Here is a 63,151-nt window from a genome sequence, read left to right as displayed (position 1 = left end):
AGACAGACCGACAGCCCGCTCTACCTCGTTATCGGCTGCACCCGCTCACGCTCTGACTGAGTCAGCGAAAGCAAAAACGCAAGCAATAAACGGTACTGCTGCACTACCAACAAAACTAAACGAAAACGTAAACAAAAAAGCTGGGTCGACCTGGCAAACTGGAATGGACCGCTACATTACAATAAAGCGAAAGCTCAGCCCGGAAAAATCAGATCTGGAAAACAAGCCGAAAAATACACGCGACAATTCTACCTTGATCAAAAATGTAGCCCCTGCAAATACCAACAGATTTGCCTTGCTGGTAGATACCGCTGAGGACGTGCCGCTGGGATCCGTTGATATCGAACCGAAGAAAACAAAACCTCCGCCAATATACATCCGCGAGAAGAGCACAAGCGGTTTTGTAAATACTTTGATTGGCCTTATTGGAAAAGATAGCTTTCATATAATTCCCCTCGTAAGAGGTACTATCAATGAAATCAAACTTCAGACGAAAACGGAGGACAACTACAGAAAAGTCACAAACTATTTTACCGCACAAAAAATAGGCTTCTACACCTACCAGCTTAAAAGCAGCAAGGGTCTGCAAGTAGTCCTGAAGGGCATTGAGTCTGATGTTACGCCCGAAGAGATAACTGAGGCGCTAAAGGAAAAGGGATTTTACGCCAAAAGCGTGTTCAATATCAAAAACAGAAACAGGCAACCCCAACCACTCTTCAAGATTGAGCTTGAACCAGAAAACAAGCCTCTTAGAAAAAACGAGGTTCACCCAATTTACAAACTCCAGCTCCTTCTGCACCGTAGGATCACGGTAGAAGAGCCGCACAAACGTATCGCTCCTGTACAATGTACAAACTGCCAAGAGTACGGCCACACAAGGTCGTATTGTACACTTCGCCCGGTGTGCGTAGTCTGTGGAGATCTCCACGACTCCAAACAGTGTCAAACTAACAAAAAAAATGCATGTGAGAAAAAATGCAATAACTGTGGGGGCAATCACACAGCAAACTACAGAGGCTGTCCAATCTACAAAGAGCTGAAAACCCGTCTTCACAAAAGAATGAACACGGCGCGGGCACACCAAGGAACAGCTACGCTGATACCATCAGAGACAAATCCTGAAGTAATTTTCTCGAAAGCAGCAAGTTTCGCTCCCTGGCCTACATCCAACACTAACAAGACAACATTTGCAAACGTTTTAAAATCAGGTATGACGCCTCCAACCCAAAATTCCCGAACTCCACATGAAGTGTACACAAAATTAGACACACAACAAAACTATAGCCCAGCTGCGCAGCAGGAAACAAAAACTGAAGCTATGATCCAAGCCTTACAACAGAGCATGATGGAATTTATGACATTCATGAAGACCACCATCCAAGACATGATGCGTAATCAAAACCTTTTGATACAAATGCTTGTAGCCCAACAAAACAAATAAACAATGGCTACCTTACGCATAGCTACGTGGAACGCCAATGGCGTCTCACAGCGCAAACTTGAGCTAGCTCAATTCCTACATGAGAAGCATATCGACGTTATGCTTCTTTCGGAAACTCATCTCACAAGCAAATACAATTTCCAAATAAGAGACTACCATTTCTACGGTACAAATCATCCCGACGGAAAAGCACACGGTGGCACCGCCATACTCATAAGGAACCGTATGAAGCACCACTTTTACAAAGAATTTGCGGAAAATCATCTTCAGGCCACATCCATCAACATTCAGCTGGAAGACAACACTCTCCTTACACTAGCGGCCGTATACTGCCCCCCCCGTTTCACAGTATTAGAAGATCAATTCCTGGATTTCTTCCAAGCACTAGGGCCACACTTCATTGCAGCAGGCGACTACAACGCTAAACACACTCACTGGGGATCGCGACTTGTGAACCCAAAAGGAAAACAGCTTTATAAGACTATAATTAAAGCCACTAATAAACTCGACCATGTTTCCCCCGGGAGTCCTACATACTGGCCATCAGACCTCAATAAGCTGCCTGACCTGATCGACTTCGCAGTTACGAAAAATATTTCCCGCAGTTTGGTTAAAGCTGAATGTCTGCCGGATCTGTCATCTGACCACTCGCCTGTACTAATTCACCTCCGCCGGCACGCAGAAAACGTTAAACCACCATCCAGACTGACTTCCCACAAAACAAACTGGCTCAGGTATAAAAAATATATAAGTTCACATATTGAGCTAAACCCAAAACTCAATACTGAATCTGATATAGAGAGCTGCACGTGTGCATTGCAATCCATCCTTACTGCAGCAGCTCTTACTGCAACGCCCAAAATAACAAATAATACAATTAATTCAAAAAAGACCAACGTACAAATCGAGCAACTCGTCCACGTAAAACGACGCTTACGCAGAGAATGGCAATCCTCCAGATCCCCAACTGCAAAACAAAAGCTAAAAGTAGCCACACGGAAACTGGCCAACGCTCTGAAACAAGAAGAGGACGACGATCAGCGCCGATACATAGAGCAACTCACACCAACAGGCACAAAACAAAAGTCACTGTGGCGAGCCCTCTCAACTCTTCGCCCACCGACTGAAACCGTTTTGCCGATAAGGAATTCCTCAGGTGGCTGGGCCCGTAGTGATGAAGACAGAGCCACCACATTTGCCGCTCACCTACAAAATGTGTTCACGCCAAACCAGGCTACTAGCACATTCGCGCTACCGTCCTATCCCGTAAACTGCCACCAGCAACACACCCCAATTGTGTTTCGCCCTAAAGAAGTAACTAAAATAATCAAAGACAATCTCAGCCCGAAAAAATCCCCCGGCTGCGACCTTATAACACCGGAAATGATCATCCAGCTGCCACATTCTGCAGTTCGCTACATAACCAAGCTCTTTAATGCCATCACCAAACTTGGTTACTTTCCACAACGATGGAAGAGGTCGATTATCATAATGATTCCAAAGCCTGGTAAGAACCACACAGTCGCTTCATCTTACAGACCAATAAGTCTACTCTCATGTATTTCGAAACTATTTGAAAAATGCCTGCTGATCCGACTTAATCAACATCTGATATACCACAATATAATCCCAGCCCACCAATTTGGATTTCGCGAAAGCCATGGAACCATTGAACAGGTGAATCGTATTACAACGGAAATAAGAACTGCATTTGAATATCGCGAATACTGTACAGCAGTATTTTTAGACGTATCCCAAGCATTCGACAGAGTCTGGCTCGACGGCCTAATGTTTAAAATTAAAACATCCCTACCCGAAAGCACACACAAACTTCTAAAGTCTTACCTCTATAACAGAAAGTTTGCAGTGCGGTGCAACACTGCCACTTCCACTGATCATACAATTGAGGCTGGAGTCCCCCAAGGCAGCGTTCTTGGGCCAACATTATACCTCATATATACAGCCGACATCCCTACAAATAGTCGCTTAACGGTATCCACATTTGCCGACGACACAGCTATCCTTAGCCGTTCAAGGTCCCCTATCCAAGCCACAGCACAGTTGGCACTGTACCTCATCGACATTGAGAAGTGGCTCTCTGACTGGCGAATAAAAGTAAACGAGCAAAAATGCAAGCACGTGACGTTTACGCTAAACAGACAAGACTGTCCTCCGCTCTTGTTGAACAACATACCACTCCCGAAAGCAGATGAGGTAGCATACCTAGGAGTACACCTTGACAGAAGACTCACATGGCGCAGGCACATTGAAGCCAAAAAAACCCAACTTAAACTCAAAGCCAACAACTTACACTGGCTCATCAACTCTGGTTCTCCGCTCAGCCTAGACCACAAGGTCTTGCTCTACAATTCTGTATTGAAACCTATCTGGACCTATGGCTCACAGTTATGGGGCAATGCCAGCAACAGCAATATTGACATCATACAGCGAGCACAATCAAAGATCCTGAGAACCATCACTGGGGCACCGTGGTACGTTCGGAGTGAAAACATCCAAAGAGACTTAAATATCCCATCAGTTACCAACGCAATCACGGAACTTAAGGAAAAATACCATAGCAAGCTTTACACGCACCCCAACCACCTAGCGCGAGGTCTAATCCAGCTCAGCAGCCGTTCCCGACTCCGGCGAAAGGACCTACCAACCCAGCGAATAAATTATTAGGGCCGCTTAATCATAGAACAGTTGGAAAAATAATACAACTGTTCAAAAAATACTTGTTATAGTTAAGATTTTTAAACTTATTGTTAGTTCTTATACAAGAAGATTCAATAAATAAAAGAAAAGCAAAAAAAAAAAAAAATTTCCGCTTGGGAGAGGAGAGACCAGTTTCCCGAAATGCCATTGACACTGACAAATGCGAGTAACTGGCGGGAAAAATACTAGAATCCCAAAAATACTATCTTGAACAATTCTAGTATTTTTGCCCGATAGTCAGCTGGCGGAGAAAAAATATACTAGCTGATAAGCCCGACAAAAAGGCTGGCGGGAAAATTGCTAGCATATCGATCATCCGCCGTGCCTTTGAGCTATCGAAGAAGCCCGCCTACGTGCCTAGCCCAAAGCTGTAAGTCAGTTGAGATTATAAAACCGACAGAGGCGCGCGCGCAACAGCAAAAAGTGAAGCCAGCAGCAACAACAACTTATGGACGGCCAGAACGTGAACCAAAGTGGAGGATGGGCATCGGTGTTATCCATCTCATCGGACGATGGTAACTGCTCATCCTCACCGCCATCAATAATAGTCTCATCGCTGGATACCACGTCATCGCTTAACTATACTATAAAATTACCAAAACTATTTTTTCCTATTGCATAAGCTATTTCCTAAGTAACGTATATTTAAATTTAAATTCCACACTCGAACCATGGCGCGCAAAACTGCCGCCAAGTAATTCAAAAATGTCTTCCGAAAATTTAAGTCATAAATTAATACTTGTAACTATGGCGCGCATATCTGCCGCCAAGAAATCCGAAAATGTAATATGCCACAAATTGTCACTATATATTTTTAAGCAAAAATCGGAGGACAATGAATAGCGTCATTAGTCATCTAACTTCGAAACTCCCAGGCTTTTTCCCCCCTCACCCCACCCGTTTTCATAAGCAAGGCAGCTCAATCTGTTTACGAGGAATCCAAAGCCAGGAATGTACCCCCCTCCACGCAATAATACCCCTCGTCTGCTGTACAGCTCAGCAATCCTGAGCAGGTCAATCGGTGAAGATCGCCAGGAGGCCGCCAGAAAGGCGATGATAAATCCTTTTCGGCAAAACTTGAACGACAGAAGACCACGTTTCTCCTCCCATGACACGGCCATTTAGAAGCGACTAGCTTCTTGACCCACACGTCGCTGGGGCCCACAGGCAGGGCTTTCTGCCTACAGGAGAGCTCTGGACACACTTCGAAGTCGCCTCTCTCATACTTTTGGCGCATATCATCCACGCCTGCAAAACCTTTATAAGTTTGTTTAACAGATCTGTTCTATGTGCATAACATTCATTATTTTCATAAAACCATAATGAGAGGGCACTATTTTTATTTGTGCACTTAATCATTACTCAACAATACATTTTTGTATATACACTTGTTTTTTATTATTTTTAAAAATATTTTCGAAAAGTTTAATGTGTATCCTGCAAATATTAAAAAATAAATCAGATGGAGCACTCAACAATCACTGCCTTATTAATTTTTCTCACGTCGCAAGCTGAATACTCTGACAAATATTCTAATATAAATTTATTTTTGAAATTTTGTTCGTGATATTATGATTCGGCTATTACTATTTATTACTATATTATTACTATTTTATTTAAATAAGAATAACCTTAAGGCAATGCAAAACAAGAATTTTTCACATGGTGCTAATTGATCAAAAATAATATAGATTTAAAGTCTACGAACTTCTAAAGTGAAGGGAATTTTTTGTCAAATTTACAATGCATGAGCATACGTGTGCACACATACAGTTGTCTGCTATCACTGTATTCGTAGAAAAGAGCTGTTCGCTGTAGCGCTCTTCGCTCGAAAATATTTACAATCGTATAAATTAAATTTTTGAAACAAATGAATAATTTGATGGAAAATGATTTTTGAATAATATAATAAAAACCATTTTCTGTAAAAAAAATAATCGGTATTTTGATCAGAATTTTTTTGAAATGATAAAAATTCTGAATGTTAGTTGATGAAAGATCTAATATTTTGTCATTACGAGACTAAGAAAAATTTGAAAAAATATTAATATATGAATTGTATTTTATTTAATACTAACTGACCCTGCGAACTTCGTACCGCCTTAGCGTAGCTTTGATGCACTACTTTATTTTGTATAGTTGACCTATCTTAGGTATGAGTACCTATTCAATTTAAACTGGAATCTATAATATATCCATATATCCATCTATAATCCTCCATATATAAATTAATCCCTATTTCCCTGGTCTCGCCATATCTGAAAAGGACCTAATTTTATTAAATACAAAACAAAATATATATTTTCATAATAGTGTTTATTCCATACGATTCAATAATTCCACTTATATTTTTACAAATCGCTATTGAACAACTTGGCATTTTGAAGTAAATAGTGAGCTTAACACCACGCGCGCTCTAGAAAACAAATAATAGCCTCTATACCCTTCACTGTTTCTCTCTATTCTAATGCTGCTTTATCTTTAATCTAATGCTTTTTGGTACACTATAATTTTAGTTTTATGTTCTGGCGCGTAAATAAATAATGCTGATGGTTTTCCGACACGGGAACAAGCGACATATAATTGGCCATGTGAAAAACACGGATTTTCTAGATTGATGCCACATACACTTAGCGACTGCCCTTGTGATTTATTTATTGACATTGCAAACGCAAGCCGCACTGGAAACTGTAAACGCTTAAAGCTGAATGGCATATCGTTCGGTATCATAGGGATGCGTGGGATTAAAACATCTTCGCCATTGTAATTCCCTTTCAAAATTGTGGCTTCGATGACGTTGTTCAATAATTTCTTCACCGCAAGCCGGGTGCCATTACACAGACGTGGCTGGTTTATGTTCCGTAACATAATAATTACTGATCCGATTTTTAATTGCAGATTATGAGGTGGTAACCCGGCAATTCCAGCGAATTTAAAAATTATGTTGGATAATTCACAACTTCATCTTCATTAGTAACGGAATCAACTGATTTGTAATTCTTCTATCAGAAAAGTTCGTATTTTGTTTGTGCTTTGCCAATGGTGTTACCGTACGCGGCTGGTCGCAAAATCACCCATAAATGTGGTGGTGAAAATTCATTAGCCAACACTGAACGCGCTTTTTTTAAAATATGCTAAATTAAATGTATACTTTTCAATATTTCTGAGAGATTTTCTTAATATTTTTTTCCGTAAGAACCATCCTTGGACTTCCACAAACATTTAAAAAAAAGAATTATCGAAATTGGTTCAGCCGTTCACACGTGATGCCGTGACAACGCGAAACGGGTTTCATTTTTATATATAGATATATATAGATAACTGAGTTATAAGTTTATTAATGAATTTAATGTTAAACATTTTCCTTTGGATACTATTTATAAAATAATATAAAAACGCTGTGCTTGCCGCTTTGACGAGATTGAGATTTTTGTAAAGGCCATTCAGTCCTCGGCCGATTAAGGATTGCGGCCCAACTGATACATAGATGTCATTATGGCATAGTAGGCCTTGTCATTTCGCAATGTACTTTTTATTATTTTATACGAGTGAACTGGCAACAAATCGTGCCCGTGAATAACTAGGTTTTCCCTATGGAAAATAGCAAATCACAGTAAAATCTTGTACCCAGAGGAGGATGGGCATCGGTGTTATCCATCTCATCGGACGATGGTAACTGCTCATCCTCAACGCCATCAATAATAGTCTCATCGTTGGATACCACGTCATCGCTTGACTATACTCTAAAATTACCAAAACTATTTTTTCCTATTGCATAAGCTATTTCCTAAGTAACGTAATATTTAAATTTAAATTCCACACTCGAACCATGGCGCGCAAAACTGCCGCCAAGTAATTCTAAAATGTATTCCGCAAATTTAAATCATAAATTAATACTTGTAAGTATGGCGCGCATATCTGCCGCCAAGAAATCCGAAAATGTAATATGCCACAAATTGTCACTATATATTTTTAAGCAAAAATCGGAGGACAATGAAAAGCGTCAATAGACGTTAAAAATGTATAAAAAAAAAAACAAAAGATTATGCTCCACATCTAACTTCGAAACTCCCAGCCTTTTTCCCCCCTCACCACACCCGTTTTCAGAAAGCAAGGCAACTCAATCTGTTTACGAGGAATCCAAAGCCAGGAATGGACCCCCCGCCAGCCGTTACCCTACAGCATCAATGATTCTGCTCGTAGCGCAGCGGCGCCACCCGGGAATGCCCCCCCACCCCGTCAAAATTCAGATACAGAGCTACGACCACCTACCTCAAAATTAAAGAAGTCCTGACAGCTAACGGCTTCCCTCTATTCACCAACCAGCCCAAGTCCGAGAGGGGTTTTCGAGTAGTTATCAGACATCTCCACCACTCCCACTCCATGCTCGTGGATAGTCCAGGAGCTGCTGAAGCTCGAATTCCATGCGCGCTCCGTCAGAAATATGACGAATCCGGCTACAGGTGGCCCCTTCGAATGTTTAAAGTGGAGATCGTCATGGCCAAGGACGGCAATCATGACAAAATTATCTCACTCAAACAAACGTTGGGCAAAGGGTGGATATTGAAAGGACACGGGAGCCGGTCTACAGATGCCAGGGCTTCAGGCATGCCAAAAATTTATGGATGAGGCCGCCAAGATGCATGAAATGCACTGGCGATCATCTGTCATCCTGCTGCACCAAGCTAAGTCCACCCCTGCCACTTGCGTCAACTGCTCTGGAGAGCATACACTGCGTACAAGGCGGTTTCTGGCGGCAAGCAACATTGATATAAACAAAATACGGACAATCAAAGACCCAACAAATAACATGTATAGACGACAAGGCCCACCTCCACGCAATAATACCCCTCGTTTGCCGTACAGCTTAGCAATCCTGAGCAGGTCAATCGGTGAAGCTCGCCAGGAGGCCGCCAGAAAGGCAATGCTAAATCCTTTTCGGCAAAACTTGAACGACAGAAGACCACGTTTCTCCTCCCATGACACGGCCATTCAGAAGCGACTATTCAGTCGACAAGCTAAGAGAGTGACGGCCAAAATTGCTCTCTGTCCGCTCGCTTACGCTGAGAGCGTAAGAAATCTAAAAATAGAATTTGCTTGCTTGTGTGAGTAAAAACAATAGACGAGAACGTGTGTATGTGTGCGTACTTGTGCTGGAAGACGATTTTCGATTCTGATCGAAGATGTGAATTTACATATTTGGAGTTTTGGCAATATGATGAAAAAAATTAAAATTAATAATTCACGCCCTTTATCATTTTAAAGTTTTTTAAATTCGTATGTTAAGATCGCCGCTCGAATTAGCTACCCTTTACATATTTATATTTATGACGATAATTAATTATGTGTAATATATATGTACATATAACATTCATTATTTACATAAAATCATAATGAGAAAGCACTACTTTTATTTGTGCACTTAATGCTGTTGAGCATAAATTTTAACAAATTTAAATTTAAATTTAAAATTAAAATTAATTTAATTTAAATTAAATTAAATTTTTTATACACATTTGTTTTTTATTATTTTTAAAAATATTTTTACAAATATTAAAAAAAGATCAGATGGTGTCTTCAGTTTTCCAAATTATTAAAAATTTAAGTAATAAAAATTTAGAAAATAAAAATATGAAAACAGTTTGTTGCAAGAGTCATATCTTGAGGCACGAAGTGCGGACACAAGCACTCAATCAACAATCATTGCCTTATTAATTTTTCACACGTCGCAAGCTGAATACTCTGACAAATATTCTAATATAAATTTTGAAATTTTGAAATTTTGTTTGTGTTATTATGATTCGGCTGTTACTATTTATTACTATATTATTACTATTTTATTTAAATAAGAATAACGTTAAGGCAATGCAAAACAAGAATTTTTCACATGGTGCTAATTGATCAAAATAATATAGATTTAAAGTCTACGAACTTCTAATGTGAAGGGAATTTTTTGTCAAATTTACAATGCATGAGCATACGTGTGCAAGTTATCCAACCCATGAACATAGCTCCCTTCCACAGTTTATAAACAAATTTCAATTCTCAATCTTGTCGGCATTTCCTTTGTCATTGTTTTTGTCATTGCCTTTGCCAGCACTCAGCTACCCGCTAACATAAGCAACCCAAACTTAACACAAAAACAGCTTCCGCTTGGCGACCAAACCACGGCCGACTTATTGCTCATCAATCAAAAACTGCATCGATCAGCATAATTGAATTTCATAATGCAGTGGAATAATTCCAGCATAAAGCTTTTATCGAAAGTTCGCTAATTTTCCGAAAGAAAAGCTTCTGGCCGAGGTTGATTGGATTAGGACTTAGAATTTGAAGATCAGTCTGAATCGGGACGAGATCGTCAACAGCTCGAAGCTAAAGATAAGCTACCAACAAAGTGTCTCGTAATAGTATAAGTGAAAAAGTTTATCACCGAATAAATGTTAAATAATAAAAAATAAAATTTATTTTTTTTTTTAATAAATAAAGAGTAACAATTTTAATTGGCGCCCAACGTGGGGCGGCGTATTTAAAAGTTCTAAATAAATATTAACGATAATAAGTTAAAAATAAAAAAGGACCTCGCGCCGCCAACAATCCATATTTATAGTGAAAAATTTAAACATCCACAACAATCCAACGACATCTAAATACTGTGAAAGTGATCGTGGAAAAACTTAATTGGAAATCAATTGATGCAATAATCCAATTAAGAATTTAATATAAAAAGGTGGACTGAATACTTAATACAAATTACGAGAACACAATAATAATAAAAATTCAGAACTCAACTACGAACGCAAAGAAATTCAGACAAATTAAAAAAAAGGATATATAAAAAATTGAAGGAAGACCCCAATAAATAATAATCAAGACGACCCAATTGAAGGAAGACTCCAACAAAGAATTATTAAGACCAACCAATTGAAGGAAGACCCGTACCCTGCCGCAACTACACTGAAGGAAGAACTCCCACGGAAAGTATCGTGAGCAGATAGAAATAACACTAAGTCTTTAAATAAACGCCAGCAATCTGACAATGGAATTAATAAACCGATTAATAAATTTACAGTTGAGTGAAGTAACCAGAAAACTTGAAGGGTTAGAAGAGCAGTTAACCGCTATCAAAAATGAGGTAGAAGACTATAAGATCCAAAAAATTGACCGAACCATAAAATGCGAAACTACATTAGAGGTAATTAAATCCTTACCAAAGTTCACAGGTGAAATAACCCAATATGCAGGCTGGAGAGAAGCGGCGGAAACCGCAATAAGTCTATATAAAATTGAAAGTAAACAATATTTTATCGCTTTAACAATTTTACGTAATAAAATCATGGGAGCAGCACACGATGCTCTAACCAACCATGGTACCGTTTTAAACTTTCAAGCAATTCTTTCCAGATTGGATTTTATTTATAACGATAAAAGACTAATCCATGTACTCGAATCAGAATTAAGCATCTTAAGACAGGGACGCATGACCATTACAGAATTCTACAACGAAGTAAACAAGAAAATGACTTTACTCATAAATAAAACTATAATGACTTATGGAAAGGACAGCCTTATAACCAAGGAAACAAATAAACAATTAGGAGCAACGCTCTAAGAATTTTTATTTCTGGATTAAACTGGTCAATCTCAAACACTCTTCTATCTAAACCCACCAGACTTGCCAAATGCTTTGGCAAAGTCTCAGGAATTAGAGTCTAACAACTTTAGAGAGCAATTTCCAAATAGGTCTAATGGATTTAGGAGTGAAAATAAAAATCAAGGAAACAACCTTAGATTTGCCTCTAGACAGATTAATAATACACCAAATAGGATAAATAATAATTGGCCACAAAACGGGAACTTGGGAGCGAAAAAGAATTGGAATTTTAATAATAATTCCAAAGTTCAACCACCACCAGAACCTATGGAAGTAGACGGCTCCATAAGAGTTCAAAATCGTCCGTATAAAAATTATAATCATCCTAGGAATAATAACAACCAGTGGAATTATAATAATAACCGACACAATTTTAATAATAATTTCCAAAAAAAATAATTATAATCAATACCCAGCGCAAAAACACAACACAAGCGAAGGTCATGTAAATCAGTCCGAAACACACCCGATAAAACGGGAATCAACGGGAACAGTAAACCAGCCAGCTCAAAAAACAATGAGAGTAAACGAGGGCCATTTTTTAGATCAGCACCTTACAGAGGGATGCCTCATATAACAAGGGTAGACAGAAAAACTAAAAGACAATTCAAAATATTATTAGACACACGAGCCACCGCGTGCTATATAAAAAAGGGTATTTATCAGAATAAAAGGGAATTATCAATACACAAAAGCGTATCTACAGTTCATGGATATTCAATCATAAAATATTATCATTTGATAAATATATTTGGGGAACAACATTTATTCTATGAAATTGAGGGTTTAGAATCTGATTTATTAATTGGATTCAATTTGTTAACAAAGATTGGAGCTAAATTGGATATCGAGAAAGGAATCATGGAGTATAAGGGAAATAAAGAGAAACTCGAATATTTTGACGAGGATAAAAACGATTTTTGTTTAATTGAGGAAAAAAATATTCTTCCATTAAAAGAATATATTATTAAAAAATATTTCGATGAGCAACAGGTATATAAAACCGAAACGGTAATTGCTGAAGGCAGTTTATATAGCTTGGGATCAATGAATCCTGACCACGACGACGTTGAATTATCCGTCATTAATAAAACTAATAGTTCGGGATCTATGAATCCTGAGCACGCCAGCGTAGATTTATCCGCTAATAATCAATATATCAGTTTGGGATTGAAAAATACTGAACAAGACGACGATGTTAATTCCGTCAGTCTTAAATCAAATAGTTTGGAATCCACAAATACCGAGCACGTCGTTGAGTTTTCCGACAAAGAAAAACCTGAATATAAGCAATATCCTTATGCTATGTCGGTCTCAGATTTCGTTAATAATGAAATCGATAGAATACTAAAAGAACAAATTATAAGACCAAGTAGAAGCCCCTACAATTCACCAGTCTTCGTAGTGCCCTAAAAAGGTCAAAACGAAGATGGATCTCCAAAACATCGACTAGTTATTGACTATAAAAAATTAAATGAAAGCACAATACCTGACAGATACCCGATGCAAGATCCGTCTGTAATATTATCTAACTTAGGGAAGTCAAAATATTTCTCAACAATTGATCTGGAATCAGGATTCCACCAAATTTTAATGAAAAATTCAGATATTGAAAAAACAGCTTTCTCTATAAATAACGGAAAATTTGAATTTGAGCTCCGAAATTTTCTAAGCCTCACCGGCTACTACCGTAAATTTGTCCGAAAATATTCAAAAATTGCCAAACCTTTAGCCAAATACCTAGGAGGAGGTAATAGAAAAATTTCTAGTAGAATTAGTTAAACAAGAAAAAAAAAAAAAATCACTTTAACGACAGACGCATCATATGTAGCTATCGGAGCAGTTTTATCGCAGGATAATAAACCAATTACTTTCATATCCAAAAGTTTAAATAAAACCAAACAACTTTATGCCACAAATAAAAAAGAATTGTTGGCAATAGTTTGGGCTCTTAAAAATCTCAGGAATTACTTATATGGTGTAATTGGTATGCAAATACAAACAGACCATCAATCTTTATCTTATACAATTCTAGATAAAAAGCCGAACGTAGAATGAAAAGATGGTACTCCCTTATAGAAAGTTTCACCCCGAAAATAATATATAAACACGGAACAACTAATGTCGTAGCTGACGCATTATCTCGAATAAATATAAATAATATTACTAACAGCGACTTAGAACAATCAAACTCAGATCAAAATACACAGCATTCTGCCGAAAGTAGTTTTGAAAATGTAATACAACAGACCCGAAAACCGTTAAATCAGTTTCAACAACAACTGTTATTAACAAAGGGGAGGTATACAATACATGAGTCATTGAATGTTTTTGATAAGACACGACATATAATTGAATATGATACGCCAGAAGACTTAATAGAAATATTAAGGGAGTATCTAAAACCAAACATAATGGTAGGAATTCATTGCACTTTAGAAGATCTTTATCATATTCAATTACCATTAAAAAATAACTTTACCAACAAATTTCTTTATACTAAAATATTTCTACAAGACGTGGAAAATAATGAAGATAAGGCTATCAAAATAGAAGAAACACATAGTCGTGCTCACAGAGGACTAGACGAAAATTAGAAACAAATCAATAGATTATTTTATTGGTTAAATTTATATATCAAAATAAAGGAATATATAAAAAATTGTACAATTTGCAACGAAAATAAATACAACCGGCATCCTATTAAAATTCCTATTGGGGAAGCTCCTATTCCCACTAAAGAAGGAGAGAATTTACACATCGACATTTATTACGCGCAAAGTCTTATTTTTCTAACCTGTATTGACGCATATTCAAAATTCCTGGTTGTAAAAGAAATTCAAAATAAACTAAACATCGAGAATAAAGTAATGGAATTACTCCAACAGTTTCCCCACGCCAAAGTAATTATGATTGATAATGAACCGAGCTTCACCTCTGCTCAATTTAAATCCTTTGCACAAAGATGTGGTTTAACTCTACATTTCGCCGACCCCAGACACAGTACCTCGAACGGACAAGTAGAAAGGGCACATTCAAAATTAACAGAATTAGCTCGTTGTATAAAAGAAGAATTTAATCTCACTGACTATTCTGAAATAATTATTATAGCCGCAAAAGAATTCAATCAAAGCATTCATTCTACAACAAACCAAAAACCTTTTGATATTCTTTATAATAAAATTGATCACGAAACATTTCAAGAATTCTAAAGAACACACAAGAAAAAATGTTAGTAACACACAATGAAGGTCGTAAAGAAAAAGAATATCATGTAGGTCAAGTTGTTTATGAGAAGAAACACGAAGAAAGAAATAAGCTAAAAACAAGACAACATAAAGTTTTAACAAATACCATATTTTTTATTAAATTACAGAAAATGCATTTCTTATTACTTCTAATAACATTCGTAATGATAACCACTTCAGAAATAATTGATTACTCCAATCACGAATTCTTCCTGTTCAAGGACAAAAAGGATGTCCTTACCTATGAATCATATGATGACTTATTCCACGTAACTAACTTAAGTTTTTATAAAGAAATAATCAATCTAGAATCAGGATATGTAAGAAAAGATAAAAATATACGGACACAATGCGAAATTACTTACGAAATACAGATAATAGAATTAATTTTGTCACAATTGATATCAACTAGATCAAAAAGGGGAATAAATGAGTTAGGCATTGTTTGGAAATGGTTAGCTGGAACTCCGGATCACGATGATTTCATTAAAATACAGAATAAAATAAATGATTTAATTGAAAACAATAACCAACAATTTATTATTAATTCCAAATTGTTTAAAGAGATAAAATCACTTTCCGATCATTTTAAAAAAAATTTTTATTGATCAAGAATTGCCATTAAGAAAACATTGTTTACGTTTATTAACATTTGATTTACAAAACATTATTGATACTATCACACTGGCCAAAATTGATTTATTCAACAAAAAAATTTTAAATAATGAAGACATTAAAGAAATATTAGATCACGAACAACAGCCTGTACTTATTGCAGACTTAATGGACATCGCCATATTCAAAATTGTATTGCATAAAGAACTCTTAATAATTTATATAAAATACACCGTTATAACAAACAGATGCGAAATTTACTATGCCAGATCCATTTCACATAATGATGGAAAATTACTTATAAGTAATCAGGTCGCAAAATGCGAAAATACCTTTTATGAAATATCTAATTTTAAGAACGAACTTTTTAACAACTATTGTATTATAAGTAAAGATAAGACTTGTTTTACCCGCTTACTAAATGGAGAAAAATCAATTTGCACTAAAATTCTAGAAAAAATAAGAATATAGATATCATTCAAGAAGGTGCCATTCTAATAAATGGAAATAATATTGTGAACGATTGTCATTTAAACGGGTCATATTTAATAACATTTAACAACACAACTACAATAAATAATATTTCATACACCAATTCAGAAAACAAAATACTTGAGTACATAACTACCAACCACTTTAAAAACCTAGAAATATCAGAATATATAAAATCCAACAATTCAGAACTTTCTCTTGACAACATTAATATTTTAAATCCATTTATTGAAATTTACAATTGGAATTCAATTCATTTATATTATTAATTTTAATCATTTTGTATATCATTACTATATTAATAATAAAATTCAGATATTATATATTTGTAACGAAACAAAAACGGCCAGAACCAGAAAAACCAAATAATGATGTAGAATTTTTAACAGAATTAAATGAGCGTTTGAACGAATTTAATAATGAAGCGGGACGCGTCATTTTAGAAGGGGGAGAGTTATCCAACCCATGAACATAGCTCCCTTCCACAGTTTATAAACAAATTTCAATTCTCAATCTTGTCGGCATTTCCTTTGTCATTGTTTTTGTCATTGTTTTTGTCATTGCCTTTGCCACCACTCAGCTACCCGCTAACATAAGCAACCCAAACTTAACATAAAAACAGCTTCCGCTTGGCGACCAAACCACGGCCGACTTATTGCTCATCAATCAAAAACTGCATCGATCAGCATAATTGAATTTCATAATGCAGTGGAATAATTCCAGCATAAAGCTTTTATCGAAAGTTCGCTAATTTTCCGAAAGAAAAGCTTCTCGAAGCTAAAGATAAGCTACCAACAAAGTGTCTCGTAATAGTATAAGTGAAAAAGTTTATCACCGAATAAATGTAAAATAATAAAAATAAATATTTATTTTTTTTTAATAAATAAAGAGTAACAATTTTAGTTTGCACACATACAGTTGTCTGCTATCACTGTATGCGTAGAAAAGATCTGTTCGCTGTAGCGCTCTCCGTTCTTTCTCTCTCAAACAAAAACTCGAGAGACCCTGGAGCCACCTCTAGAGCCACGGCCCCAAAAACTCGTGCCAAAAAATCGTATGGCGTTACGCATCTTGTTATTCTAGTGTCTTTGGTCCAGCTGTGAATCGTTACAGCGAGGGCAGAAGATCTTCACGTTGGACTTGACCCACACGTCGCTGGGGCCCACAGGCAGGCCTTTCTTCGTACAGAGAGCTTTGGACACACTGTGAAGTCGCCTCTCTCATACTTTTGGCGCATATCATCCACGACTCGCTCCGACATGATGTATCGGGCTTGGATCATACCGTACAACCAGTCCAAGGAACTGTCGAACACCGGATTCAGGATCACTTGCAGTGTCTCGGTGAAGTACTCCAGGCTCATCTGGTTGAATGGTGTAGTCGATGGGTACGCGGCAGACGAACTCGTTGATCCCGAGGAATAATCTGATCCAGCTGCTGTTGTTGTTGTTCTGGGTACAAGATTTTACTGTGAATTGCTATTTTTTCCATAGAAAAAACCTAGTTATTCACGGGCTCGATTTGTTTCCAGTTCACTCGTAAGAAATAATAAAAAGTACAGTGCGAAATGACAAGGCCTACTATGCCATAATGACATCTATGTATCAGTTGGGCCGCAATCCTGAATCGGCCGAGGACTGAATGGCCTTTACAAAAATCACAATCACAATGTATACGATTGTAAATATTTTCGAGCGAAGAGCGCTACAGCGAACAGCTCTTTTCTACGCATACAGTGATAGCAGACAACTGTATGTGTGCACACGTATGCTCATGCATTGTAAATTTGACAAAAAATTCCCTTCACTTTAGAAGTTCGTAGACTTTAAGTCTATATTATTTTAGATCAATTGGCACCATGTGAAAAATTCTTGTTTTGCATTGCCTTAACGTTATTCTTATTTAAATAAAATAGTAATAATATAGTGATAAATAGTAATAGCCGAATCATAATATCACGAACAAATTTTCAAAAACGAATTTATATTAGAATATTTGTCAGAGTATTCAGCTGGCGACGTGTGAAAAATTAATAAGGCAATGTTTGTTGAGTGCTTGTGTCCGCACTTCGTGCCTCAAGATATGACTCTTGCAACAAACTGTTTTCATATTTTTATTTTCTAATTTTTATTACTTAAATTTTTAATACTTTGGAAAACTGAAGACACCATCTGATCTTATTTTAATATTTGTAAAAATATTTTTAAAAATAATAAAAAACAAATGTGTATAAAAAATTTAATTTAATTTAAATTAAATTAATTTTAATTTTAAATTTAAATTTAAATTTGTTAAAATTTATGCTCAACAGCATTAAGTGCACAAATAAAAGTAGTGCTTTCTCATTATGATTTTATGTAAGTAATGAATGTTATATGTACATATATATTACACATAATTAATTATCGTCATAAATATAAATATGTAAAGGGTAGCTAATTCGAGCGGCGATCTTAACATACGAATTTAAATTATTAATTTTAATTTTTTTCATCATATTGCCAAAACTCCAAATATGTGCACAAGTACGCAAACAGCAATTTTGGCCGTCAGTCTCTTAGCTTGTCGACTATCTTATAGCTAGGTTTGTGTCGTCCGCGAAGCTTTTTTGTAAATATGGTTTGGTATTTCCTGGCGATGGTGTGTTTTCGTCAATGATTCTTGGCTTAAAGCTAGCTCTGGCGGCTCTGCTGGTGGTCGGTGGGCTGTCATTGTCGACTCGCGTGGGTTTCGAAGTACCTCTTTCAGGTTCCTGGTAGTTTTCCAGATGTTTTTGCGCTGGGTTGCTTGTCTTGGATAAAGGTAGTGGATTTGCCTTGTCCTTTGAAGCGATCCTATTCTTTTTTGGGATCTTATTTGTGTTCCGGCGCCATTTATTCAGTCGCTTATGAATGGCTGTGTCATGGGAGGAGAAACGTGGTCTTCTGTCGTTCAAGTTTTGCCGAAAAGGATTTAGCATCGCCTTTCTGGCGGCCTCCTGGCGAGCTTCACCGATTGACCTGCTCAGGATTGCTGAGCTGTACGGCAGACGAGGGGTATTATTGCGTGGAGGGGAGCCTTCTCGTCTATAAATGTTATTTGTTGCGTCTTTAATTGTCCGTATTTTGTTTAGGTCAATGTTAGGTGGACTTAGCTTGGTGCAGCAGGATGACAGATGATCGCCAGTGCATTTCATGCATCTTGGCGGCCTCATCCATAAATTTTTGGCATGCCTGAAGCCCTGGCATCTGTAGCACTGGACCGGCTCCCGTGTCCTTTCAATATCCACCCTTTGCCCACCGTTTGTTTGAGTGAGATAATTTTCTCATGACTGCCGTCCTTGGCCATGACGATCTCCACTTCAAACATTCGCATGGGGCCACCTGTAGCCGGATTCGTCATATTTCTGACGAAGCTCGGATTCCATGCGCGCGAAATATGACGAATCCGGCCACAGGTGGCCCCATGCGAATGTTTGAAGTGGAGATCGTCATGGCCAAGGACGGCATATTTCTGACGAAGCGCGCATGGAATCCGAGCTTCAGCAGCTCCTGGACTATCCACGAGCATGGAGTTGGAGTGGTGGAGATGTCTGATAACTACTCGATAACCCCTCTCGGACTTGGGCTGGTTGGTGAATAGAGGGAAGCCGTTAGCTGTCAGGACTTCTTTAATTTTGAGGTAGGTGGTCGTAGCTCTGTATCTGAATTTTGACGGGGTGGGGGGGCATTCCCGGGTGGCGCCGCTGCGCTACGAGCAGAATCATTGATGCTGTAGGGTAACGGCTGGCGGGGGGGTCCATTCCTGGCTTTGGATTCCTCGTAAACAGATTGAGCTGCCTTGCTTTCTTAAAACGGGTGTGGTGAGGGGGGAAAAAGGCTGGGAGTTTCGAAGTTAGATGTGGAGCATAATCTTTTGTTTTTTTTTTATACATTTTTAACGTCTATTGACGCTTTTCATTGTCCTCCGATTTTTGCTTAAAAATATATAGTGACAATTTGTGGCATATTACATTTTCGGATTTCTTGGCGGCAGATATGCGCGCCATACTTACAAGTATTAATTTATGATTTAAATTTGCGGAATACATTTTAGAATTACTTGGCGGCAGTTTTGCGCGCCATGGTTCGAGTGTGGAATTTAAATTTAAATATTACGTTACTTAGGAAATAGCTTATGCAATAGGAAAAAATAGTTTTGGTAATTTTAGAGTATAGTCAAGCGATGACGTGGTATCCAACGATGAGACTATTATTGATGGCGGTGAGGATGAGCAGTTACCATCGTCCGATGAGATGGATAACACAGACGCCCATCCTCCGCTTTGGTTCACGTTCTGGACGTCCATAAGTTGTTGTTGTTGCTGCTGGCTTCACTTTTTGCTACTGTTGCGCGCGCGCCTTTGTCTGTTTTATAATCTCAACTGACTTGCAGCTTTGGGCTAGGCACGTAGGCGGGCTTCTTCGATAGCTCAAAGGCACGGTGGATGATCGATATGCTAGCAATTTTCCGGCCAGCCTTTTTGGCGGGCTTATCGGCTAGTATCTTTTTTCTCAGCTGACTATCGGGCAAAAATACTAGAATTGTTCAAGTTAGTATTTTTGGGATTCTAGTATTTTTCCCGCCAGTTACTCGCGTTTGTCAGTGTCAATGGCATTTTGGGAAACTGGTCTCTCCTCTCCCAAGCGGAAACGAAGCAGAAAACTCGCGTGTTATTTCTTATTGTAATAATTGTGCCTACTGTTCCTGCGCATTGCCTACAGTAATACTGTTTCTGCTTTCAGTGGTGCTGGTAACGTCGTTGCTGCCGGTATGCAGCAAGCATTGGCCAGCCTGGCCCGTCAACTTTGGTGCACGAATAACCTTTTGTGAAGGGAAGGAAAAACATGCGCCGCAGTCCGCGTCGTCAATAGAAAAGGATTAGGTTTGTCTGTGTGTTGTCGTAAGTACAAGCTGACTGATATATAGGACAAACATTTCTGCTCTCCCACGTGTGGATTTAAGCATTCAGATCATTCATTGGGACTTGTTGACCGAGGATCCGATATTCTTGGGCGAGGACTCGGGCGATTCGAGCTTCATCAAGGCCGTCTTGTAAAAACCGGAAGCCAAATAGACTGCATGTGCAAGCGCTTTGTGTAGAAAAGAACAAGGACTAAATATGGAGAATTACTTACCGGTGGACGTCCAGGGGCGGCTGGGGTCTCAATTTCGGCCGCTGCGCGAAGAAGTTGTGCGAGAAGCTGGTCCCGAACATTGCTCCGTCCAGCTGTGTATCGTTACATCGAGGGCAGAAGATATTCACGTTGGACTTGACCCACACGTCGCTGGGGCCCACAGGAAGGGCTCTCTGCCTACAGGAGAGCTTTGGACACACTTCGAAGTCGCCTCTCTCATACTTTTGGCGCATATCATCCACGCCTCGCTCCGACATTATGTATCGGGCGTGGATCATACCGTACAACCAGTCCAAGGAACTGTCTAACACCGGATTCAGGATCACTTGCAGTGTCTCGGTGAAGTACTCCAGGCTCATCTGGTTGAATGGTGTAGTCGATGGGTACGCGGCAGACGAACTCGTTGATCCCGAGGAATAATCTGATCCAACTGCTGTTGTTGTTGTTCTGGGTACAAGATTTTAAGCCAAATTAGCAGTAGCATGCCCATAGTGCAAACCGCTGCTCTCGCGCGCATTTATCTGTACGGCGCTCGTTCCTTTGTTGTTGTTAGCTACCTATGTTAAGCTTGGGCGCTGCATTTCAGCTGCCTGCCCGCCAATTGCCTTTTCGTCGCGCTTCGGAAAAGACCAAACTTACTTACTTATTGTCGCTATCGTAAATTATCGCTATTTCGCAAAATAAAAACTGTCGTAATAAAAAACAAACTTTCTTCGGTTTTTTATTATTCTCAACAGCTATTGAAAAAGCTCAATAGCTAAACATTTGGTGACCCCGACGTGATCGTGTTAATTTGCATGCAGTAATTAATGCACTTATCCCGGTTATAAATAAATATAAATTAAATCGCATTAAATCGCAATCGGTTGGACAAGTGAGTGGAGATTTCGGTGATAGTGGCTGTGTTTAAGCGAGCTAGCATTGCATATATACATACATTGCTACATATATCGTTGCGTGCATTGACCCCGCTTGCATTTTCGGCATCTATTTTGTGCTCATCTTCCCGCTGAACCGAATCAAAGGCGATTTGTTGCTATGCCCGCTGAAGGTGAAAAAAACAGGGTGACCTTTTTGAAGCGCAAAGCTAATGCGCTGTTCAGCAGGTTGCAGAGGCTACAAACGTCGCTGTCTAATGAGACGCTAAGCGGATACGACGAATCCACTCTTACGGTGAGGCTGGAGCAGATTGATGAGCTGCAAAGTGCCTTCAATGTTCTGCATACAGAACTGGAGGAATTGGACTTCGGCGAAATTGGCAGTGAAATGAGCGAGTCTTTCTATGAATTCATCGTTGAATTCAAGGCTAGTGTGCGCGCGGAAATAGCCAAACGCAATGTGCATTTCGCGCCGCACTCAACGCTTGCGGAAGGTATTGTGCCCCACCAGTGTAGTGGTCCTCAAACGCAGCCGCGGCCGAGGCCGATGCCGTTGCCGCCTGTGCAGCTGCCAACGTTTGGCGGCGGCTACGCAAACTGGGCGGATTTTTACTCCGTGTTCACGAGCATAATCGACAGCCATCCGGACCTCTCCAACGTTGAGAAATTCCAACATCTGCGGTTGGTGCAGCGCGCGCATTTATGGGAGGACCTGCAGTCTCTAAAAACGCTGGAAGAGTTTCCTCGTCTAGTCCCATATCATCGCTCTCGCCGTTCCTGGATCAATTTGGACTTCTTAGAGTAGGCGGTCGCCTCCGGAATTCGTCGTTGGACTTTGATGGCCGCCACCCGAATAACTGCCACATCTCGGACGTTATTAACTCCAGACCTTTAGTTCCCATTTCAGAGAACCCTGCCGATCTAGATGTCCTCACTCCGGCGCATTTTCTCAATGGTGGTCCGCCTTCGTCGTTTGACGAGCCAGATATAACGGGCCTAAACTATAATCGGCTTGACTCTTGGCAGCGCATCTCCTTTCTTCAGCAAATATTTTGGTCGCGATGGAAGGAAGAGTACTTGACGTTGCTCCAGCAGCGTTCCAAGTGACGCACCCCAAAGCCTGGCGCAGCCGTGGACAACGTCGTTCTTGTTAAGGACGAGAATCTACCCCCAATGAGATGGCCTTTGGCGAGAGTCATACAGTTGATTCCTGGCAGAGACGGCGTCGCTCGAGTTGCAGAATTGAGGACCGCGTCTGGAGTAATAAGACGGGCAGTGAACAAGCTGTGTCTGCTCCCCCTTGAGGACTCTGTTGGAACACAAGCTTCCAACGGGGGGAGGATGTTGGGTCATGCAGCCGCCAAAACTGTGCAGTAGACTAATTTCATACTTGTTAATATTTAAGCCAAATTAGCAGTAGCATGCCCATAGTGCAAACCGCTGCTCTCGCGCGCATTTATCTGTACGGCGCTCGTTCCTTTGTTGTTGTTAGCTACCTATGTTAAGCTTGGGCGCTGCATTTCAGCTGCCTGCCCGCCAATTGCCTTTTCGTCGCGCTTCGGAAAAGACCAAACTTACTTACTTATTGTCGCTATCGTAAATTATCGCTATTTCGCAAAATAAAAACTGTCGTAATAAAAAACAAACTTTCTTCGGTTTTTTATTATTCTCAACAGCTATTGAAAAAGCTTAATAGCTAAACAAACATATTGCAGCACTTTGTTGCTATGTTTATGTTTATGTCTATGCACGCAGTTAGACCCAGGGCGGATGTAACATGATCGCCCACTCGAAGGCCACAAAGTATAAGTGCATTGCCCACTTGAAGGCAAAAAGTATAAGTGCATGGTCAGCATTCACACGCCGACCAAATGCATATTACATACGTACATACATAGCTCGCTCTCCCGATAAGCCTAGATATATAAGATATACATAAGAACGCCGCTGGCGTACCCGGCAGCGCAGCTACGCGGATTAGCCTAAGTCCAAATATTCAAAACTGTAAAATCAGATACTCTGTAGACTTTGAGCTGGCATAACCATTTCTGCCTATTCTAAAATCAAAAGAATAAATTGAATAAATATAAAGTCAGCCCGACGGCTGCATTCAACTTTAAAACGGACTTGTGTTCTTAATTGGAGTTCATCATTACATGGCGACCGTGACAGTCGTCCAACGCTGGACGAATAGACTGAAGTAAAAGTAACAAAAAAAAAAAAAACAAGCTGGAACTGGAACTTGGATTGGATTATCGGGCAGTCGTGCGGACATCGCTTTAGTCGAGAACTAAGATCAAAAGGAAAACTGGAATGGAATTGCCAAGGAAAAATCTGAGTGAGTAGAGTTTTATTGAGTATGGGAAAACACCGTGGCGGCTTAAAAACTTAGCTGAATAAACGTATAGCCCACGTAAGGTGGCTAATATACGGTCAGCAAACGCCACCGGTTAGGTCGAAAGCCCTAAAGCTACAAGCAGAGCTAGACCACATGCTGCAATATCAGCAAGAATTAAAAACCCAAAAACTCGAGAAAACTCACTAAGATAATATCAAAAATATACCAAAAATTAATGAAGTTTCTAAATACAAGGCATGTCCAGCACCGGCACCACCACTAACTAAACCAAAGAAGTCCTGCCCCCCTGGCTGCGAAGGAATCTGGAGTCCCTACTGCCTGGGGACTTGTGAGCGGCCATCGACGCCTTCAGCGGCGAAGCAACAGACAGCAGCGAGGGAGTGTCAGCGTTCCACCCCCGGCGACGCCCAGCTGACACCAGATGAACATCAGCAGCAGTATAACATTAAATATATGAAATAGATATAAAATATATATAAGAACTTGTAAGAAATATTGTAAAACGGAGCATATACTACTATGCCCTGTTAACCCAATATGGCCCGTGAAGCCATAGATAGAATCAGGCAGGCAATAATGTAAAATACAATTTCTTTCTTTTTTTAACGAACATTAAAAATTTTTTTTTCCAAATTTAAATGTCTATAGAGACAAATGAAATAAGTAAAAATAAAGATATAAATATATACAAAGAAGATTCACAAAAAAATTATAAAATTAGTATACCCAAAATGGTTCTAATAGATACAAAAACTGTGGACTCTACAGCCAATGTAATAAATAAAGTAGAAGTCCAAAATGCAGACTTGTTCTGGATGACCATAATACTAATTGTAATCGCACTAATTATTGTATCCAATGCCTTAATAAAAATATACAAAGTGCACAACAAGTGCCTCAAGAAACGATACCGTAGCACAGCTAACGGTATAGATAATATTTAAGAAAGATTTTGAAATACTCAATCATGAATAAATTTGAAATTTGAATGAATTGTTGAAAAAAAATAATAAATAAAAATACAAACGTAATATTGACTTTATCTAGATTAGAATTCAAAAAATACAAATGCATAAATTTGAAGATGCCAGGTGTATGAAATGTCGTTTTTTTTAAATCAAAAAACACGTTAAATTTTGTGGAAAAAAAAAATTCATTTATTCAAAGTATTTGCCGTCGCTAGCTACACATTTTTCCCATCTCTCGGGCAATTTGTGGATTCCACGCCAGTAGAACTCATCGTCTTTTGCGGCGAACCATTCATCGAGCCATTTTTTCACACTTTCGTAAGAATCGAAGCGCTGCTCAGCGAGTGCGTGTCCCATCGAAGCGAATAGGTGGTAATCGGACGGGGCCAGGTCTGGTGAGTAAGCCGCATGCGGAAGCACTTCCCAATTGAGTGTTTCCAACGTGTCGCGAACCGCTCTTGCCGTATGTGATGGAGCGTTGTCATGGAGAAAAATGACCTTGTGTTGTCTTTTTTGATATTCCGGTCGTTTTCTCTGAAGCGCACGGTTCAAATTGATCAATTGTTGTTGGTAGCTTGCCGTATTCACCGTTTCGCCGGGTTTCAAGAGCTCATAGTAAATGAGACCGCTCTGATCCCACCAAACACAGAGCATCGTCTTCTTGCCAAAGCGATTCGGTAGAGCAGTCGATGTGACCGGTTGTCCAGGATCAACGTATGACTTTTTACGTTTAGGATTAACAAAAAAGATCCATTTTTCATCGCCAGTAACGATACGATGCAAAAACGACTTCCTTTTGTATCGTGAAAGCAAAATTTCGCATGTGTTTTTGCGCCTCTCCATCTGCCTCTCGTTCAACTCATGTGGCACCCATCTACCGACCTTCTGAATCTTTCCCATCTCTCGCAAGCGATTGGAAACTGCTTGTTGACTTACTTCCAACTGCTCTGCGAGTTGTTTTTGCGTTTGAGCATCGTCTTCATCCAATAATGCTTGCAGTTCGGCGTCTTCGTACCTTTTTGGTGGTTTTCCGTGCTCTTTGTCGTCGACGTCAAAATCACCACTTTTGAAGCGTTGAAACCACCGTTCACACGTTTTCACAGTTGGTACTTGTTCGCCAAAGGCTTCAACAAGCATTCGGTGCGATTCCGCAGCTGTTTTCTTCAAATGAAAACAGAAAATTAATACTGTCAGCGTTTGCTCTTTATTCGGCACGAAACTCGACATGTTGACTGCACTGAGAGTAAACAATTATGACGCTCAATTTGCGCAAAACTATGGTGGTTTGACAGTCAAGGTTGACACTTCACAAGGTCAAAGTTTTATGACAATCGATAAATATTTACGTTTGCGAGACATCTATATGTTCGAACCGATTCCATACTTGTACACCTGGTATGAGTATACCACAGCATGGACTGGGAAAAACTTATTGATCAGATAAAAGAATCAAAAGAAAACTTCAGAAAATCTTATAAATGCTTAACGCAAAATAGACCAATACAAGCTGTAACGATAAATAAAAATGGCCAAACATTAATAAATAGTTACAATGAAGTCAGACAACTAATACAACAGAATAGAAAGAATTTGGACAGAAAACAGTGTGCTAAAGTTTCGGAACTACTGGTGGCAATAAGAGAAAAATTAATATTAATATAAAAAATAAATTCAGCCTCAAGATAGAAATTCCGACAATAGTAAACACTCCATTAACAATAAATTTCAATGAAGAAAGCACTGACTCAGACGAAGAAAATACAACTGTAGTCGAGGAAGACATTAAAGAGGAAGATCTTCACGATCTAACTATACCAGCAAAATTAATGCTGAAGAACGACGATAAAACAAATAACGCAGCCGACTCCGAAAATAACTTAACCATGGCAGAACAAGCAGCTGCCATTAGGTCTTATATTAGGGAAGTCGCTTGCACAGTGCCAGAATTTGATGGGCAAAAGATCCATTTACAAAGATTCATTAAGGCAATCAAATTGGTAGACCTAGCTAAGGGACCATTTGAAGACATTGCAGTTGAGGTCATTAAGTAAAAAATAGTTGGCACAATTTTAAACTCAGTTGACAATGAAACGACAATTCCAGCAATTATAAACAAATTGCAGAAAGTAGTTGTTGGTGAGACATCCAGTAATGTTAAAGCAAAGCTAGCAACAGTTCAGCAGAGAGGTAAAACTGAAACGCAATTTACCGCTGAAGTTGATAGCCTGAGAAAGCTATTAGAAGCTTCCTATATCGATGAGGGTATTAGAAGCTTCCTATATCGATGAGGGTATACCTCTAGAACATGCCACTGGTCTAAGCACCAAAGAGGCAATTGAAACCATGATACATCGTGCTGAGCACGAAAGTATCAAAACAGTACTGGAAGCAGGGGCTTGCACCACTATGGATGCAGCGATAAGCGCATACATAAGAACGAGTACAAGAGTTACCGGTGACATCAATAAAGTGATGTACTTTAGAGGTAACAGATCCAACAGAGGATACGGAAATGCCAATAGTGGTGGTAACCGCGGTATAGGGTTTAATAACAATAGTATTAGAGGCAACTACAATAACGGTTACCAAAATAACGGTTACCAGAATAACGGTTATCAAAACCGCTAATATGGAAATAATAACCGTTATAATGGCTATAACAGAGGCCGCTATAATGGAAACAGAGGCCGTAACAACAATCAAAATAACTACAACAGAAATAATGCCAATGTACGAGTAATCCAAGATTAGGGAAACTCGCAAGAGCCTTTAGGTACTCAGTAGAAGAAGATCGTAGAGTATACACCATCAATTATAATCTCAACATATTTTCCACATTCATTCATGCCGAAACAGGCGTAAAACTTTTTTTCTTCTTGATACAGGTGCAGATATCTCTATTCTCAAAGAGAACTCTGACAAATTTTCTAATATTCAAATAACCAATAAAATAAACATTCAAGGCATAAGCCAACAGAAAATTCAGTCTCGAGGATAGACTTTTATTGAGATACAGACAGGTAACTACATCATCCCACACAACTTTCATTTAGTAGATCAAAATTTTCCCATACCGTGTGATGGAATAATAGGAATAGATTTCATTAAAAAATATAATTGCCAAATCGATTTAAACCAAGAAGAAGATTGGTTTATAATTAGACCAAACAATTTGAAATTTCCAATATACATTCCCATAACATACAGCTCTGGTATTAACACAACGTTATTACCAGCAAGATCCCAAGTTGTCCGAAGATTAATAGTATCATCAAAAGATGATAACATTTTAATTCCAAACCAGGAAATTCAAACTGGTATTTATGTTGCAAATACAATCGCAACATCAAGTAATACATTTGTTCGAATTTTAAATACAACCGATTCCGACCAATTAGTCAATATGGACACTTTAAAATATGAGCCACTTTTGAACTACAATGTAGTTCAGGCAAATAGTGAACACAGATATAAAACTGTATTATCTCAATTAAAGAAAAATTTCCCCAACTTGTTTAAATCACAATTAGAAAATATATGCAGTGAATATATAGATATATTTGCATTAGAATCAGAACCTATAACAGTTAATAATTTTTATAAACAACAGTTGAGATTAAAAGATGATGAGCCGGTATACACGAAAAATTATAGAAGTCCTCATAGTCAAGTCCAAGTTCACAAATTAATAAAAGATAAAATAGTTGAACCATCAGTTTCACAGTACAATAGCCCTTTGCTATTAGTACCTAAAAAGTCAAGCCCAAATTCTGATAAAAAGAAATGGAGATTAGTAATAGACTATCGCCAAATTAATAAGAAACTTTTAGCTGACAAATTTCCACTACCGATAATAGATGATATTTGGGACCAACTTGGTCGAGCAAAATATTTCTCCTGCCTTGATTTAATGTCAGGTTTTCATCAAATCGAACTGGATGAAGGCTCGAGAGATATAACATCTTTCTCAACCAGCAATGGCTCATATTGTTTCACGCGATTGCCATTTGGCTTAAAAATAGCGCCTAATTCATTCCAAAGAATGATGACTATAGCATTCTCCGGAATAGAACCGTCTCAAGCATACCTTTATATGGATGACTTAATAGTCATAGGTTGTTCCGAAAAACATATGCTTAAAAACCTCACTGAAGTCTCTGAACCGTCTCAAGCATACCTTTATATGGATGACTTAATAGTTATAGGTTGTTCCGAAAAACATATGCTTAAAAACCTCACTGAAGTTTTGGTAAATGCAGGGAATACAACCTAAAGTTACATCCTGAAAAATGTTCATTTTTCATGCATGAAGTCACATTTTTGGGACACAAATGCACAGACAAAGGAATTTTGCCGTATGACAAAAAATATGATGTCATTCAGAACTACCCAGTTCCACATGATGCGGACAGCGCTAGACGTTTTGTAGCATTTTGCAATTACTACAAACGTTTTATCAAAAATTTCGCCGACTATTCGCGGCACATAACAAGATTATGTAAAAAGAATGTTCCATTCGAGTGGACAGATGAATGTCAAAAAGCATTCATACATTTAAAATCTCAGCTAATTAACCCAACACTCTTGCAGTACCCAGACTTCAGCAAAGAATTTTGCATAATAACAGATGCAAGCAAGCAAGCGTGTGGCGCAGTTTTAACTCAAAACCATAATGGCCACCAACTCCCAGTTGCTTATGCATCAAGAGCTTTTACAAAAGGTGAAAGCAATAAGAGTACAACGGTACAAGAGTTATCAGCAATTCATTGGGCAATAGTACATTTCAGACCATACATTTACGGAAAACACTTCACTGTGAAAACAGACCATAGACCATTGACATATTTATTCTCGATGGTGAACCCCAGCTCTAAATTAACTAGAATAAGGCTTGAACTAGAGGAATATAATTTTACAGTAGAGTATCTAAAGGGCAAAGACAATCATGTAGCTGATGCGTTATCAAGAATAACCATCAAAGAGGTAAAAGAAATAACTGGAAATATATTAAAAGTCACTACAAGATTTCAACGTAGACAAAAATCCTGCGCAGGAAAAGAACAATTGGATTTGCAAAAACAAACCAAAGAAATAGCTTCAGAGCCCAACGTATACGAAGTCATAACAAATGACGAGGTACGAAAAGTAGTGACATTGCAATTGAATGACACGATATGTTTATTTAAAGATGGAAAGAAAATCATTGCAAGATATGATGTTGGTGATCTTTATACTAATGGAATTCTTGATTTAGATCAATTCTTCCAAAGGCTTGAATTGCAAGCCGGTATATATGATATCAGCCAAATCAAAATGGCACCGTGGAAGAAAATCTTTTAACACGTTTCAATAGATGAATTTAAGAATATGGGCAATAAAATATTAAAGAATTTAAAAGTAGCGCTACTTATCCCGGTGACCCAAATAAATAATGAAAAAGAAAAAGAAGCTATATTGTCTACATTACATGACGATCCAATACAAGGAGGGCATACAGGCATTATAAAAACCTTGGCCAAGGTCAAAAGACATTACTATTGGAAAAATATGAGTAAATTCATAAAAGAGTACGTAAGGAAATGTCAAAAATGCCAAAAAGCAAAAACAACAAATCATATAAAGACTCCAATGACTATAACTGAAACACCAGAACATGCTTTCGATAGAGTTGTTGTGGACACAATTGGTCCACTACCCAAGTCAGAAAATGGTAACGAGTACGCAGTCACTCTCATATGTGATTTAACCAAGTACTTAGTTGCCATACCAATAGCAAATTAAAGCGCAAAAACAGTCGCAAAAGCTATATTTGAATCTTTTATTTTAAAGTACGGTCCAATGAAGACGTTCATAACGGACATGGGAACAGAGTATAAGAATTCAATAATTACTGACCTATGTAAATATTTGAAAATCAAAAATATAACATCAACAGCTCATCACCACCAGACAGTTGGAGTAGTAGAAAGAAGTCATAGAACTTTAAACGAGTATATACGATCCTACATATCGGCGGATAAAACCGATTGGGACGTATGGCTTCAATATTTCGTATACTGCTTCAACACGACCCCATCTATGGTACATAATTACTGTCCATATGAATTAGTTTTCGGTAGAACAAGTAATTTACCAAAACATTTTAATAAACTACATAGCATAGAACCAATATATAATATAGATTATTACGCTAAGGAGAGTAAATATAGGTTAGAAGTAGCTTATGCGCGAGCAAGAAAACTGCTTGAAGCGCATAAAGAGAAAAATAAGGGAATCTATGACTTAAAAGTAAAAGACATAGAATTAGAAGTAGGAGATAAAGTTTTACTAAGAAATGTGGTAGGTCATAAATTAGACTTTAAATATACAGGGCCCTATAAGATAGAAAGCATAGGAGATAATAACAATATTACGCTACTTGCTGATAAAAACAAAAAACAAATAGTTCATAAAGATAGATTAAAGAAATTTTATTCATGATTGAATTTAAACTTATATTTTCCTTAATCATTTATACAAATTTTCCATACACTACGTATATTTTTATCTTTGCATTACAAAATCAACTATTGTTGTTCAAACAAAAACACAAAAAAAAATATAATAAAATAATTTACATTTAATAATTAAAATAACTTCACTAGGTTACGTTATTTTAAAAAGGAGGGAGATGTAGTATGTGCCTATGCAATATTAAGAACAATTAAATAAAATAGCATATTAACATATGGCAGCACTTTGTTGCTATGCTTATGTTTATGTCTATGCACGCAGTTAGACCCAGGGCGGATGTAACATGATCGCCCACTCGAAGGCCACAAAGTATAAGTGCATTGCCCACTTGAAGGCAAAAAGTATAAGTGCATGGTCAGCATTCACACGCCGACCAAATGCATATTACATACATACATACATAGCTCGCTCTCCCGATAAGCCTAGATATATAAGATATACATAAGAACGCCGGTCCGCCGCTGGCGTACCCGGCAGCGCAGCTACGCGGCTTAGCCTAAGTTCGAATATATTCAAAACATACAATGCAGATACTGTTGAGACATTGAACTGGCAGAACCATTTCTGCCATTCAACCAAATATAAGAAAAGAATTTTAATAAAAAACTAAGTCAGCCAGACGGCTGCACTTAAACAAAAAGAACCACACTTGTGTTATCACTACTGGAGGAATATTACATTGTTTATAATAAACAAATGTACTCAACACTGGCTCAACATATTTTGCACCAGCTACATGGTTGTAAAACTAAATAAAATTGTTTGCCATTATTGTGCTTACTTACCTTGAAAGTAGGCATAAAATTGCCTCGAATAACTTTTGTTGCGCCAAATGATGTCATTTGAAAGCAATTATTATATTGCTGGATATGAGTCAAAAAGTGATTGGAATCTGGCCTATTTCCGGAAAGCAATGAATGTAATGGCTCTGGTGGCGGTACCAATGGCGTCAATTTGACTTGGCCGCTGGCGCAACACAATCCAGTGCCTTCATTTTTGAATTTCAATGCCTTGCAATGTGGACACACAATATTCATTAGTCCAATAGCAACAATTCGCTCTTAACTGTAATCAATTGCCACATTATAACTGAATGCAGCTCTGTGGGGATTAAACACAACATTTCTATTTTGATTTCGATTCCGTTGAAGTTCATTTCGCGCTTCTCGTTGCTCATCAGTTTGATTTGCTCGTAGATATCTTTTGCAATTGCAAATACAAGCCGCACTGGAAACTGTAAACGCTTAAAGCTGAATGGCATATCGATCGGTATCATAGGGATGCGTGGGATTAAAACATCTTCGCCTTTCTACCTTCCTTTCAAAATTGTGGCTTCGATGACATTGTTCAATAATTTCTTCACCGCAAGCCGGGTGCCATTACACAGACGTGGCTGGTTTATGTTCCGTAACATAATAATTACTGATCCGATTTTTAATTGCAGATTATGAGGTGGTAACCCGGGCAATTCCAGCGAATTTAAAAATTCTGTTGGATAATTCACAACTTCATCTTCATTAGTAACGGAATCAACTGATTTGTAATTCTTCAATTCGCCAGCTATTTTCTCTTGAATCTGAAAATTCATTTCGTTCACATCAAAATTTTTTGCGGCCAATATAACACGTTCGCTTAACCAAACGTGATTTACGTAATTTTGTGCAATGTTTGGGAAAATCTTCTCCATGAGTTCGGTCTTTGATTCACAAAAGTTACAAAAATTGGTAGGGAATGTAATGTATCCAGATGATCTATCAACAGCAATATTACCATTACCAATATCGAGTAGTTGTTTGGAAAACACTTCTCCTGACTGGTCTTCCTGCAATTCGACTCTCATGTTTATACTCAATTTAAGTGTTTTAATGTATTTCCATAAAATGGACGACTTCAAACATGCATTCAGTTCATCAGCTGGCGTTGAGCGTGGAACAACTGGCAATATTTGTCGAAAATCACCTGCCAATAGTATCATGGCACCACCAAACCGGTTTTTGTTAAAAGATTTTTTGTGTGCCATAGTACATTCATCCCATATGATCAATCTGGTTTGCTGCAGCACTTTGGCCATCGCAGAATTCCTCGAAAGGTTTCAAGTTGGACTATCATTAATTTGAAGGTTCAACGGCAGCTTGAGAGCTGAATGAGCTGTTCGACCGCCTTCCAACAACGTAGCTGCAATACCTGAGGAAGCTAGGGCTAGTGCAATTCCATTTTGCGATCGAATCGTTGCCAAAATCAATGATAACAAAAAAGTTTTCCCAGTTCCACCGGGAGCATATCTAAAAAATAAAATCCGCCAGTTCCATCGTTCACTATATTCATGAGCGTATCGTAGGCATATTTTTGTTGTTGATTTAAAAGGGGAACTGTCCTATTACATTCCTCGTAATGTTTCGGAATCGTATTGGGCTTCGCGTCTCAATTCTTGATCAAATGAGTCGTGCATTGGGCGATTGGGTGCTATCATTCCTATTTGTGCTAATACTTTGTTGGTAAGCATCAAGCACATGTCCTCAATTAAAATTAATGCTTCATTGTACATTTCTGCGTCGGTGGAAAATACTTGTGGGTAACCTGGAACTGGCTGTCCTCGTTTTCGTCGTTGAAATTTTTTTGATGATTGATTCCAGGTATAATATCTTGGCATTGCAGAGTAAAGCAGCGTTCTGGCAAAATCATCAGTCTGGCACATTTCAAAGAAGCTGGTTAATGTTGTCGATGGTGGCCTGTCAAGTCGTTGTAATACGTTTGCATCTGTAAAATACACGTTAACCATTTTCCAAATGTAAGGCCAAGTGAAAAACATTAGGGTGTCGTTCATGTATAGGAAACGCCACATGCCTTCGTTACTACTAACATAGCGGTCCATTTGATATTGAGTGACTTCATCATTTGAATTTTCGGCAGCAACTCCGAAGACAGCCATGTCACTACCTTTGTTCACATACTTGCAATTGCAATTGCAACGATTATCAACTTCAATGTCCTGTCGATTTACTTTGACTATTGTTGACTTTCCATTGTCATCAATGGATCGTCGGCGATAAAGTGGATATTCATCATTTCCAGTAATAGTTTCTGGTACTAATTGTCTTGGGTAGCGTTTTGAACATTTTCCTTCAACCATACACGGAGAACTGGGATTTAATATTCCACATGGACCATGTATCATATTTTTTGTAATAACCTCATGTAACAGTGGGTCTTCATTATTATCGGGAATTTCTGCTGATATCACATTATCAATTTCATTCGGTCTTATCCTCTCAACCAACCAAATGAGGATATGTGCATGTGGCAATCCGCGTTTTTGCCACTCAACTGAGTACATCCAACAGCGCGTCTCTCCGAATATGCTATGCTTAACAATAAAATCCATGAGTGATTTTAATTTCATTTTGAACACCCTTGCAGTGATATCGTGGCGATCAATGGGTTATTGGCCAGGAAATAATTCTTGTTGAATTTCTGTCTACTTTGGATTGCATGTGAACGTGATAAACAAATCTGGTGTGCCATAATGTCGTACATAGGACATAGCATCTTGAGTATATTCATGCATATGTCGCGGACTTCCGACGTACGTTGCAGGGAGAATAGTTGTTCTGCCAACATTCTGTGCATTTCCATCAGCAGTAATGGCATCGCGAAGATGAATGTATTCCTCGGAACGGAGTTTTGCCTGGTTCAACCTGATAAATGTCTATCGTTCAGTTTCAACTTTCACATACATATCCACAGCATATTGGTGAAATAGACGCCGACATTTTAAGTTTGTTTCAGCACCTGTAAACAATAATATAAATTTTAAGTTACCTATATTTTAATGTAGTAAACATTTATATTGTTAATAATTTACCTGTAACTGGATTTATCATCTTCATTGAAAAATGATAGCCGTCTTCACCTTGCCAAAATAGGATCGATGTGTTTCAGACACGCGCTGAAGTGGATTGTTCCGCCGATGTAAAACAATGTCTCGGTTATCTAAATTTTCACCCACAATGACAATAGCCACTTCATCAATTGTTGGCGCACTAAAACGTCCAGCATGTTGTCTTGCAGGCGCCTTATCGGCTCTGATGACAATTTTGTGATTATCTGATGGCATGCGGTCTAATGCAGTTCTGAATAATGCAATTAATTCATTATGTTGATGGAAAAATATTTGAAGTTGTTCCACAATGGATCTTTTCACTGAGTTGTTGTGTGCGCAACGCTGATCGACTTCTCTTGCTGAATTGCCCATAAAATATATTTGCAAAAATGTATAGTCGTTATTGGCATTGGCAATAAGGAAACTGTTTGGTGATATATTTGACCCTGAATCTGCAAGAATATAAAAATGTATTTAGGTAATTGTATAGCAAATTGTTTATAATAAACAAATGTACACAACACTGGCTCAACATATTTTGCACCAGCTACATGGTTGTAAAACTAAATAAAATTGTTTGCCATTATTGTGCTTACTTACCTTGATATATATATGAACTTACCTTTCATGAACTTACCTTTCATATAATTCCCCTCGTAAGAGGTACTATCAATGAAATCAAACTTCAGACGAAAACGGAGGACAACTACAGAAAAGTCACAAACTATTTTACCGCACAAAAATAGGCTTCTACACTTACCAGCTTAAAAGCAGCAAGGGCCTGCAAGTAGTCCTGAAGGGCATTGAGTCTGATGTTACGCCCGAAGAGATAACTGAGGCGCTAAAGGAAAAGGGATTTTACGCCAAAAGCGTGTTCAATATCAAAAACAGAAACAGGCAGCCCCAACCACTCTTCAAGATTGAGCTTGAACCAGAAAACAAGCCTCCTAGAAAAAACGAGGTTCAACCAATTTACAAACTCCAGCTCCTCCTGCACCGTAGGATCACGGTAGAAGAGCCGCACAAACGTAACGCTCCTGTACAATGTACAAACTGCCAAGAGTATGGCCACACGAGGTCGTATTGTAAACTTCGCCCGGTGTGCGTAGTCTGTGGAGACTCCACGACTCCAAACAGTGTCAAACTAACAAAAAAATGCATGCGAGAAAAAATGCAATAACTGTGGGGCAATCACACAGCAAACTACAGAGGCTGTCCAATCTACAAAGAGCTGAAAATCCGTCTTCATAAAAGAATGAACACGGCGCGGGCACACCAAGGAACAGCTACGCTGATACCATCAGAGACAAATCCTGAAGTAATTTTCTCGAAAGCAGCAAGTTTCGCTCCCTGGCCTACATCCAACACTAACAAGACAATATTTGCAAACGTTTTAAAATCGGATATGACGTCTCCAACCCAAAAATTCCCGAACTCCACATGAAGTGCACACAAAATTAGACACACAACAAAACTATAACCCAGCTGCGCAGCAGGAAACAAAAACTGAAGCTATGATGCAAGCCTTACAACAGAGCATGATGGAATTTATGACATTTATGAAGACCACCATTCAAGACATGATGCGTAATCAAAACCTTTTGATACAAATGCTTGTAGCCCAACAATCAAATAAATAATGGCTACCTTACGCATAGCTACGTGGAACGCCAATGGCGTTTCACAGCGCAAACTTGAGCTAGCTCAATTCCTACATGAGAAGCATATCGACGTAATGTAGACGTAAATCTTTCGGAAACTCATCTCACAAGCAAATACAATTTTCAAATAAGAGACTACCATTTCTACGGTACAAATCATACCGACGGAAAAGCACACGGTGGCACCGCCATACTCATAAGGAACCGTATGAAGCACCAATTTTACAGAGAATTTGCGGAAAATAATCTTCAGGCCACATCTATCAACATTCAGCTGGATGACAACACTCTCCTTACACTACCGGCCGTAGTTTCACAGTATTAGAAGCTCAATTCCTGGATTTCTTCCAAGCACTAGGGCCACACTTCATTGCAGCAGGCGACTACAACGCTAAACATACTCACTGGGGATCGCGACTTGTGAACCCAAAAGGAAAACAGCTTTATAAGACTATAATAAAAGACACTAATAAACTTGAACATGTTTCCCCCGGGAGTCCTACATACTGGCCATCAGACCTCAATAAGCTGCCTGACCTGATCGACTTCGCAGTTACGAAAAATATTTCCCGCAGTTTGGTTAAAGCTGAATGTCTGCCGGATCTGTCATCTGATCACTCGCCTGTACTAATTCACCTCCGCCGGTACGCAGAAAACGTGAAACCTCCATTCAGATTGACTTCTCACAAAACAAACTGGCTCAGGTATAAAAAATATATAAGTTCACATATTGAGCTAAGCCCAAAACTTAATACTGAATCTGATATAGAGAGCTGCACGTGTGCATTGCAATCCATCCTTACTGCAGCAGCTCTTACTGCAACACCCAAAATAACAAATAATACAATTAATTCAAAAAAGACCAACGTACAAATCGAGCAACTCGTCCACGTAAAACGACGCTTACGCAGAGAATGGCAATCTTTCAGATCCCCAACTGCAAAACAAAAGCTAAAAGTAGCCACACGGAAACTGGCCAACGCTCTGAAACAAGAAGAGGACGACGATCAGCGCCGATACATAGAGCAACTCACACCAACAGGCACAAAACAAAAGTCACTGTGGCGAGCCCACTCAACTCTTCGCCCACCGACTGAAACCGTTTTGCCGATAAGGAATTCCTCAGGTGGTTGGGCCCGTAGTGATGAAGACAGAGCCACCACATTTACCGCTCACCTAAAAAATGTGTTCACGCCAAACCAGGCTACTAGCACATTCGCGCTACCTTCCTATCCGTAAACCGCCACCAGCAACACACCCCAATTGTGTTTCGTCCTAAAGAAGTAACTAAAATAATCAACGACAATCTCAGCCCGAAAAAATCCCCCGGCTGCGACCGGGGGAAATGATCATCCAGCTGCCACATTCTGCAGTTCGCTACATAACCAAGCTCTTTAATGCCATCACCAAACTTGGTTACTTCCCACAACGATGGAAGAGGTCGATTATCATAATGATTCCAAAACCTGGTAAGAACCACACAGTCGCTTCATCTTACAGAACAATAAGTCTACTCTCATGTATTTCGAAACTATTCGAAAAATGCCTGCTGATCCGACTTAATCAACATCTGATATACCACAATATAATCCCAGCCCACCAATTTGGATTTCGTGAAAGCCATGGAACCATTGAACAGGTGAATCGTATTACAACGGAAATAAGAACTGCATTTGAATATCGCGAATACTGCACAGCAGTATTTTTAGACGTATCCCAAGCATTCGACAGAGTCTGGCTCGACGGCCTAATGTTTAAAATTAAAACATCCCTACCCGAAAGCACACACAAACTTCCAAAGTCTTACCTCTATGACAGAAAGTTTACAGTGCGGTGCAACACTGCCACTTCCACTGATCATACAATTGAGGCTGGAGTCCCCCAAGGCTGCGTTCTTGGGCCAACCTTATACCTCATCTATACAGCCGACATCCCTACAAATAGTCGCTTAACAGTATCCACATTTGCCGACGATACAGCTATCCTTAGCCGTTCAAGGTCCCCTACCTCATCGACAACAACTTGGCATTTTGAAGTAAATACTGAGCTTAACACCACGGGCGCTCTAGGAAACAACTAATAGCCTCTATACCCTTCACTGTTTCTCTCTATTCTAATGATGCTGTTTCTTTAATCTAATGCTTTTTGGTAAAATAAATAATGTAAATAAATAATGCTGATGGTTTTCCGACACGGGAACAGGCGACATATAATTGGCCATGTGAAAAACATGGATTTTCTAGATTGATGACACATACAATTAGCGACTGCCCTTTGGCAAGGAAATAATTCTTGTTGAATTTCTGTCTATTTGGATTGCATGTGAACGTGATAAACAAATCTGGTGTGCCATAATGTCGTACATAGGACATAGCATCTTGAGTATATTCATGCATATGTCGCGGACTTCTGACGTATGTTGCAGGGAGAATAGTTGTTCTGCCAACATTCTGTGCATTTCCATCAGCAGTCATGGCATCCCGAAGATGAATGTATTCCTCGGAACGGAGTTTTGCCTGATTCAACCTGATAAATGTCAATCGTTCAGTTTCAACTTTCACATACATATCCACAGCATATTGGAGAAATAGACGCTGACATTTTAAGATGTGATTGTCCTCATTTTCCAGAACCATCAGTCTGTATGAATAATAAATCATTGAACTAACTTTTTTGTTTTTTTCAGCACCTGTAAACAATAATATAAATTTTAAGTTAGTATACATACCTATACTTTAATGTAGTAAACATATATATTGTTAATAATTTACCTGTAACTGGATTTATCATCTTCAGTGAAAAATGATAGCCGTCTTCACCTTGCCAAAATAGGATAGGATATTGTATCATATGATCGATGTGTTTCAGACACGCGCTGAAGTTGATTGTTCCGCCGATGTAAAACAATTTCTCGGTTATCTAAATTTTCACCCAATATGACAATAGCCACTTCATCAATTGTTGGCGCATTAAAACGTCCAGCATGTTGTCCTGCAGGCGCCTTATCGGCTCTGATGACAATTTTGTGATTATCTGATGGCATGCGGTCTAATGCAGTTCTGAATAATGCAATTAATTCATTATGTGGATGGAAAAATATTTGAAGTTGTTCCGCAATGGATCTTTTCACTGAGTTGTTGTGTGCGCAACGCTGATCGACTTCTCTTGCTGAATTGCCCATAAAATATATTTGCAAAAATGTATAGTCGTTATCGGGCATTGGCAATAAGAAACCAATTTGGTGATATATTTGACCCTGAATCTGCAAGAATATAAAAATGTATTTAGGTAATTGTATAGCAAATTGTTTATAATAAACTAATGTACACAACACTGGCTCAACATATTTTGCACCAGCTACATGGTTGTAAAACTAAATAAAATTGTTTGCCATTATTGTGCTTACTTACCTTGAAAGTAGGCATAAAATTGTCTCGAATAACTTTAGTTGCGCCAAATGATGTCATTTGAAAGCAATTATTATATTGCTGGATATGAGTCAAAAAGTGATTGGAATCTGGCCTATTTCCGGAAACCAATGAATGTAATGGCTCTGGTGGCAGTACCAATGGCGTCAATTTGACTTGGCCGCTGGCGCAACACAATCCAGTGCCTTCATTTTTGAATTTCAATGCCTTGCAATGTGGACACACAATATTCATTAGTCCAATAGCAACAATTCGCTCTGAACTGTAATCAATTGCCACATTATAACTGAATGCAGCTCTGTGGGGATTAAACACAACATTTCTATGTTGATTTCGATTCCGTTGAAGTTCATTTCGCGCTTCTCGTTGCTCATCATTTTGAATTGCTCGTAGATTTCTTTGACTTGCCGTATTTCGAGTTTTGCGGCCTAAATTTGTACGTCTGGTTATATTTTTACAAATCGCTATTGAACAACTTGTCATTTTGAAGTAAATACTGAGCTTAACACCACGCGCACTCTAGAAAACAACTAATAGCCTCTATACCCTTCACTTGTTTTCTCTATTCTAATGCTGCTGTTTCTTTAATCTAATGCTTTTTGGTACACTATATTTTTAGTTTTATGTTCTGGCACGTAAATAAATAATGCTGATGGTTTTCCGACACGGGAACAGGCGACATATAATTGTCCTTGTGAAAAACATGGATTTTCTAGATTGATGCCACATACACTTAGCGACTGCCCTTGTGATTTATTTATGGACATTGCAAATGCAAGCCGCAGTGGAAACTGTAAACGCTTAAAGCTGAATGGCATATCGTTCGGTATCATAGGGATGCGTGGGATTAAAACATCTTCGCCTTTGTACTTCCCTTTCAAAATTTTGGCTTCGATGACGTTGTTCAATAATTTCTTCACCGCAAGCCGCGTGCCATTACACAGACGTGGCTGGTTTATGTTCCGTAACATAATAATTACTGATCCGATTTTTAATTGCAGATTATGAGGTGGTAACCCGGGCAATTCCAGCGAATTTAAAAATTCTGTTGGATAATTCACAACTTCATCTTCATTAGTAACGGAATCAACTGATTTGTAATTCTTCAATTCGCCAGCTATTTTCTCTTGAATCTGAAAATTCATTTCGTTCACATCAACATTTTTTGCGGCCAATATAACACGTTCGCTTAACCAAACGTGATTTACGTAATTTTGTGCAATGTTTGGGAAAATCTTCTCCATGAGTTCGGTCTTTGATTCACAAAAGTTACAAAAATTGGTAGGGAATGTAATGTATCCAGATGATCTATCAACAGCAATATTACCATTACCAATATCGAGTAGTTTTTTGGAAAACACTTCTCCTGACTGGTCTTCCTGCAATTCGACTCTCATGTTTATACTCAATTTAAGTGTTTTAATGTATTTCCATAAAATGGACGACTTCAAACATGCATTCAGTTCATCAGCTGGCGTTGAGCGTGGAACAACTGGCAATATTTGTCGAAAATCACCTGCCAATAGTATCATGGCACCACCAAACCGGTTTTTGTTAAAAAGATTTTTTGTGTGCCATAGTACATTCATCCCATATGATCAATCTGGTTTGCTGCAGCACTTTGGCCATCGCAGAATTCCTCGAAAGGTTTCAAGTTGGACTATCATTAATTTGAAGGTTCAACGGCAGCTTGAGAGCTGAATGAGCTGTTCGACCGCCTTCCAACAACGTAGCTGCAATACCTGAGGAAGCTAGGGCTAGTGCAATTCCATTTTGCGATCGAATCGTTGCCAAAATCAATGATAACAAAAAAGTTTTCCCAGTTCCACCGGGAGCATATCTAAAAAATAAAATCCGCCAGTTCCATCGTTCACTATATTCATGAGCGTATCGTAGGCATATTTTTGTTGTTGATTTAAAAGGGGAACTGTCCTATTACATTTCTCGTAATGTTTCGGAATCGTATTGGGCTTCGCGTCTCAATTCTTGATCAAATGAGTCGTGCATTGGGCGATTGGGTGCTATCATTCCTATTTGTGCTAATACTTTGTTGGTAAGCATCAAGCACATGTCCTCAATTAAAATTAATGCTTCATTGTACATTTCTGCGTCGGTGGAAAATACTTGTGGGTAACCTGGAACTGGCTGTCCTCGTTTTCGTCGTTGAAATTTTTTTGATGATTGATTCCAGTTATAATATCTTGGCATTGCAGAGTAAAGCAGCGTTCTGGCAAAATCATCAGTCTGGCACATTTCAAAGAAGCTGGTTAATGTTGTCGATGGTGGCCTGTCAAGTCGTTGTAATACGTTTGCATCTGTAAAATACACGTTGACCATTTTCCAAATGTAAGGCCAAGTGAAAAACAGTAGGGTGTCGTTCATGTATAGGAAACGCCACATGCCTTCGTTACTACTAACATAGCGGCCCATTTGATATTGAGTGACTTCATCATTTGAATTTTCGGCAGCAACTCCGAAGACAGCCATGCACTACCTTTGTTCACATACTTGCAATTGCAATTGCAACGATTATCAACTTCAATGTCCTGTCGATTTACTTTGACTATTGTTGAATTTCCATTGTCATCAATGGATCGTCGGCGATAAAGTGGATATTCATCATTTCCAGTAATAGTTTCTGGTACTAATTGTCTTGGGTAGCGTTTTGAACATTTTCCTTCAACCATACACGGAGAACTGGGATTTAATATTCCACATGGACCATGTATCATATTTTTTGTAATAACCTCATGTAACAGTGGGTCTTCATTATTATCGGGAATTTCTGCTGATATCACATTATCAATTTCATTCGGTCTTATCCTCTCAACCAACCAAATGAGGATATGTGCATGTGGCAATCCGCGTTTTTGCCACTCAACTGAGTACATCCAACAGCGCGTCTCTCCGAATATGCTATGCTTAACAATAAAATCCATGAGTGATTTTAATTTCATTTTGAACACCCTTGCAGTGATATCGTGGCGATCAATGGGTTATTGGCCAGGAAATAATTCTTGTTGAATTTCTGTTACTTTGGATTGCATGTGAACGTGATAAACAAATCTGGTGTGCCATAATGTCGTACATAGGACATAGCATCTTGAGTATATTCATGCATATGTCGCGGACTTCCGACGTACGTTGCAGGGAGAATAGTTGTTCTGCCAACATTCTGTGCATTTCCATCAGCAGTAATGGCATCGCGAAGATGAATGTATTCCTCGGAACGGAGTTTTGCCTGGTTCAACCTGATAAATGTCTATCGTTCAGTTTCAACTTTCACATACATATCCACAGCATATTGGTGAAATAGACGCCGACATTTTAAGTTTGTTTCAGCACCTGTAAACAATAATATAAATTTTAAGTTACCTATATTTTAATGTAGAAAACATATATATTGTTAATAATTTACCTGTAACTGGATTTATCATCTTCATTGAAAAATGATAGCCGTCTTCACCTTGCCAAAATAGGATCGATGTGTTTCAGACACGCGCTGAAGTGGATTGTTCCGCCGATGTAAAACAATGTCTCGGTTATCTAAATTTTCACCCAAATGACAATAGCCACTTCATCAATTGTTGGCGCACTAAAACGTCCAGCATGTTGTCTTGCAGGCGCCTTATCGGCTCTGATGACAATTTTGTGATTATCTGATGGCATGCGGTCTAATGCAGTTCTGAATAATGCAATTAATTCATTATGTTGATGGAAAAATATTTGAAGTTGTTCCACAATGGATCTTTTCACTGAGTTGTTGTGTGCGCAACGCTGATCGACTTCTCTTGCTGAATTGCCCATAAAATATATTTGCAAAAATGTATAGTCGTTATTGGCATTGGCAATAAGGAAACTGTTTGGTGATATATTTGACCCTGAATCTGCAAGAATATAAAAATGTATTTAGGTAATTGTATAGAAAATTGTTTATAATAAACAAATGTACACAACACTGGCTCAACATATTTTGCACCAGCTACATGGTTGTAAAACTAAATAAAATTGTTTGCCATTATTGTGCTTACTTACCTTGATATATATATGAACTTACCTTTCATGAACTTACCTTTCATATAATTCCCCTCGTAAGAGGTACTATCAATGAAATCAAACTTCAGACGAAAACGGAGGACAACTACAGAAAAGTCACAAACTATTTTACCGCACAAAAAATAGGCTTCTACACTTACCAGCTTAAAAGCAGAAAGGGCCTGCAAGTAGTCCTGAAGGGCATTGAGTCTGATGTTACGCCCGAAGAGATAACTGAGGCGCTAAAGGAAAAGGGATTTTACGCCAAAAGCGTGTTCAATATCAAAAACAGAAACAGGCAGCCCCAACCACTCTTCAAGATTGAGCTTGAACCAGAAAACAAGCCTCCTAGAAAAAACGAGGTTCAACCAATTTACAAACTGCAGCTCCTCCTGCACCGTAGGATCACGGTAGAAGAGCCGCACAAACGTAACGCTCCTGTACAATGTACAAACTGCCAAGAGTATGGCCACACGAGGTCGTATTGTAAACTTCGCCCGGTGTGCGTAGTCTTTGGAGATCTCCACGACTCCAAACAGTGTCAAACTAACAAAAAAAATGCATGCGAGAAAAAATGCAATAACTGTGGGGGCAATCACACAGCAAACTACAGAGGCTGTCCAATCTACAAAGAGCTGAAAATCCGTCTTCACAAAAGAATGAACACGGCGCGGGCACACCAAGGAACAGCTACGCTGATACCATCAGAGACAAATCCTGAAGTAATTTTCTCGAAAGCAGCAAGTTTCGCTCCCTGGCCTACATCCAACACTAACAAGACAACATTTGCAAACGTTTTAAAATCAGGTATGACGTCTCCAACCCAAAATTCCCGAACTCCACATGAAGTGCACACAAAATTAGACACACAACAAAACTATAACCCAGCTGCGCAGCAGGAAACAAAACTGAAGCTATGATGCAAGCCTTACAACAGAGCATGATGGAATTTATGACATTTATGAAGACCACCATTCAAGACATGATGCGTAATCAAAACCTTTTGATACAAATGCTTGTAGCCCAACAATCAAATAAATAATGGCTACCTTACGCATAGCTACGTGGAACGCCAATGGCGTTTCACAGCGCAAACTTGAGCTAGCTCAATTCCTACATGAGAAGCATATCGACGTAATGTAGACGTAAATCTTTCGGAAACTCATCTCACAAGCAAATACAATTTTCAAATAAGAGACTACCATTTCTACGGTCAAATCATACCGACGGAAAAGCACACGATGGCACCGCCATACTCATAAGGAACCGTATGAAGCACCACTTTTACAGAGAATTTGCGGAAAATAATCTTCAGGCCACATCTATCAACATTCAGCTGGATGACAACACTCTCCTTACACTACCGGCCGTAGTTTCACAGTATTAGAAGCTCAATTCCTGGATTTCTTCCAAGCACTAGGGCCACACTTCATTGCAGCAGGCGACTACAACGCTAAACATACTCACTGGGATCGCGACTTGTGAACCCAAAAGGAAAACAGCTTTATAAGACTATAATAAAAGACACTAATAAACTTGACCATGTTTCTCCCGGGAGTTCTACATACTGGCCATCAGACCTCAATAAGCTGCCTGACCTGATCGACTTCGCAGTTACGAAAAATATTTCCCGCAGTTTGGTTAAAGCTGAATGTCTGCCGGATCTGTCATCTGATCACTCGCCTGTACTAATTCACCTCCGCCGGTACGCAGAAAACGTGAAACTCCATTCAGATGACTTCTCACAAACAAACTGGCTCAGGTATAAAAATATAAGTTCACATATTGAGCTAAGCCAAAACTAATACTGAATCTGATATAGAGAGCTGCACGTGGCATTGCAATCCATCTTACTGCACAGCTCTTACTGCAACACCAAAATAACAAATAATACAATTAATCAAAAAAGACCAATGTACAAATCGAGCAACTCGTCCACGTAAAACGACGCTTACGCAGAGAATGGCAATCTTTCAGATCCCCAACTGCAAAACAAAAGCTAAAAGTAGCCACACGGAAACTGGCCAACGCTCTGAAACAAGAAGAGGACGACGATCAGCGCCGATACATAGAGCAACTCACACCAACAGGCACAAAACAAAAGTCACTGTGGCGAGCCCACTCAACTCTTCGCCCACCGACTGAAACCGTTTTGCCGATAAGGAATTCCTCAGGTGGTTGGGCCCGTAGTGATGAAGACAGAGCCACCACATTTACCGCTCACCTAAAAAATGTGTTCACGCCAAACCAGGCTACTAGCACATTCGCGCTACCGTCCTATCCCGTAAACCGCCACCAGCAACACACCCCAATTGTGTTTCGTCCTAAAGAAGTAACTAAAATAATCAACGACAATCTCAGCCCGAAAAAATCCCCGGCTGCGACCGGGGGAAATGATCATCCAGCTGCCACATTCTGCAGTTCGCTACATAACCAAGCTCTTTAATGCCATCACCAAACTTGGTTACTTCCCACAACGATGGAAGAGGTCGATTATCATAATGATTCCAAAACCTGGTAAGAACCACACAGTCGCTTCATCTTACAGAACAATAAGTCTACTCTCATGTATTTCGAAACTATTCGAAAAATGCCTGCTGATCCGACTTAATCAACATCTGATATACCACAATATAATCCCAGCCCACCAATTTGGATTTCGTGAAAGCCATGGAACCATTGAACAGGTGAATCGTATTACAACGGAAATAAGAACTGCATTTGAATATCGCGAATACTGCACAGCAGTATTTTTAGACGTATCCCAAGCATTCGACAGAGTCTGGCTCGACGGCCTAATGTTTAAAATTAAAACATCCCTACCCGAAAGCACACACAAACTTCTAAAGTCTTACCTCTATGACAGAAAGTTTACAGTGCGGTGCAACACTGCCACTTCCACTGATCATACAATTGAGGCTGGAGTCCCCCAAGGCAGCGTTCTTGGGCCAACCTTATACCTCATCTATACAGCCGACATCCCTACAAATAGTCGCTTAACAGTATCCACATTTGCCGACGATACAGCTATCCTTAGCCGTTCAAGGTCCCCTACCTCATCGACAACAACTTGGCATTTTGAAGTAAATACTGAGCTTAACACCACGGGCGCTCTAGGAAACAACTAATAGCCTCTATACCCTTCACTGTTTCTCTCTATTCTAATGATGCTGTTTCTTTAATCTAATGCTTTTTGGTAAAATAAATAATGTAAATAAATAATGCTGATGGTTTTCCGACACGGGAACAGGCGACATATAATTGGCCATGTGAAAAACATGGATTTTCTAGATTGATGACACATACAATTAGCGACTGCCCTTTGGCAAGGAAATAATTCTTGTTGAATTTCTGTCTATTTGGATTGCATGCGATAAACAAATCTGGTGTGCCATAATGTCGTACATAGGACATAGCATCTTGAGTATATTCATGCATATGTCGCGGACTTCTGACGTATGTTGCAGGGAGAATAGTTGTTCTGCCAACATTCTGTGCATTTCCATCAGCAGTAATGGCATCCCGAAGATGAATGTATTCCTCGGAACGGAGTTTTGCCTGGTTCAACCTGATAAATGTCAATCGTTCAGTTTCAACTTTCACATACATATATTTCACATACAGCATATTGGAGAAATAGACGCTGACATTTTAAGATGTGATTGTCCTCATTTTCCAGAACCATCAGTCTGTATGAATAATAAATCATTGAACTAACTTTTTTGTTTTTTTCAGCACCTGTAAACAATAATATAAATTTGAAGTTAGTATACATACCTATACTTTAATGTAGTAAACATATATATTGTTAATAATTTACCTGTAACTGGATTTATCATCTTCAGTGAAAAATGATAGCCGTCTTCACCTTGCCAAAATAGGATAGGATATTGTATCATATGATCGATGTGTTTCAGACACGCGCTGAAGTTGATTGTTCCGCCGATGTAAAACAATTTCTCGGTTATCTAAATTTTCACCCAATATGACAATAGCCACTTCATCAATTGTTGGCGCATTAAAACGTCCAGCATGTTGTCCTGCAGGCGCCTTATCGGCTCTGATGACAATTTTGTGATTATCTGATGGCATGCGGTCTAATGCAGTTCTGAATAATGCAATTAATTCATTATGTGGATGGAAAAATATTTGAAGTTGTTCCGCAATGGATCTTTTCACTGAGTTGTTGTGTGCGCAACGCTGATCGACTTCTCTTGCTGAATTGCCCATAAAATATATTTGCAAAAATGTATAGTCGTTATCGGGCATTGGCAATAAGAAACCAGTTTGGTGATATATTTGACCCTGAATCTGCAAGAATATAAAAATGTATTTAGGTAATTGTATAGCAAATGTTTATAATAAACAAATGTACACAACACTGGCTCAACATATTTTGCACCAGCTACATGGTTGTAAAACTAAATAAAATTGTTTGCCATTATTGTGCTTACTTACCTTGAAAGTAGGCATAAAATTGTCTCGAATAACTTTAGTTGCGCCAAATGATGTCATTTGAAAGCAATTATTATATTGCTATATGAGTCAAAAAGTGATTGGAATCTGGCCTATTTCCGGAAACCAATGAATGTAATGGCTCTGGTGGCAGTACCAATGGCGTCAATTTGACTTGGCCGCTGGCGCAACACAATCCAGTGCCTTCATTTTTGAATTTCAATGCCTTGCAATGTGGACACACAATATTCATTAGTCCAATAGCAACATTCGCTCTGAACTGTAATCAATTGCCACATTATACTGAATGCAGCTCTGTAGGGATTAAACACAACATTTCTATGTTGATTTCGATTCCGTTGAAGTTCATTTCGCGTGGATTTCTTTGTGTGTCCTAAATTTGTACGTCTGGTTATATTTTTACAAATCGCTATTGAACAACTTGGCATTTTGATGCAAATACTGAGCTTAACACCACGCGCGCTCTAGAAAACAACTAATAGCCTCTATACCCTTCACTTTTTCTCTCTATTCTAATGCTGCTGTTTCTTTAATCTAATGCTTTTTGGTATAGTATATATTTTAAGTTTTATGTTCTGGCGCGTAAATAAATAATGCTGATGGTTTTCCGACACGGGAACAGGCGACATATAATTGTCCATGTGAAAAACATGGATTTTCTAGATTGATGCCACATACACTTAGCGACTGCCCTTGTGATTTATTTATGGACATTGCAAATGCAAGCCGCAGTGGAAACTGTAAACGCTTAAAGCTGAATGGCATATCGTTCGGTATCATAGGGATGCGTGGGATTAAAACATCTTCGCCTTTGTACTTCCCTTTCAAAATTGTGGCTTCGATGACGTTGTTCAATAATTTCTTCACCGCAAGCCGCGTGCCATTACACAGACGTGGCTGGTTTATGTTCCGTAACATAATAATTACTGATCCGATTTTTAATTGCAGATTATGAGGTGGTAACCCGGGCAATTCCAGCGAATTTAAAAATTCTGTTGGATAATTCACAACTTCATCTTCATTAGTAACGGAATCAACTGATTTGTAATTCTTCAATTCGCCATTTCATTCAAATTCATTTCGTTCACATCAAATTTTTTGCGGCCAATATAACACGTTCGCTTAACCAAACGTGATTTACGTAATTTTGTGCAATGTTTGGGAAAATCTTCTCCATGAGTTCGGTCTTGGATTCTCAAAAGTTACAAAAATTGGTAGGGAATGTAATGTATCCAGATGATCTATCAACAGCAATATTACCATTACCAATATCGAGTAGTTGTTTGGAAAACTCATGTTTATACTCTCATGTTTATACTCAATTTAAGTGTTTTAATGTATTTCCATAAAATGGACGACTTTAAACATGCATTCAGTTCGTCAGCTGGCGTTGAGCGTGGAACAACTGGCAATATTTGTCGAAAGCCACCTGCCAATAGTATCATGGCACCACCAAACCGGTTTTTGTTATTTCGTAAATCTTGCATCGAGCGATCTAATGCCTCCAAAGATTTTTTGTGAGCCATAGTACATTCATCCCATCGCAGAATTCCTCGAAAGGTTGCAAGTTGGAGTATCATTAATTTGAAGGTTCAACGGCAGCTTGAGAGCTGAATGAGCTGTTCGACTGCCTTCCAACAACGTAGCTGCAATACCTGAGGAAGCTAGGGCTTCCATTTTGCGATCGAATCGTTGCCAAAATCAATGATAACAAAAAAGTTTTCCCAGTTCCACCGGGAGCATCTAAAAGTTCCATCGTTCACTACTTTCATGAGCGTATCGTAGGCATATTTTTGTTGTTGATTTAAAAGGGGAACTGTCCTATGAACCATTTCTCGTAATGTTTCGGAATCGTATTGGGCTTCGCGTCTCAATTCTTGATCAAATGAGTCGTGCATTGGGCGATTGGGTGCTATTATTCCTATTTGTGCTAATACTTTGTTGGTAAGCATCAAGCACATGTCCTCAATTAAAATTAATGCTTCATTGTAAATTTCTTCGTTCATTTGCAAATCTGCATTCGATGTTCTAAGACGCATCTGATGCAATATATCTTCCGCCATATGATCTTTGTATTTATGATATAAATCAGTCGGTGTTGATGGGAAGCATGTAGTTAAAATTATAGAAAATAATGTTCGTATTTGTTTAGCATTTGACGAAATCACAGCATCTTCGAGAGTGTGGTCCCAATGAGCCTCATTCTCTAAAAATCCCAAATGTTGACAGGCCTCTTTGTATGTGGCACACAATAGACCATTAACAGTTCGCAGATATTGGAATGATGTTGGACCACGAACATTGACTAACAGTAAACGAAATAAAAACACTCGTCTTGACTGGGATGAACTGTATAAAGACGGCCTAGTGCATCGGTGGAAAATACTTGTGGGTAACCTGGAACTGGCTGTCCTCGTTTTCGTCGTTGAAATTTTTTTGATGATTGATTCCAGGTATAATATCTTGGCATTGAGGAGTAAAGTAGCGTTCTGGCAAAATCATCAGTCTGGCACATTTCAAAGAAGCTGGTTAATGTTGTCGATGGTGGCCTGTCAAGTCGTTGTAATACGTTTGCATCTGTAAAATACACGTTGACCATTTTCCAAATGTAAGGCCAAGTGAACAACAGTAGAGTGTCGTTCATGTATAGGAAACGCCACATGCATTCGTTACTACTAACATAGCGGTCCATTTGATATTGAGTGACTTCATCATTTGAATTTTCGGCAGCAACTCCGAAGACAGCCATGTCACTACCTTTGTTCACATACTTGCAATTGCAATTGCAACGATTATCAACTTCAATGTCCTGTCGATTTACTTTGACTATTGTTGACTTTCCATTGTCATCAATGGATCGTCGGCGATAAAGTGGATATTCATCATTTCCAGTAATAGTTTCTGGTACTAATTGTCTTGGGTAGCGTTTTGAACATTTTCCTTCAACCATACACGGAGAACTGGGGTTTAATAATCCACATGGACCATGTATCATATTTTTTGTAATAACCTCATGTAACAGTGGGTCTTCATTATTATCGGGAATTTCTGCTGATATCACATTATCAATTTCATTCGGTCTTATCCTCTCAACCAACCAAATGAGGATATGTGCATGTGGCAATCCGCGTTTTTGCCACTCAACTGAGTACATCCAACAGCGCGTCTCTCCGAATATGCTATGCTTAACAATAAAATCCATGAGTGATTTTAATTTCATTTTGAACACCCTTGCAGTGATATCGTGGCGATCAATGGGTTATTGGCCAGGAAATAATTCTTGTTGAATTTCTGTCTACTTTGGATTACATGTGAACGTGATAAACAAATCTGGTGTGCCATAATGTCGTACATAGGACATAGCATCTTGAGTATATTCATGCATATGTCGCGGACTTCTGACGTATGTTGCAGGGAGAATAGTTGTTCTGCCAACATTCTGTGCATTTCCATCAGCAGTAATGGCATCCCGAAGATGAATGTATTCCTCGGAACGGAGTTTTGCCTGGTTCAACCTGATAAATGTCAATCGTTCAGTTTCAACTTTCACATACATATATATTTCACATACAGCATATTGGAGAAATAGACGCTGACATTTTAAGATGTGATTGTCCTCATTTTCCAGAACCATCAGTCTGTATGAATAATAAATCATTGAACTAACTTTTTTGTTTTTTTCAGCACCTGTAAACAATAATATAAATTTGAAGTTAGTATACATACCTATACTTTAATGTAGTAAACATATATATTGTTAATAATTTACCTGTAACTGGATTTATCATCTTCAGTGAAAAATGATAGCCGTCTTCACCTTGCCAAAATAGGATAGGATATTGTATCATATGATCGATGTGTTTCAGACACGCGCTGAAGTTGATTGTTCCGCCGATGTAAAACAATTTCTCGGTTATCTAAATTTTCACCCACAATGACAATAGCCACTTCATCAATTGTTGGCGCACTAAAACGTCCAGCATGTTGTCTTGCAGGCGCCTTATCGGCTCTGATGACAATTTTGTGATTATCTGATGGCATGCGGTCTAATGCAGTTCTGAATAATGCAATTAATTCATTATGTTGATGGAAAAATATTTGAAGTTGTTCCACAATGGATCTTTTCACTGAGTTGTTGTGTGCGCAACGCTGATCGACTTCTCTTGCTGAATTGCCCATAAAATATATTTGCAAAAATGTATAGTCGTTATTGGCATTGGCAATAAGGAAACTGTTTGGTGATATATTTGACCCTGAATCTGCAAGAATATAAAAATGTATTTAGGTAATTGTATAGCAAATTGTTTATAATAAACAAATGTACACAACACTGGCTCAACATATTTTGCACCAGCTACATGGTTGTAAAACTAAATAAAATTGTTTGCCATTATTGTGCTTACTTACCTTGATATATATATGAACTTACCTTTCATGAACTTACCTTTCATATAATTCCCCTCGTAAGAGGTACTATCAATGAAATCAAACTTCAGACGAAAACGGAGGACAACTACAGAAAAGTCACAAACTATTTTACCGCACAAAAAATAGGCTTCTACACTTACCAGCTTAAAAGCAGCAAGGGCCTGCAAGTAGTCCTGAAGGGCATTGAGTCTGATGTTACGCCCGAAGAGATAACTGAGGCGATAAAGGAAAAGGGATTTTACGCCAAAAGCGTGTTTAATATCAAAAACAGAAACAGGCAGCCCCAACCACAAGATTAAGCTTGAACCAGAAAACAAGCCTCCTAGAAAAAACGAGGTTCAACCAATTTACAAACTCCAGCTCCTCCTGCGCCGTAGGATCACGGTAGAAGAGCCGCACAAACGTAACGCTCCTGTACAATGTACAAACTGCCAAGAGTATGGCCACACGAGGTCGTATTGTAAACTTCGCCCGGTGTGCGTAGTCTTTGGAGATCTCCACGACTCCAAACAGTGTCAAACTAACAAAAAAAATGCATGCGAGAAAAAATGCAATAACTGTGGGGGCAATCACACAGCAAACTACAGAGGCTGTCCAATCTACAAAGAGCTGAAAATCCGTCTTCACAAAAGAATGAACACGGCGCGGGCACACCAAGGAACAGCTACGCTGATACCATCAGAGACAAATCCTGAAGTAATTTTCTCGAAAGCAGCAAGTTTCGCTCCCTGGCCTACATCCAACACTAACAAGACAACATTTGCAAACGTTTTAAAATCAGGTATGACGTCTCCAACCCAAAATTCCCGAACTCCACATGAAGTGCACACAAAATTAGACACACAACAAAACTATAACCCAGCTGCGCAGCAGGAAACAAAAGCTGAAGCTATGATGCAAGCCTTACAACAGAGCATGATAGAATTTATGACATTTATGAAGACCACCATTCAAGACATGATGCGTAATCAAAACCTTTTGATACAAATGCTTGTAGCCCAACAATCAAATAAATAATGGCTACCTTACGCATAGCTACGTGGAACGCCAATGGCGTTTCACAGCGCAAACTTGAGCTAGCTCAATTCCTACATGAGAAGCATATCGACGTAATGTAGACGTAAATCTTTCGGAAACTCATCTCACAAGCAAATACAATTTTCAAATAAGAGACTACCATTTCTACGGTACTAATCATCCCGACGAAAAAGCACACGGTGGCACCGCCATACTCATAAGGAACCATATGAAGCACCACTTTTACAAAGAATTTGCGGAAAATAATCTTCAGGCCACATCTATCAACATTCAGCTGGATGACAATACTCTCCTTACACTACCGGCCGTATACTGCCCCCCCCCATTTCACAGTATTAGAAGCTCAATTCCTGGATTTCTTCCAAGCACTAGGGCCACACTTCATTGCAGCAGGCGACTACAACGCTAAACATACTCACTGGGGATCGCGACTTGTGAACCCAAAAGGAAAACAGCTTTATAAGACTATAATAAAAGACACTAATAAACTTGACCATGTTTCCCCGGGAGTTCTACATACTGGCCATCAGACCTCAATAAGCTGCCTGACCTGATCGACTTCGCAGTTACGAAAAATATTTCCCGCAGTTTGGTTAAAGCTGAATGTCTGCCGGATCTGTCATCTGATCACTCGCCTGTACTAATTCACCTCCGCCGGTACGCAGAAAACGTGAAACCTCCATTCAGATTGACTTCTCACAAAACAAACTGGCTCAGGTATAAAAAATATATAAGTTCACATATTGAGCTAAGCCCAAAACTTAATACTGAATCTGATATAGAGAGCTGCACGTGTGCATTGCAATCCATCCTTACTGCAGCAGCTCTTACTGCAACACCCAAAATAACAAATAATACAATTAATTCAAAAAAGACCAACGTACAAATCGAGCAACTCGTCCACGTAAAACGACGCTTACGCAGAGAATGGCAATGTTTCAGATCCCCAACTGCAAAACAAAAGCTAAAAGTAGCCACACGGAAAATGGCCAACGCTCTGAAACAAGAAGAGGACGACGATCAGCGCCGATACATAGAGCAACTCACACCAACAGGCACAAAACAAAAGTCACTGTGGCGAGCCCACTCAACTCTTCGCCCACCGACTGAAACCGTTTTGCCGATAAGGAATTCCTCAGGTGGTTGGGCCCGTAGTGATGAAGACAGAGCCACCACATTTACCGCTCACCTAAAAAATGTGTTCACGCCAAACCAGGCTACTAGCACATTCGCGCTACCGTCCTATCCCGTAAACCGCCACCAGCAACACACCCCAATTGTGTTTCGTCCTAAAGAAGTAACTAAAATAATCAACGACAATCTCAGCCCGAAAAAATCCCCCGGCTGCGACCGGGGGAAATGATCATCCAGCTGCCACATTCTGCAGTTCGCTACATAACCAAGCTCTTTAATGCCATCACCAAACTTGGTTACTTCCCACAACGATGGAAGAGGTCGATTATCATAATGATTCCAAAACCTGGTAAGAACCACACAGTCGCTTCATCTTACAGAACAATAAGTCTACTCTCATGTATTTCGAAACTATTCGAAAAATGCCTGCTGATCCGACTTAATCAACATCTGATATACCACAATATAATCCCAGCCCACCAATTAGGATTTCGTGAAAGCCATGGAACCATTGAATGTGAATCGTATTACAACGGAAATAAGAACTGCATTTGAATATCGCGAATACTGCACAGCAGTATTTTTAGACGTATCCCAAGCATTCGACAGAGTCTGGCTCGACGGCCTAATGTTTAAAATTAAAACATCCCTACCCGAAAGCACACACAAACTTCTAAAGTCTTACCTCTATGACAGAAAGTTTACAGTGCGGTGCAACACTGCCACTTCCACTGATCATACAATTGAGGCTGGAGTCCCCCAAGGCAGCGTTCTTGGGCCAACCTTATACCTCATCTATACAGCCGACTTCCCTACAAATAGTCGCTTAACAGTATCCACATTTGCCGACGATACAGCTATCCTTAGCCGTTCAAGGTCCCCTACCTCATCGACAACAACTTGGCATTTTGAAGTAAATACTGAGCTTAACACCACGGGCGCTCTAGGAAACAACTAATAGCCTCTATACCCTTCACTGTTTCTCTCTATTCTAATGATGCTGTTTCTTTAATCTAATGCTTTTTGGTAAAATAAATAATGTAAATAAATAATGCTGATGGTTTTCCGACACGGGAACAGGCGACATATAATTGGCCATGTGAAAAACATGGATTTTCTAGATTGATGACACATACAATTAGCGACTGCCCTTTGGCAAGGAAATAATTCTTGTTGAATTTCTGTCTATTTGGATTGCATGTGAACGTGATAAACAAATCTGGTGTGCCATAATGTCGTACATAGGACATAGCATCTTGAGTATATTCATGCATATGTCGCGGACTTCTGACGTATGTTGCAGGGAGAATAGTTGTTCTGCCAACATTCTGTGCATTTCCATCAGCAGTAATGGCATCCCGAAGATGAATGTATTCCTCGGAACGGAGTTTTGCCTGGTTCAACCTGATAAATGTCATCGTTCAGTTTCAACTTTCACATACATATATATTTCACATACAGCATATTGGAGAAATAGACGCTGACATTTTAAGATGTGATTGTCCTCATTTTCCAGAACCATCAGTCTGTATGAATAATAAATCATTGAACTAACTTTTTTGTTTTTTTCAGCACCTGTAAACAATAATATAAATTTGAAGTTAGTATACATACCTATACTTTAATGTAGTAAACATATATATTGTTAATAATTTACCTGTAACTGGATTTATCATCTTCAGTGAAAAATGATAGCCGTCTTCACCTTGCCAAAATGGGATAGGATATTGTATCATATGATCGATGTGTTTCAGACACGCGCTGAAGTTGATTGTTCCGCCGATGTAAAACAATTTCTCGGTTATCTAAATTTTCACCCAATATGACAATAGCCACTTCATCAATTGTTGGCGCATTAAAACTTCCAGCATGTTGTCCTGCAGGCGCCTTATCGGCTCTGATGACAATTTTGTGATTATCTGATGGCATGCGGTCTAATGCAGTTCTGAATAATGCAATTAATTCATTATGTGGATGGAAAAATATTTGAAGTTGTTCCGCAATGGATCTTTTCACTGAGTTGTTGTGTGCGCAACGCTGATCGACTTCTCTTGCTGAATTGCCCATAAAATATATTTGCAAAAATTTATAGTCGTTATCGGGCATTGGCAATAAGAAACCAGTTTGGTGATATATTTGACCCTGAATCTGCAAGAATATAAAAATGTATTTAGGTAATTGTATAGCAAATTGTTTATAATAAACAAATGTACACAACACTGGCTCAACATATTTTGCACCAGCTACATGGTTGTAAAACTAAATAAAATTGTTTGCCATTATTGTGCTTACTTACCTTGAAAGTAGGCATAAAATTGTCTCGAATAACTTTAGTTGCGCCAAATGATGTCATTTGAAAGCAATTATTATATTGCTGGATATGAGTCAAAAAGTGATTGGAATCTGGCCTATTTCCGGAAACCAATGAATGTAATGGCTCTGGTGGCAGTACCAATGGCGTCAATTTGACTTGGCCGCTGGCGCAACACAATCCAGTGCCTTCATTTTTGAATTTCAATGCCTTGCAATGTGGACACACAATATTCATTAGTCCAATAGCAACAATTCGCTCTGAACTGTAATCAATTGCCACATTATAACTGAATGCAGCTCTGTGGGGATTAAACACAACATTTCTATGTTGATTTCGATTCCGTTGAAGTTCATTTCGCGTGGATTTCTTTGTGTGTGGCCTAAATTTGTACGTCTGGTTATATTTTTACAAATCGCTATTGAACAACTTGGCATTTTGATGCAAATACTGAGCTTAACACCACGCGCGCTCTAGAAAACAACTAATAGCCTCTATACCCTTCACTTTTTCTCTCTATTCTAATGCTGCTGTTTCTTTAATCTAATGCTTTTTGGTACACTATATTTTAAGTTTTATGTTCTGGCGCGTAAATAAATAATGCTGATGGTTTTCCGACACGGGAACAGGCGACATATAATTGTCCATGTGAAAAACATGGATTTTCTAGATTGATGCCACATACACTTAGCGACTGCCCTTGTGATTTATTTATGGACATTGCAAATGCAAGCCGCAGTGGAAACTGTAAACGCTTAAAGCTGAATGGCATATCGTTCGGTATCATAGGGATGCGTGGGATTAAAACATCTTCGCCTTTGTACTTCCCTTTCAAAATTGTGGCTTCGATGACGTTGTTCAATAATTTCTTCACCGCAAGCCGCGTGCCATTACACAGACGTGGCTGGTTTATGTTCCGTAACATAATAATTACTGATCCGATTTTTAATTGCAGATTATGAGGTGGTAACCCGGGCAATTCCAGCGAATTTAAAAATTCTGTTGGATAATTCACAACTTCATCTTCATTAGTAACGGAATCAACTGATTTGTAATTCTTCAATTCGCCAGCTATTTTCTCTTGAATCTGAAAATTCATTTCGTTCACATCAACATTTTTTGCGGCCAATATAACACGTTCGCTTAACCAAACGTGATTTACGTAATTTTGTGCAATGTTTGGGAAAATCTTCTCCATGAGTTCGGTCTTTGATTCACAAAAGTTACAAAAATTGTTAGGGAATGTAATGTATCCAGATGATCTATCAACAGCAATATTACCATTACCAATATCGAGTAGTTGTTTGGAAAACACTTCTCCTGACTGGTCTTCCTGCAATTCGACTCTCATGTTTATACTCAATTTAAGTATTTTAATGTATTTCCATAAAATGGACGACTTCAAACATGCATTCAGTTCGTCAGCTGGCGTTGAGCGTGGAACAACTGGCAATATTTGTCGAAAGCCACCTGCCAATAGTATCATGGCACCACCAAACCGGTTTTTGTTATTTCGTAAATCTTGCATCGAGCGATCTAATGCCTCCAAAGAATCATCCCATCGCAGAATTCCTCGAAAGGTTGCAAGTTGGAGTATCATTAATTTGAAGGTTCAACGGCAGCTTGAGAGCTGAATGAGCTGTTCGACCGCCTTCCAACAACGTATCTGCAATACCTGAGGAAGCTAGGGCTTCCATTTTGCGATCGAATCGTTGCCAAAATCAATGATAACAAAAAAGTTTTCCCAGTTCCACCGGGAGCATCTAAAAGTTCCATCGTTCACTACTTTCATGAGCGTATCGTAGGCATATTTTTGTTGTTGATTTAAAAGGGGAACTGTCCTATGAACCATTTCTCGTAATGTTTCGGAATCGTATTGGGCTTCGCGTCTCAATTCTTGATCAAATGAGTCGTGCATTGGGCGATTGGGTGCTATTATTCCTATTTGTGCTAATACTTTGTTGGTAAGCATCAAGCACATGTCCTCAATTAAAATTAATGCTTCATTGTAAATTTCTTCGTTCATTTGCAAATCTGCATTCGATGTTCTAAGACGCATCTGATGCAATATATCTACCGCCATATGATCTTTGTATTTATGATATAAATCAGTCGGTGTTGATGGGAAGCATGTAGTTAAAATTATAGAAAATAATGTTCGTATTTGTTTAGCATTTGACGAAATCACAGCATCTTCGAGAGTGTGGTCCCAATGAGCCTCATTCTCTAAAAATCCCAAATGTTGACAGGCCTGTATGTGGCACACAATAGACCATTAACAGTTCGCAGATATTGGAATGATGTTGGACCACGAACATTGACTAACAGTAAACGCAAATAAAAACACTCGTCTTGACTGGGATGAACTGTATAAAGACGGCCTAGTGCATCGGTGGAAAATACTTGTGGGTAACCTGGAACTGGCTGTCTCGTTTTCGTCGTTGAAATTTTTTTGATGATTGATTCCAGGTATAATATCTTGGCATTGAGGAGTAAAGTAGCGTTCTGGCAAAATCATCAGTCTGGCACATTTCAAAGAAGCTGGTTAATGTTGTCGATGGTGGCCTGTCAAGTCGTTGTAATACGTTTGCATCTGTAAAATACACTTTGACCATTTTCCAAATGTAAGGCCAAGTGAACAACAGTAGGGTGTCGTTCATGTATAGGAAACGCCACATGCCTTCGTTACTACTAACATAGTGGTCCATTTGATATTGAGTGACTTCATCATTTGAATTTTCGGCAGCAACTCCGAAGACAGCCATGTCACTACCTTTGTTCACATACTTGCAATTGCAATTGCAACGATTATCAACTTCAATGTCCTGTCGATTTACTTTGACTATTGTTGATGACAATGGATCAATGGATCGTCGGCGATAAAGTGGATATTCATCATTTCCAGTAATAGTTTCTGGTACTAATTGTCTTGGGTAGCGTTTTGAACATTTTCCTTCAACCATACACGGAGAACTGGGATTTAATATTCCACATGGACCATGTATCATATTTTTTGTAATAACCTCATGTAACAGTGGGTCTTCATTAATATCGGGAATTTCTGCTGATATCACATTATCAATTTCATTCGGTCTTATCCTCTCAACCAACCAAATGAGGATATGTGCATGTGGCAATCCGCGTTTTTGCCACTCAACTGAGTACATCCAACAGCGCGTCTCTCCGAATATGCTATGCTTAACAATAAATCCATGAGTGATTTTAATTTCATTTTGAACACCCTTGCAGTGATATCGTGGCGATCAATGGGTTATTGCCAGGAAATAATTCTTGTTGAATTTCTGTCTACTTTGGATTGCATGTGAACGTGATAAACAAATCTGGTGTGCCATAATGTCGTACATAGGACATAGCATCTTGAGTATATTCATGCATATGTCGCGGACTTCCGACGTACGTTGCAGGGAGAATAGTTGTTCTGCCAACATTCTGTGCATTTCCATCAGCAGTAATGGCATCGCGAAGATGAATGTATTCCTCGGAACGGAGTTTTGCCTGGTTCAACCTGATAAATGTCTATCGTTCAGTTTCAACTTTCACATACATATCCACAGCATATTGGTGAAATAGACGCCGACATTTTAAGATGTGATTGTCCTCATTTTCCAGAACCATCAGTCTGTATGAATAATAAATCATTGAACTAACTTTTTTGTTTTTTTCAGCACCTGTAAACAATAATATAAATTTTAAGTTAGTATACATACCTATACTTTAATGTAGTAAACATATATATTGTTAATAATTTACCTGTAACTGGATTTATCATCTTCAGTGAAAAATGATAGCCGTCTTCACCTTGCCAAAATAGGATAGGATATTGTATATATGATCGATGTGTTTCAGACACGCGCTGAAGTTGATTGTTCCGCCGATGTAAAACAATTTCTCGGTTATCTAAATTTTCACCCAATATGACAATAGCCACTTCATCAATTGTTGGCGCATTAAAACGTCCAGCATGTTGTCCTGCAGGCGCCTTATCGGCTCTGATGACAATTTTGTGATTATCTGATGGCATGCGGTCTAATGCAGTTCTGAATAATGCAATTAATTCATTATGTGGATGGAAAAATATTTGAAGTTGTTCCGCAATGGATCTTTTCACTAAGTTGTTGTGTGCGCAACGCTGATCGACTTCTCTTGCTGAATTGCCCATAAAATATATTGCAAAAATGTATAGTCGTTATCGGGCATTGAATAAGAAACCAATTTGGTGATATATTTGACCTGAATCTGCAGAATATAAAAATGTATTTAGGTAATTGTATAGCAAATTGTTTATAATAAACTAATGTACACAACACTGGCTCAACATATTTTGCACCAGCTACATGGTTGTAAAACTAAATAAAATTGTTTGCCATTATTGTGCTTACTTACTTGAAAGTAGGCATAAAATTGTCTCGAATAACTTTAGTTGCGCCAAATGATGTCATTTGAAAGAATTATTATATTGCTGGATATGAGTCAAAAAGTGATGGGAATCTGGCCTATTTCCGGAAACCAATGATGTAATGGCTCTGGTGGCAGTACCAATGGCGTCAATTTGACTTGGCCGCTGGCGCAACACAATCCAGTGCCTTCATTTTGAATTTCAATGCCTTGCAATGTGGACACACAATATTCATTAGTCCAATAGCAACAATTCGCTCTGAACTGTAATCAATTGCCACATTATAACTGAATGCAGCTCTGTG

At 38.8% G+C, this 63,151-nt stretch overlaps 2 pseudogenes; both read right to left on the bottom strand.

Moving 5' to 3' along the window:
- Nucleotides 1–17,244: 17,244 nt before the first annotated feature.
- On the bottom strand, nt 17,245–21,121 carry LOC116803480 (annotated as a pseudogene).
- A 39-nt stretch (nt 21,122–21,160) lies between these two features.
- On the bottom strand, nt 21,161–24,474 carry LOC116803472 (annotated as a pseudogene).
- Between the last annotated feature and the right edge of the window lie 38,677 nt (nt 24,475–63,151).

This window comes from Drosophila sechellia, unplaced genomic scaffold (assembly GCF_004382195.2).
Source record: "Drosophila sechellia strain sech25 unplaced genomic scaffold, ASM438219v1 Y_39, whole genome shotgun sequence".
Lineage (NCBI taxonomy): Eukaryota > Metazoa > Arthropoda > Insecta > Diptera > Drosophilidae > Drosophila > Drosophila sechellia.
The sequence above is the reverse complement of the archived record's forward strand: the minus strand, read 5'-3'. Positions and strand labels throughout refer to the sequence as shown.